This window comes from Syngnathus scovelli, chromosome 1 (genome assembly GCF_024217435.2).
Source record: "Syngnathus scovelli strain Florida chromosome 1, RoL_Ssco_1.2, whole genome shotgun sequence".
Lineage (NCBI taxonomy): Eukaryota > Metazoa > Chordata > Actinopteri > Syngnathiformes > Syngnathidae > Syngnathus > Syngnathus scovelli.
This window is the reverse complement of record NC_090847.1, coordinates 18,492,110-18,553,388: the sequence shown is the minus strand read 5'-3', so window position 1 is coordinate 18,553,388 and position 61,279 is coordinate 18,492,110. Positions and strand designations below refer to the sequence as shown.

Sequence of the window (61,279 nt, the reverse complement as noted above, 5' to 3'; positions counted from 1 at the left end):
CAACAAAAGTATGACTTCACCAAAAGATTAAGGTTTTGGAATGATCCAGCCAGCGTCCAGACCTGAACCTGATGAAAAATCTATTTCAGCATGACAATGACCCAAAGCATGCATCCAAATCAACAAAAGTATGACTTAACTAGAGGATTAAGGTTTTGGAATAATCCAGCCAGCGTCAATCTGATCAAACATCTGTACAGAGATCTGAGGAGGGTTGCGCATAAAACATGTCCTAGCAATCTATCTACACAACCCAAAAAGTCTGAATGCTCAAATGAAAGTCAGAGGGTCTGCAAAAACTTGTTTGAAGCAAACAATGTGCCCTGATTATAGAACGTTTTTTATTTTTCTCTTGAGGAGCTTTCATTTTGTTTATCAGTAATTATATCCATCCATCCATCCATCCATTGTGCCGCTTGTCCCCACGGAGGTGCTGGAGCCTATCCCAGCAGTCATCAGGCAGTAGGCGGGGGACACCTTGAACTGGTTGCCAGCCAAACACAGGGCACACGGAAACGAACAACCATCCGCACTCGCAGGCAATTTGGAGTGCTCAATCAGACTACCATGCATGTTTTTGGGATGTGGGAGGAAACCAGAGTCCCCGTAGAAAACCCATGCAGGCACGTGGAAAGCATGCAAACTCCACACAGGGAGGGCTGGAGGTGGAATCAAACCCACACCCTACAAACAGTGAGGTAGACGTGCAGTGCCCCACCGAGCCACCCATTCCTAACACTACTACTACTACTACTACTAATAATAATAATAATAATAACAATAATAATAATAACAAACTTGGCTGCGAACGACATCACAGTATTAGCCTTTGTCCATGCAGCTCCCTTCAGCACACATTCAATGTGTGTCTAAATAAACTACGTAGTTGACATTTGTAAGTCCCTCTGATCTCCCTGATTAAAGAAATGCCCCAGGCTTATAAAAGGCGCAGTGAGAGATTGCCAGACAAAGCCAGCAGGTAAGTTGTATTAGAAATCAGTTCATTCACCTTAGACCTCAAGCTCCCTGTTCTTTTCTACCCTTCCCTTTTCTGGCACTACAAAGCTACAGAGAAATAATGAATTATAAATCCCCCTGGATACATTATCTTGACTCACTTCACATGCCATTACTCCAGTTACACCAATAGACGATCTGTGCATTCATAAACTTTGCTTAATTATTGATGGGATATCATTACCAAAGCAAAATCTATCATCAAAGAGTTATTTGTGTCAAGCAGTTGCCTGATTTGTGCATTGTTTAAACCTGTAGAGCTGTATCTTTTCTGTTTAAAAAAAAAAAAAAAAAAAAACATTACTATACCATCTTTACACAATCACACAATGCTGATTAATCCTTGATCGTTTTCTTTCTATTTTTTGTTTTCATTTTCAACATCTTGCTGTTTCAATGTTCTACTTTTTAAATTTCATTTTAACCATCCACAGTACATTCTGACGCTGGCCCACTGGATGTCAAACTGAAAAAGACATGGCAAATGATGAAATGTATTTAGCAATTGGCAGAGCATGGCTCCTTATCTCCCATTTGTTTCTGTAGCAGAAAATAATTGTAAAACATTGTAAACAATAATCAAAATGAAAGTAATAAATGACATTAACAAACTTAACTTCTTTCCGAGGCTTAAGATACCAAACAAGGTGCCTTACATAAACTAAAGACAAACAGATATAATAGGAAATATAACTCATTCTGCCTGTAGTTTTATATGATTAATTTCCAACCGAATATGAAAATTCGGATTTTGCATTTGTCACAGGATTGGATGGAGCAGGGCGACCAAATACAGCTTGGACCAGGGTTTATTCAGCAAAGCAAACAAAAAGACTCAGCAAACAAGTCAAGTTTATTTGTATAGCCCTAAATCACAAACAGTCTCAAAGGGCTTCACATAGCCAAAAATTGACAATCATTCTCAAAGCATCCCCTGATCTTAAGCTCTCAAAAGGGCAAGGAAAAACTCAAAACCCCTGCCAGGGGAAAATGAGAAACCTTGAGAAGGGACCACAGATGGAAGGATCCCCCTTTCAGGATCACCAGGTTGTAATGGATGCAGAGAGGGCACAAGTAATACATATTATGAAAATCAATGAAAAAAATGGATGTCGGAGGTGCCCTCGATTGTCCTGGCAGTGTCTTCAAACTGACATGATTTAACAAAATAACTAGAGGACTAATCGACAGGTGTTATTTATGTAATAGATATTTGAATAACTCATACCGTATCCTTTAGCCTGTTGTTGCTGGTTCGTGTCTGTTCTTGGTGTTGAATTTTGACAAATAAATTTGCCCCAAAAGTGCGACTTATACTCAGGTGCGACTTATATATGGGTTTTTTTTTCACTTTATTGTGCATTTTATGGCTGATGCGATTTATACTCCGGAGCGATTTATAGTCCGAAAAATACGGTAATCTTTGAGACTTTGGATAGTTTTTGGCTCACATCCTTCACCTCTTTCCTTGGTTATTAAGTACTGCCCTAAATGTTCCTTCTTTTTTCACCTCTTTGTATTTCCCATGTGATTAGCATCCCTCCACCAATGCTTTTCGTGTTGCCACAGCAGCACTCTGGATTATGGCAATGCTCATCCCTACAGTAAACAACACACAGGCACACAGATGCTCCCACACAGAACCTATCTATCAGTGTGAGTAACGCTCTTTAGGCAAACAGCAGATTATGGTGATTCCTGTCATGTATGCGCATTTGCTAGGAACAAATCATTACTAACCTCATATGAGTGTGTGTCAATTTTTCTTCACACATGCTGTGAGGCCATTTTGTGGTGATTATGTAGTATAAGTTTATATTATTTTTTTTACAGACATACATATTTTTCACTTATACGCAGGATCTTTCATATTTTCCATCATCCGCTTAATTCTGTACTTCTTTCATACATTGTGTCAGCTAAATGTCCAAGATAAAAAAAGATGTGGTGGGATATCTGGAGCACAATGTCTCACTCATTGAAAAATAAAATAAAAATCTATATTTCATCAAATCCAACAGAACAACTAAAGTGCAAGTTGAAGAACAATAAACTACCAGAAAGCATTCAATATCCGTTTCTCTATAAAGAGGTATTATTTGTGGGCTTTTCTGAAATGCTCTATGCCCACGAGGGTAGCGGGCACACTGGAGCCTAGCCCAGCAGTATTTGGGCGGTAGGCAGGGTATATCCTGAACTGGTTGCCGGACAATCGCAAGGCGCACATAGACAACCATTCACACTCACAATTTACTTTGTTATTTAACTGTTAACCTTTGAAAGAAAGAAATGAAGCACAGAATGTCTACAATACCTGTTGTCTAAAATTGTAAATGTTATCTTATTTTAAGAGTTTGATCAATTTATTGTCAATAAATTATTTATGTACTGTAAAAGAAGATTCTAATTAACTGCAGAATAAACCTGCCGTTGTCAGTTTAAGTTCAATAAATACTGATGTTTCATTAAAAATTATTTATTGTAATGCAATTTTTTAGAGTAGTGAAAATAGTTATTTTACCTGGTACTATTTACTTTTATAATAAAGTAATTAAATTTTCAATCCAATTATTTATTTTAGTAAAACATGAATAACTATAACTGATTGTTTTCATAATAAGTAAATAACATTATGTTGAAAGCCAAAAATTGCATAAAGACCCATCAAAACATGTTTAATGTTCTTTATAAAGCCGAATGTAATTGAGAAATAGCAGTTTGCTGCATTGCAAATCTTAGAAATGGGCATGGTTTCATAAAATGATCATGAGACAGTATAATCTAGTATTGCCCCAAATGTAACGCAGCACCAATCCAATCATTATCTAAACTGCCTACCTCAGCTGACTTCAGGCAGTAGTGACTTCAACCCTGAACTGGTTTCCAGCCAATCACAGGGCACACACATAGACAAACAACCATTACACTAAAAGACAATTAAGAGTGTTCCTGCTATGCATGTTTTAGGGCACACACATAGACAAACAATCATTACACCTAAAGACAATTAAGAGTGTTCCTGTTATGGATGTTTTTAGAACATATGAGAAAATTGGAGTATACCCATACAGGCACACGGACAACACACAAACTCCACGCAAGAACGCCAGAGGTGGACATGCTAACTCGTCGACCACTGTGAAAAATAGATAGATAGATAGATAGATAGATAGATAGATAGATAGATAGATAGATAGATAGATAGATAGATAGATAGATAGATAGATAGATAGATAGATAGAGCGAGAGAGAGATAGATAGAGCGAGAGAGAGATAGAGCGAGAGAGAGATAGATAGAGCGAGAGAGAGATAGTTTATTGATCCCAGGGGGAAATTCAGGAGCCAGCAGTTAGATACAGAAACACACAGATAGATAAACAGATAGACAATATAGCTTAATATTAATAAATAACAAATAGATCAAATAGTAAATAAATACATCAAGTAAATGAATAAATAAATAGATTGATAATTAACGGATCCAATAAATAAACAATAAACAGTGTCACAACTGTGACCGCACCTACAAACCCTGCGACGAATTAAAAAGTCTCACAACATAGGGAAGGCATGAACCCCTCAGCCTCTCCTTGGAGCAAGACGGTGTCAGCAGCCTTTCACTCTTTGATGGACAGCAGCCTAGCCAACACCCGCTGATCTGCCACAGACACCAGATCAGGTAGCTCCGTGCCCACAACAGAAGCCGCCTTCCTCACTCGCTTGTCCAGGCGGGAGGCATCCCTCTTCTTGACAAGCATGCCACCGCAAAGAATAGTGCAATAATGGCAAAACATAGATTGGAACTATATAATTTGAATTCCTGCATTGTTGACAGTCCTTGACACACTTGTTTTCATATGCCACCAATGAGGAGCTACAGGACATACACAGAGGATACATCAGATGTTCCTCAATTGAAGCTTTCCCATGTAAGCTCCTCAACAACTTCCAGGTTGCGTTCAACCTGTTTGTGTGGATACAGAGTGATTACGCTCGTTAGATTACTGCATTACTGGGAAAAACTAAAATGAGTTCCCTAACGCCGTAAGTTTAAATAGCGTTATTATCAACACTGCTAATGACCGAGTTTCATGTCACACAAGGCAAAATCAGCCACTGCTGCTGCTGATGAATGTGGTGCAGCCCTGTGCAAAACAATGAGCTCTTTGTTTACATTTCAACACTAAAAGTTGTCGAGTTCTCGCCTGTGTTTCAGGTCAACATACCATCACTGTTGTGGAAAGCATATACTTATTTGCATCTCTGCTCTCGGTCTTAATCACACTCCATCACACTGTCCCTTATTCAGTTATTTTTATCCTCTCCTATGCTTCACACTGACCTTGCTGATTAACATTTTCGACACAAACGTGTGTTGTTCCAACACAGAGTGGTAAGTACTTGAGATGTAATTAGAATTAAGGATATTGATTACACATGACCGGGCGATATAAATAATAGCTTGCATGAATAAGGGAAAGCGATAGGTGACCTCCTGGTGATTTATGTACAGGCTTCGATGGTCTGCACTATAAATCAACCATGTTCTTATTGAGATGAATCCCCGTAATTGCAGCATTATAATAGCTAGCTCCATGAATCTCTACACTGTCCATATGTTAATCGTGATAAAAACTGGGCATCTTTAGTGCTTAAGTCAGGAATGGAGAACTGGTGGCCTATGGAAAAATCTGCAGGTAAGGAGTTTGAAGTTGTAATAACAATCTTCACCACCAGATGGTAACATAAACCACAACATAAAATCTAGAATCCTATATTCATAGGTGAAGTTTTCTTTTTTCTTTGTTTTGGTATTTTCGTAGAGGGTCACTGTGGAAAGGGCCGTCTTTGCAGTTAAGGAAGCGAACACATCCAGCTTGTTTCCCAACCAATTAAAGCGGCTGGCCTCCTTCCCATTATTTTAAGCGGAGGAGAGGCACACACGGTCTTTTAACATTGTGGAAGCAGAAATTGACTTACAGTAGTCCATGTCGAAGCAAAGTCAACTTAATGGAACTATATGTGCTTAATTGCCGTTTACACCAGATATAAACAGGATAAACCAGTACAGGAAGTAATACTTCACATGTCGGTTCAAAAGGATGTTCTGAGCTTGTTAGTTCCTTGTCCTTATTGTTGATAGGCATACTTTTAGAGTCCTTACACTCTTTCCTTGACACTATAAACCACAGCAACTCTGGCTGTACTCTTTAACAACAGGCAAGACAGCCTTTCACTGAGGCCCTTAAGTGCTGTCTGTATGTTGTGCTGACTGATCAGTATCAGCCCTCTGCTATGCTGTGACTTCCATCAGCAGGGAAACTACGTTGTGTTCCAACCTGATCACACGTGGAGAAGAACAAACACACTTGAGATATCACAGGGAAACATACAGAAATTGTGAGCTTTAGGGTTAGTGTTTGTGTGTGTGTATGCGTATCGTGCGTGTGCCGATCTCAATGTGAATGTGTTTGTATCTGATGTTGTGGGTCCCATGAACACTTGAGTACAACAAGCAGCGGCAAAGGCGAACTTACGTCAGCATAGCTCTCTTCCATATCCTGCGTTTGCTCATGCACGGACACTAAAAGATAAAAACAGCTTTTCTGAGATACATCTTTCTAGTGTGGTGAAGTTTAAGGCTTTGAAAAGCATAGCTGCCAAATTATGCAACATTCAATTCAACAAGTCAATGATGATGTTCAGTGACAACAGGCTGATCTAATAAAATACTAGCAAAAAAACCTTCCCACTTTTTACTTCCAAATTAATAGTGACTGACATTAACACTGCCACGCTTAATTAATGAAAACAAAACACAGTACATAACATCCATCTAATTCAAGAAAACAAAGAATGAGCCAGCTTGTGTCATGTGAAATTTGTTGCCTGTTGACAGTGAAGCGCTAAACACGGATGACTCGTGTTTGCGTATGCAAAGTGTGCATAAATTATTATTTTTTTTACAATGGAGATTCGTAAGTAGATGTGTAACACATGCTGACATTCAATTTATAGGCATTATTTTTAGCTAGGCTGTCATGTTTGCTGCGGTGACAGCTCTTAAAAGCTACCGCAGACAAAACCATCTCCTCTTCGCACTCTAATGTCAAGTCTTCACAAAGTGATGACTGTGCTATCATTTTGCAAGATGAAAGCTGATGCATTGCTTTTAATTCTACAAAGACACTTCATGGCAGAGTTTTTTGATGTTTGAATTGTCCTCCTATTCCTGTCCATTTTATGGCTACGGTCAATACTCTGATCATTATACAGCAACATCTGACTAGCGGATATCAAGAGACTGTTTTACACCATTAAAACCACACTTGGCAGTAAAAGGAAGCGGTCTGACTCGGAGGAGGAAGAAAGAGGTCAGAACATTTTAGAAAACCACGCACGGGAAACGGGACACTCTGAGGCACTTTGTCACATCAATTAGAAATTCTATACGGGTAAAGAGATTGTGACCTGCAGGGCAGTAGAAAGGACGGGCATGATTTATTGTTTGTGTGTGCGCATGTGTGTGTGTGTGTCTGTGTGTTATCTTTTCTTTTTTTTTTTTTTTTTTGCATGTTTGCACATATGTGACAGATACAGAGAGCCTGAAAGACATGCTTTGGAATTGTCGGCTTTTGCATCTCAGATCCTGGTGAAAGCCAATTTTAGCCTGCAGTACTTTAAATTGTTTTACATTGCTTATTTCCTTTTGACTGAAAGCGAGGGGACGCGGTTGGAGTCCTCTTTTTTATTGCTGTCTCTTGTTCTCACTATTCAGCCTCCAGTCAGTCAGTCAGTCAGGCACTCGGGCCTTGAGGCTGTCAGAGGGGGAACAAAGTGAGTGGGTGAAATGCTGCATGCCCGTTCTCTGATCACAGGGACTGATGGTGTGCCAAACATTACATACACTCAACAAGCCTCACAGCAAGATGGTTACAGCATGGGCCTTCATCATGCATACTGTTTGTGTGTTTGTTTGTTAGATAGAGTGCCACGAAAAAGTATTTGCCCTAATCTCAAATTCTTTTTTTTTTTTGTTTGCATGTTTTCCCCACTATAATGTTTTAGAATCATCAAACAAAGGTAAATATCAGACAAAGATAACCCAAGTAAACACCAAATGCTGGTTTTGAAAGGTAAATTTATTTATTAAGGGGCTGTGGGGGTCTATTTAATATTAGCCGGTCCTCTGGAAAAAAGTAATTTTCCACCTTGTTAAATCATGAATTAAGTGTGGCTAATCAATTTTTTGGGGAAAGCTGAGTTCATCATCACTGACCACACCAAAGCCTGATTACCTCCGGACTTAGAAATCAGCTAATAGGAAGCCACCCGACATCGTTGATTCGGCCATCAGATCTCAAAATGCTGCAAGTTGGTTTCCATGGGGTCTTTAAAAAATCTTAAAATTATTGAATTCATGAATTTGGAAACACCCTAAAAGTCGTATATATGGGTTTTAAATGTTATGGTGTATTTCTTTGGATTAAATAACATGGCCTAAAAGGGATGGAGGAACAAATCATTGAGAACTCAATGTAATTGTTCCATTAATTTTGTGGAAAATGTCACGTGTGCAGTTACTTGCACAAGAATGGTGAAAACCATTAATGACAAGGAAAAAAAGTAAACAAAACTAAAAAACACAGAAAAAAAACACAAGGGCTCAGTAAAGAAAACGGAAAAAAAATCTTAATGATTCTCAATATAATATAACATAATAAAAGATTGAAATTCTGAATATACTTCCTTGCCCTATGAAGGGCTCCATTTTCAGACCTCACAATTTTTAAATTTTGTCAATGAATAATGCATGAACTTCATGACAAATAACAAGCACGTGTAGAAAGTAGGTGTCAATGAAAGTGTACAATTTGGCGCTGATTTAAATTAGGATTGTTCAGCCTTGATGGAGGCCTGTGCTCTACTGAATGCCATTCCAGTCCGCCATCTGTCCCTTTCTCTATAAACAACCCGCTCTGGTTTCGTGCAGTGTTCGCTCGCAGAAAAGGTGGTGGGTTTCCTGCTGTGTGCAGTATTACTCCAAACCAATTTTCCATACCCCCTTTATGAGGAATCAGTCTTCGTAAAATGTGAATATGCAATGTAACTGTGCAGACAAGGAGCCATCTTCTGGAAACACTATTAAGGCAGGATGAGTCAGACACAAACACACAGTCTACCAGGTGTCTGCTGCTACACACTGATCTGACAGCACTCATCTATACTGAATCAAATCCTCCGAGATGTGTGTAGGAAACAACTTTATTTTTTGTTCTATGAATAAACTGACTCGCCCTTAGATTTGTTACTCTGAGCTGCAGTCGGCCCTGTGTAAATCAATGCCTCAGTGGACTAGCGAGGCAGCAGTTAGGCCTATATTTATTTGGTTTCCTAGCTAGCAGCAGTAGCTATATTGAGGGGTTAAAGGAATTCGATACACAGTGAAAGTAATGAGGGTGATACCTTACCTATCAAGCATGAGATTACAGTCAACACAATCGAGGTAAGTACAAATAAAATGAGCATGCACCACAGGATAAATACAAAACTACATTACACATTATTATAGGGATCTCGGGGAAATGCAAGTGAATCTCGTGAATCTAGTATTTTATTGATTCAAAAGATGCCGCATGGTCTGTTTCTGCTCATTTGCAGTCTGTGTCTGTAGCGCTGAATACCGGATTAAGTCTGATGGCGATGAATTATACATGCAGCCTGAAATGTAATGCTTTTCATTAGTTGTCACATCGCTTGTTTGAATTTTGCATACTGTGTTAATAAAACTGCCTTTATCGTTGAACAGCGCAGTTATGGATTTGAAGGGAAAAAAATCATGCCATCACTGCAATGTGCTGCTGCCAATTCATTAATTCAACAACAAAATTGAAGTTGAATCGAAAGAGATTTGTTGCTAGGGTTAACTCTGAACCAAAGAAAGATGCATTGTCGTCTCAACTGAGGAATTGAATGAAGCTTCTGTTCTTTATGCTCTTGTACGTGTCTTTCAGGAGACCTTGAGAAATGAAGGTTGGACCCAGTTAATAATAGTGGCCGAGAGGGTCTGTTAGCGTTGGCCACTACATCACTCCTTACCGGGGAGACATCTCTAGGGCTCCATGGAGCTGTGATGGAGTGCTGGATGGGGAGCAGACTGGTATAGTGATGGAGAGGGTATCAGAGGCTGGGGGACAGATGAGATTCAGCCACCAAGGGTACAAACCTAGGACACCAAGCATACATTTTATTTTCCATGATTTCATCACTTTTGGAAGAAAAAAAATAACAGCAGACCTAAATTAGCTCTTAGAGTTTGTTGGATAGAACAACTTAATTTGATTAAAAAAAAAAAAACTTTTAAAGGTTGGTCACTGACGCGATTGTTTGTTGCAGTGAAAAACAGGCAAGACAAGATTGGAGCTCAGGGGACTCTTTGAAAGAAGTTTATTTATTTATAAAAACAAAAACGTGGGGTTGATCACAGAAAGAATGGTAAATACATACTCAATCTAAACTGACCATCTGAAATAAAATACACAAACCTCTAAATTCTGCTATGAAGTAGTTGGTAATATGTTCACCCTGAGCTAAGTGCGTGTAGAACCACAAACACAAAACATATGTCATCAGTGGTGTCCGAATACGTCACTGGTCACAGTAGGCAACACAGAGAGTTATTTCCTTTGAGTTCTACTCTGCCAACAGAAAGATATTTTCTGTAAAAGCAGCGTAGGTCCCATCCACGTCACATTTGGAAGTTAAAATGACATGTAATTAGACCAGGCATCGACAGTTATTTGCTCAAGGGCTACATTACATTTTGAAAATGGACTGCTGGGGTCAGGTCATTTGTAGATGAGGTGAAAAAAAGTTGATGTGTATAAAAATAAGTTATTCTAATTAAAAAATAAAAGTTGAGTAATATTGATTTGTTTCATTTTCAATAAATTCGTTAACAAATTATTTATTTGAATAAATGATTAAAAATTAAATTACAAACTAAACATCTGAAATAGTTTATTCTCCTTCTCACACCATAAGATGCATTTAAAAGCCTTTAATTGTCAAAACAATTGACGGGTGCCTTATTGGTGCACCTTTGTGTGCACCTAGTTCAAAAATCTGTAAATGTTGTCGTGCAATTTTAGTAATTGCTTCATTCAGTTGACAGTGGGAGTTTTGCCAGTTAAAAACAACAGAATAAAAGACCTAAAAGGTACTAGACAAGCCAATAAGAGGAGCTAAGACATGAAAACAAAGAATAGATAAAAATAGGCCTGTTCTATTGCTGTGGACTATGGTAACTGAATGCAGCATCACCGTATGTTTTAGTTCTCACCCTTGGAATAATTAAAAGGCCAGAGGACCTTAAGATTCACAAGAGTTAATGATAATAGCAAGTCAGATAAATAATATGCTCCATGACTGTTAAGGCATTTTAAAGCACCTTAAAATGAACCCTAAAATACACAAGGAGCCAATCTAGTGATTTTAAAACCTGCACTCATTTGGCTGAGTTTTGAAGTTATTGTACTCTTTTTAGTAAGACCAGAAAGCAGAGCATTACAGTAATTGTAATTAAGGGAAATCAAACCATGCATCAGCAACTCTGTGTTGGACTGAGATAGAAATGGGCATACTCTGGCTATATTCTCCTGATAATTAAAAACATGATCTTAGTTATAGTTTTAATATGAGGAATTAGAAAACGAAGCTCAGAGTCACAAATGACGCCCACATTCTTGTAAAGATTTAAAATCATTTAGTTTTGGTAAAGGTTTCTCTCTGACACTCAGGGTTGTTAATTAAAAAGATGTAAGAAAATGCCCACTGACATAATTTGGTTTATTGTGTTGTATTTAGTGTTAACAATGATCTCATGTGCACAGCAGAGTTAACATTTTGAGTTCTGCAACAATTTGTTTTATTGTCTAAGGAATAAATAAGTCATAAAGTGTAAGTGTTTATTGATTGTATACAAAGCAACTGGTTTGAAATAGACATTTGTTATGAAAAGCATAACTGCAATCCTTTGACCAGTGGCTCTGGCCTGTTGTGGCACCCCTTCCTCTTGGCAAGACCACCACTTACAAGACTAGGCTAAAATAAACAACACACCCTATTATTGTGAGGCCTTGATGGAGTTCTGAGCGCTACCGAGTGAAAATCAAGTTGGTTATAGATTTTCTCTTAAATGACAAGCACATTGACACCATGTCTCATTGCTGAAACATGAATGATGAGGTCTATTGTTCTACCTTTATCCCGCCTCTCTCTTTATGGGGCTTCATTTGTTGGAAGCCTTGTTTTATCAGTGATCATAAAAATAGAGGATTAAACCCAGACCTAATACTGTCTGACCCGGCAACATAACAGAAAACAATATTTGTCTATGGACATTAGTAAACAGAGGGAATTGTGTGAGGGTTGGAAGATGTAGAAACTGCACTATGCTTCATTTCTAGATTGTAAGTCAAATCTATTCTTTGCTCCATCAATCTATACCTCTCCAAAACTGCTCTTAATATACCTCCCTATCTTCCACGCGCTAAAGGTCATGGATAATATGAGTCGATTGACCTGTGATCCCGTGCCAGGATATGTCAATTGATGTGAATCTGACCCACTCGCCCAAGTCTCAGAAACAAACTGCCAACCTACTTCACCTCGGTGCCCCTTTCAATATGTTCTCATTTTAGATAATGAAAGAAGTCTGGAGGGGGAAGCCACTGCAGAGATCACTGATCCACTCTAAGTGAAAACCTATACTCAAGTTAATGTGAATACCCTCAGGGGAGGAGGACAATTCATTAGCCACATTACCCAGATAAGAGTTGAACTCTACTGTATGAGTGCGGTTCAGCGTCGGCATCCACAAGGGTGCAGCAATATGTGATGAGCGTTTTTCTCCTCTACAGCAGCATCTGTTATAGACCGTTGCAGGTGTCAGGAGCCCTTATTTTACATACTCTGACCACTAGAGGCAATATTGAATCACATATTCATTTTGTGTCTGTCCGCTGTGACACAGGGATAAAGCATGGAAGAAAAAAAAGTATTGGAAGCATGCTCCAGCACAGAACATCACAGGGCACACTCAGTGAAAGTAAACACAGGTGCTGGCGCATGATCAAGCTGCATTGTTTCAAGCTGGAAGAATAAAACCTCCATTGAATAGAGCTGATGCTGAATGTGATCTCATTTTTATTGTACTTTTAGGCTGCTATTATAGAGTTGTTTGATCCTTTTCCTGTGAACATTATGCAGTCACAGCAATAGGGCATGTTTTTCTCCTTTAAACCACAAATGTTCTGTTTAATTTTTGTGAAAACCATACTGTTTGTCAAAGCCACTTTTCCTCCTTACAGGAACCTCACACAACTGTCCTCAAAGTTCTGAAACAAGGTACCATAATTCAAAATGCTGTTTGATCCTTCATAGAATAATGACCAAAATAAATCATGCAAATGGCATTTGGAAGAAGAGGACACAAAAGGAACTGGTGAGTTTGAGCTCCTTCACTTTTAACAACATCGGAAGTGCATGTATATTCATTAGGACCTGTGCACCCAAGCAATGCCCTTGGGGATGTAAGACGTATTTGGGGTGTCATCACAAATGAAATGCTAAAATTTAGGTTGGGGTTTTAAAAATTATTCACACAGGTATGTGTTTCAGAGAATTGAAAGTTCTTTGAAGATGAGGTATTTTAAATATGAAACACTCATGCTTCCCTTTACTTGAAATGTACCTTTAATAAGTTTGTAGTTTCAAAGCAAATTAAAGTTGTTGAAGTCATGGTTATTTCAGTTATTTTTAAATATAAATAACAAAAATGAAATCAACAATGACAATACTAATTAAAAAATAATAATAATAATGCAATTGGCTGCTAACTATGCCACAGTATTGGCCTTTGTCCCTCTGCACATGCTCAATGTGTGTCTAAATAAACTAGTTGACAAGTCCCTCTGATCTGAATTGTATTTTTAAGCACCTTTCAAGACCCTCAAGGACTCTGCGTATAGATCAAACAGATAAAATAGAACAGAAACAAAACACACACTCACACAGAAATTTGGGGCATAGAAGTTAAGGTGAGCTAAGGGTACTCACAATCCGTCTATCATTTTGAATACAGCTAATTTCTATGTAACGCATCAACAATTTGTGATTTCTTCCAGGCAGTTGTAGAAAAATGTACAATGAAGTACAATTTAAAGTCATAGTACCAAAATGAGGTTAACATTAACATATGTAATAATTCATTCATTTTCCGTACCGCTTATCCTCACAATGGTATATCACAGACATCTTAGGGAGCATTTTAGAAATGCACATTACTGATACTTTTTTTTTTTTGGGGGGGGGGGGGACGATGGGGGTAGAAAAAGAAAACTGAACACAATTCATTTTTCTAATCTTCAATTTGAAACTGATCCAATAATTCTAATTAGGATGAGGTTAAGCATAACACCTATATATATATTAATTTCCTGTCACCACAACAGTAGGTGTGATTATAAGATCTCAGGAATAGAATATGATTGATGATCTACACCGGGTCTTTTGTCTTAGACAGCATGAAACCTCGTTATGAGAATTGCGTGCTCTACAGGCAAACAACAAATGTTGCTGTTTAGCTCCGCCCACACCGCCACAGTAAAAACTGAGGCTACGCTTAGATGGTTATGATCTGAACAGAAGACTCAAAAGTGGCACCTCGTTTGCACTTTTTATTTTGCGTTTAGACGAGTGTTTCTCAGAAAATCAATTGTATGTATGCAGTGATGCAAAAGTGTGTGGAATTCTATTGCAAATGCATGGCAGAGGGTTCAATTGTGCTGTGATTTTTGAAGGGATGGTATGTGTTAGCATATACCGTATTTTTCAGACTATAAGTCACTTCGGAGTATAAGTCGCACCAGCCATAAAATGCACAATAACGTGAAAAGAAACATATATAAGTCGCACCGGAGTATAAGTCGCACTTTTGGGGCAAATTTATTTGTCAAAATCTAACACCAAGAACAGACATGAACCAGCAACAACAGGCTGAAGGATACGGTATGCTAACGTGACATATACACAAACGAGGAGCTGAGAACGGGCCTGACGTATCATTCAGAGTTATTCAAATAACTATTACATAAAAAGTCAAAGTCAGCTTTATTGTCAATTTCTCCACATGCCAAAGACACACAAAGAAACCGAAATTCCGTTCCCCCCTATCCCACGGTGACAAGACATGGCTCACAACAGACAAACAAGTAAACAAGTATAACAAAAGCGTGCTGAATAAATAATGAATAAATAACACAACAATAAATAAATAAATAAATAAATAGGAGGAGCAGAAAAAAAAAGGAGCAAGTGCGCGTACAGCAGACATTCCCGAAAATAGCGCAACAGTGCCGCACGCTATACTAAACGCTAAATAACACGTTTATCAAACCATCAGTGTCACTCCAATTCATGAAGCTAAGCAAAGTTACAAGCTACAACACAGCTATAAGCTACGCTACAAGCTATGCTGCAAGCTACTCTACAAGCTACGCCGAAAGCTGCAAGCTACAAGCCACAAAGCTACAGAACAGAAAACAACATTATGCCTGGAGATAGACACAAAGATCGATCTTGGAAATGAGGAACCTCCTCACGACCAGCATTGACAATTCTATCTGTGAACATCGAAGGGTTCTCCTCTGCAAAACGAACAATCTTAGCCGCCCTGCACAGCACCAGACTTAGCAGAGTTTATTGAGAAGGGACAGAAATGTGTTCAGCTGTGGCTGTACCACATCGAGCCAAGCCTTGTAGCTAACTGCCTTGTAGCCACGATAAGAAGAAGAACTCCAATTCATTAAATCCATCGATCATCCTTTATGTAAACAATAGCGCGTATGGCGCTGCATATGCGCCGCGCCGCTGACATCGGACTCGTAAGTTGCATTTCTAATTATTCCACAGACCCATATAACGATATATAAAGTATATTTCAAATAACTATCATATTACAACAATATTATCAAACCATCTGTGTCACTCCAAATCATTAAATCCATCGATCAAATTCATCTTCCTTTATGTCAACAACGCCGCGCGCGTGCCACAAAGATCTAGTATATAACTATATTGTAGCCAACAGCTACTGAACTGTAATGATAAAAACATATACAAGTTGCTATACGAAATAAAATATATCAAATAACTATAACATAAATACATTTTTCAAACCTTGTGTCACTCTCAATCATTAAATCCTTCAAACGTGGGGCCCTTCGTCATCTTCGTCATCCCGTGATTGAATCCTTTGTCCTTTATGTAAACAACCGCCGCGCTGCTGATGTCACTTTCAGTTCAAATGACAGTAATCCCTTGCTATATCGCGGTTCGTTTATCGCGGTTGCACTACATCGCGGATTTTTTAATTTTGAAAATTTGCGAAAAAATTCACATATAAGTCGCTCCTGAGTATAAGTCGCCCCCCCACCCAAACTATGAAAACAACCGCGACTTATAATCCGAAAAGTACGGTACATTTTTGGAATGAACTACATACTATATCAAACAGTGTATTATATAATCATTTTACACAGCAACATGAGCGCTGTAGATATTTCAAAGGTCTGAAGGCAACGTATTTTAACAACATTTTGCAAGAATATGGTCACCTAGGTCTGCCAAGTTTGAGTAAGCTCGGACTGCGTAGCAGTTGACATGATGTGGTCATATTGTCTGCCAGCAATGTTGTGACAATATCAAATGAACTGTGGTACATCAATTCCTTTGTTACATTTTAAACTTGTCCAAAGATCATACCTTGTTTGGTCTTGTAGATTGCTTGGAAACACATCAATCTCCTGTATGTGCCTTGCCTTCATGCCGGATGACCCCATTGCCCTTAGTCTTGTGTCTAGTTGGTTTCTCGAGTGTAGCTCCTGAACCTGCACCACCTTTTTTATTAAAGAGCACTGGGGATATCCAACCTCATCTTTCTTTCTCTTTGCCCTTAGTCATTTTATGTTTTTGCCATTTTTTGTTTCTCTTCCTGTCCTTTCCCTTACAATAGCCTTGGATGTGTATTTTGTTCTCCTGCACAACTGTCAATATGTAACCACAAAACTCATTTGTTACAAAGTTACTCATATCTAAGTTAACCCATAAGTCAAGTACCAATTAAGTGAGATTTGTACTTCTATTAATAGTGTTTTACATTTGCACTTGGTCCATCTACAAAAGTCAAATAGCAGGGCAGGGCAACCAAGTGCAGGACAAACCTTTATAGAGGGGAAAGGAGGAGATGGAACACTGGGCTCGTGACGTCATGCAGCCAGGAACACAGCGAACTCGGACGAGTCAAAGCGAAGCGAAGACTATGTCAGAGGGAAGCAGGTGTCGAGCAAACAGGCTTGAGTTTTCAACAGAACAGTGTAGGGTCCTGACTGTGTCCCTGTTTGAGCAAATGTTTTGTCAAATGGATCGACCTTTGACTTTACGATGATGTATTACATCTTTCTGATGAAGCAAAATGTTCTAATTTCGCTGCTCTTCATCTTTTACTCCTTCACTCAACTCTCAAGCTCACTTCTTCTCATCTACTCTTAATTGCTTGAAGGTCACTGACAATAATGTGACAACTTATTAGAAGCCCCATCTGATGCAACTGATTTTATACCTCACTTTGCCACACGCTTGGTTTCCAGGCAATTACTGTGCATGCTATTTATTAATTTCATGGTTCATAGACTATCGCATGCTATAAATAGTGAAGGATGATAACGCAGTCATTCACAGTGTTGTTGTTTTTTATTGATTTTGAGTGAGATGCTCATGTGGGATACAGCTTTCGTCTTATGGCCCTTGGACTAGAGAGTAAGAATATGCATACTGAGAAAGAGGTGCTAAATCTAGACTCCCGATCACCACATAGAAACATTTCAATTACTATTTGGCCACTTTATGCTTTACAAATGTCGAGACAGGAGGAAAAAGGGAACCTTTTTACTTTCCCAATATTTGTTTTCTTTCTGAAAACAGCTGATATCCCAACACAAGTGTTTCATACCAGCACAAGTGCCAGGACAAATTATCTGTTGTTCCTCCAAAGCAACATAGTCTACGGTTCGGCACGCTACTCTTCCAAAATACTCTTTGTCAAAATAATGTCTCTCTGTGTTGTGGGAGCTATTTAAAAGTTTGGTGAGTGTTTGGAGACAATCCAGTAAATTTGTCTGAGACTGGATATCAGCCCATGAGTTTGACAGGCATCTCTTTTTAGACAAGAAAAAAAAAAGCATGTATTCCAATGTCACATACCTTGAATATTCTTGCTTGTTATACAGAAATCAACACCGATTAAGAATAATAATTTTTATGTGAATAAGAATGATTTCACATTATATTGGGAAGGTGAGTGGGGGCAAAAAATAATGTGAAAAGAAAAAAACGCTATAACTCTGTGTCAGACACAGCGTGTCGCATAGAATGTGAAAGCCTGGCTTGGACGCATGTCAGCCGGTTACATCTTTCTTATTTAAATAAAATAGCTAAGGAGACAGATAGATAAATAACTAAATATCTGAGTTTAGATATTCATGGTGGAATTTTATATGGCTACTCATTGGCACAAACTTAGTATACGTCAATATATGTCAGCCCTCTGGTCATTGTCCAAAGATTTATGAGATGCTCATGGCTGAACTGAACTGAAAAAAATGAGTTAATGAGTTAAATCAGGTTCGTAGTTTTGCAAAATACTTTAAACTATACACATATTTTGAAATAACGTATTTATATTTGTATGTGGATGGATGATGACTAGTAAGAGATATTCATTGTAATTGTTGACAAAAGACACTTTGTTAAAATAAGCATTACAGTGACACCGTGTGTTTATTGACTTTTCATCGTTAATTTTTTAAAAATCTTAGGATCTATTTATTCCTTCATTCATGCATCGATTTCTGTTTTTTTTTTTGGGGGGGGTGCTGGTTGTTTAAGGTATTCAGTAAACATAGTGAAATTGGTCACTTGAAAATGTATATAAATAGACACTAGAAATTGGCACTAAATCGGGATTACGGTTTGTTTTATAGAATTGATTTTGAGTTTGCCGTCTGTTCACAGAAGAAGAGTAGACGCATCCTCCTTTAGCATTCCCTTTCCAAGTATTGCCACACATGACTGACTTACCCCCACTTTCATCTTATGTTTCTGCATGAAAGTATGAAAAGGTAAGGGAACATGTACTAGAGCTTGACCTTTCAATTCAACAGTATAAATGTTGACTCTTGGCTGTCACTGTGGTCTTGTTATCATTTCTGAAGCACAACACAGAAACACAAATGTCTCGCTTTTCACCCTGGTGTTTGGGTTTAACCAATGAGGGCTGGAAAGCTCTTAAATCTTAAAGGTAGGAAGGTTACTGGCAAAATATGAAATTCAGTTTTGCACACCCCCTTGGAGCAATATTAAGCTCCAATTTTAATATCCCAACATCACAGCTGTGTGACGCAAACCTTTGAACACTTTGAGTGTGTAGACAGCATATTGGGAAACACGAGCTTCAAAATCCAACTTAATAGCTTTTTTTATAAGGCGATATATCAGAATCTTGCTTGTGGACATGACTGAGAGTTTTTGTGTGTGCTTTCATCACGTTGCATCCGCTGCCCGAGGCTCGGTTGATTGAGAAGACGGCTGCTTTTACGGTCCGGAGCACTGTGAACTTTACGAGAGTGGTCCTTCCGTCCTGTAGCGCCCATCTGAAATAACGTGTTTGTTTATCTCTAGAGAGAATTTGTTCGGTGGATTGATTGGTTGGCACCTCTGCAATGGCTGAGGGAATTCGATTTTCCCTTTATTTATTCCCTTCATTTTTTCTCTCTTGTGTAAGAGGAGTCCCTCATGTGATACCACAGGAAAAAAAAAAAAAATCCTTTGTGTGGTGATTAGAGTGGAGGGAACATGAACGATCGAGTGTGAACATAATGAAGTTATTCACGTTAATCTTGCGCTTCCTGTGCTATTTGCTCTGAAAATTGACTTTTGGATTAAATAAGAATTCAACGTAGCAATCCATTGGCGTGTCAAAGTATTTGAACAGGCAAAACAGGTAAATGTGTTGTTGTTTGATTGCTATACTGTATGGGCTACGTAGTAATTCAAGATTGTTGATGTTTTGTCACAAATGTACAACCAACAAACATTTATTTTACTGATTATAATCCCTCAAGGATTAACTCAACTTCAACTTTCTGATGTGTATCAGTACCATTGTAACTCATTAGTGATGCTCAGGATTTGATATTAGTATGATGTTGATCAAAGTCATGTTAGTGCAAAAATAACACATCTGACAAACAGTATGTGATGTCTGCACATCTCATCGGGTGGATGTCATCTATGTTCACTGCCTCATGAGGAAAGATAGTGAGACTCACAGACCTGTGAAAAAAATGATAACATCAGTAAATGACTTGACCAGAGTAAAATTGTCCTGTAAAATTACCCAGATCTGTGATAGGACAAGTGCAATGCGCACTTGCAGGAAGAGAATGTGTCACAGCTTGCCATTCTCCTACTCATCCTGCATATTGTCTCACATCCAATGTACAGCTCGGCTGACATTTGACTGCCTGGCATCACATGTCACATGGTCAGCCCTGAAGCGACAGGAAGCAACCTCCCCTTTGAGCAGATAGGACCGCATCGAGTCAGCATGTTAGTCACAAGGTGTCTGTACGTCTCTTGCTGTGGGTCATCACCGCCAGGTGCTGCGAATGATAACACCAAGTGAAGGAGGATTGATGCATCATTCCGACACTGGATTGGAAATCACACACAGCATTTTTACAAAGTACTTGAGTTATACTTGTGTTCGGAGCAGAAGCAATTTTAGGGTTATACTCAACATCAAAAGCAGTTGACTGATCACCATATTTTATATGTGTCCTGATTAGGCTCGGAGAATGAAATGCAGCTTAATAGCTGCATTAATAGCTTAATATTTGGCCATGGGGCAGGGTACATATTGGGCTGAGGGTACATATTGGACTTTTTGCCAGTTGCAGGGCATATATGTACAAACAACCATTTATGCTCACATTCACACCGATGGCCATTTTAGGGTTTGCAGTTAACCTAACATGCATGCTTCGACTGTGGGAAGAAGATTGACTAGCATGAGAAAATCGAAGGACAGCAAGAAGTGCTGTCTCCTTGGCACTTTGTGGGCACGACTCTTATTATTGCAGACACCAAATCACCAATTTTGCAGGGTTCGTGTTCAAATTGATTGGCAGCCCTTGTGGATCCTGCCAAGGTTAAATGCAATTGCAAGAGTAGGGTTCTGTATATTAGGAAGTGAAGAGCAATTGTATCACACGCGATTTGTTTTTATCCCAATCATCTTCAATCCGTAAAACTACATGGAGCTCAAACAGTGTTCGCCACTCTTGTCTTGTGCATATGAATATGGACAAGAACATCAACAGCCTGTATCATGGAGGGTTACCCAGTGACATACTCAATACCTGAGCTCAGACTAGAGTAAAGACTGGAGTAAAACAATGTTAATAATGTTTACAATCGATGTCTTTGAATTTCTTACTTAACCCCAATAAAACTAAGATGTTGGTCATTAACCCCGCTTGTCATATTTAAGGACACCATTCTGAGTCTTAAGAAATGTACTTCTGTATCTAAAATGATTCTGTAAGAAATCTCAGTGTTATATATGACCCAACTCTCTCTTGTATAACACACATACATTAATTATATTAATTACAAGACGTCCATTTTTTACCTCCGTAATATCGAGAATGTCCCCCATTCTTTCTGATCGTGACATAGAAATCAGAATACATGCGTCCCGACTCCCATTTTGTCCTGCTTCTGTCCTGTACCGTTCTCAATTTGGAGGTCAGGTAAATTTGACAGGATCCTTGTGACCAGCAGCTGCGAAATTCACAAAAAAAATATCAGCCTCAACAGGTTCAGAACAGGACAAGTAAAAATAAATAAAGCTGTTCTATATAAAGAGTGGTGTGAAAACCTTGATCACAAATATGTAGACTATCTGGCAGCGTGCTGAAAGGTTGAGGAAGCAGGAAGTGCTGTCTCCTTGGCACTTTGTGGGCACGACTCTTATTATTGCAGGCACCAAATCACCAATTCTGCAGGGTTCGTGTTCAAGTTGATTGGCAGCCCTTGTGGATCCTGCCAAGGTTAAATGCAATTGCAAGAGTAGGGTTCTGTATATTAGGAAGTGAAGATTTGGCACATTTTACATGCAACACCCAACATGTTTTCACAGACCAAAAGTTCCTGTGACCCTCTTTGTCCCCTGTTTGCAAGTGCTTCAGTGGCATTAAACTCAAAACAATGTGAGCTGACTTGATGGAAGCAAACAATATTCTTAATAAAGCAGAATATCTGACAAAAAGCGAGTTCTTAAGAGGTTTTTTTTCATGATTATTAATCGCTCTTCAAAAGTGGCAATTTTTCACCCAGCTTCTGAGATCCAATTAATGTTGATGCCCTATCAGAGCAATTTGGTTTGGCTGTGACATTATGAATATTGTTGCTTTTATGGACTATATTATGCAAAGTCATGCAAATTAGATACACAACTATTAAAGAAAACAACCCTTGAGTTTGTCCTTTTGCTTTCCTTCTGTTTAGTGTGTAATGTGGTTATCTGTGCTTCCAGCAAATGAGGAGTCACTTTCATGGCAAATTATTTTCATACCTTGCTCATCAAGCATAGCATCTTTTTACCCTCACCTCATTTTGCCCAAACAAACTTTAAGCCTAAACTTTAGGGTGTTATGGACATTGTGGAAGAATTCTTAAAAACATACATATAATAACTGCAAAAAAATAATTATAAATCTACATCTTGATCATCTCTAGCTGTAAATACCGCATGTCATACAGTTGCTTGAATGAGTCTGCATGTCTCAGTTTATTCGAGAAAAACAAAATCACATTTTGTTAATCGAATGTCCTTGATATAATTCATAGTAGACTTACTGTGGTAAATGGTTTATAAAGCATCTGGCCGACAGTATAAAAGACAGACTCCTTTGCCATTGAATTTACAAGGCACGGGAAGGCATGAAAAACACAGGCACAAAAGATGAAGTCACTCATTTCCTTAGAAGACTGATAGTAATACAAGCTTGTACTTAATTATTTTTTATAACTATGTCCTTATCTTCCAAACAGATGCTGAAATTTTGAACCAAGATCACTCTTAAGCATTTAGAATATTAGCTCCACTGATGGAACAGTAAAGATACAATTATGAGTTTTTACATTGCTTTTTGGACCAAATAAAGACGTGGTATTTATTGAGTGTCCACTCTATTGATATTTTTTGCTCCCTCCCCCTTTATTGTAGTCACTCTGGCGACACTGATGTGGCATGAGAGCAATAGATGAAGAGGGTAAGGGATCCGGGTTAAAAACAGAAGACTAATTACCTCCTGAAATAATTTAATGTCAGGCCCAGTGTGGGCTCCCCTCAGCAGGACAGCTGAACAGAGCCGACCCTCTGCTGGGAGATTCATCTCTGTCAGCTTAGATAAACCTTCTGGCCATCACAGCGCTGGCACACATTTTCAGTCTGATGAAGCCACCCTGTTTTTCATTCATTGGGAAAGGCCTGGAATCTGAATAAACACAAGTCGCTCGTCACGATCAAACAATGTGAGTGAATCATCTCTCTCTCTCTCTCTTTCCCTCTCTCCCTGCCTTGGATTATTTGTGCTCAACTGTCTTCACACTACACTCGTTCAACATGATACAGTATGGCAATGTACCTTCATCAACAGGACTGCGATTCCCCTTTAAACACAGCTTGCTATTGTTATAAAAATATTTCAATTTTATTGGATTTTGTTTATCCATCTATCCATTTGCCACTTATCCATGTGAGAGTGAGGCAAGGAGTGAACCCTGAACTTCTCACCAGCCAATCTTAGGCCACGTGACAAGCAGACAAACACTCAATCACTCACATAATACAATTTGTTCTGATATCCTTGAACACATCTTCAGAACTTACAGTTTTGTCACTATACCCTTATTGTTTTCATAGAGCAAAAAACATCTATACAATAAATGCTGTAAATTACCACAATAAATTTATTGTATCATCATCATGGTGTCACAAAAAACACAGTTTGCTTCAGTGCTTGCTTGCTGTGTCCTTGTAGTCCAATCAAACTGCACTTTACATGTCAGTTACAGTCTTGTGAAAGATTGCTGCTTAAGAGCAGCCATCCTTTGAAAATGAATGCCCAAATATCTTTCAAATATTGGCACATGATTCAATGTGACATTGGTGTGCACTAAAGGCGCAAGGACACAAACAAGGACATCTGCTGCTTTATAATATTTGAATTTGACCATGGTGTTATTTTAAAGGTTTATCTAAAAAAAAAATCAATTTACTTTTATACTGAAATATTTATAAATAATAAATTAAAAAAAATTCTAAATAAAATTTAGTGCATCCAATTACTTTCAAAATTACCCAACTATTAAATAAGTCCACCTGTTTGTAATCTAACAACAGTTTTGTACAGCTGCTCAGCCTTCAGAGATTCGTTGGAAAACAGAGTACAGCACCATGACGACAAAGGCAGACAAGTAAGGGATGAAGTTGCAGAGTAGTTTTGAGCAGGATTGAGTCATGAAAAAATATCTCAAGTTTGTAACATCTCACAGAGAACTGTCAATCAATCATCAACAAATGAAAAAGGCATCCAGAGAAATGAGAGCATTAATCAGAGAACCATCCAAGAGGCCCATGGTAACCACAAATGCGCTTCAGAGATGCACATCTCAGAAGAATGACATGACAACTTCTTTCTGCACTCCACAAATAACCTGTGACAGGTAAGGTAGCTACCAGTGTCACTGGAATTGGCTCCTGGTAAAGTTGTTACTGTTACTGAGGCAGAGATTTTCCTCAGTTGCCACTTACAGGATAATACTGATAATGTGTCATGTCTGTAAATTGCATTTGTGTCATTATTTTGTGATACCCTTAAAAAGTTGTCTATGTTTCTCTCAGATTTTTCAGAACCAGAGTATTTGAACACTTGGTTATTGCATACAGAAACTGAAATATAATGAATTATATATATATATATATATATATATATATATATATATATATTCAGATTGTCACATCCGTGCCAGAGCACACTTGGCCGGCAACTTCCCTCAGCCGCACCCCTTCATTACCGTAATGTCTGTCACCTGCTCTCTCATGTATTTAAACCCTGCCCGTGTGTTTCTCCCTGTCGGTGTCTACTGTTGCTTTCTGTCAGTGTCCGCGCCTAGTGTTCCTGTCCTCCTCGTCCATTTCCCCTGGTCTTGTGTGGAGGCTCACGGTCAAATTCTGTTCCGTGTCCCAGTGGACTTCCGTTTGCCTGTCTGCTGGCCGTGAGTCTCTATCCCGCCTATGTCTGTGTTCGCCCACTTCCCTGCCCTTCAATAAACCCTGGTCCAAGCTGCATTTGGTCGCCTTACTCCATTCCTGATCGTGGCACAGATGACTGTTGGTACGTAAAAAACCTGTATATCCACTTTATCTTACCCATTTTGTCAAATGGTGTGCTGTGATTTTTTTTCTCATGTGAAGTATAGATTGAGAAACACTGATTGAATTCGTAGGTAATTATGTGAGATGAACATGAAGCTTGTCACTCTTAACACGGCATCAATGCAGCTCTTTATGCAAGATAAACATTCCATTGATTTTCTGCCAGGCTTTTGTCCTTGAACTGCAATAGATTTTTTTAAACACTGTTAATACATGAAATAGCTACAAGCTCTTATGTGTGAGAACGGCTTTCGCAATAATACGCAGAATCTAGTACAGGTTCAGTCATCTGCCTCTCACCTCATTCATTTATCACTTTCTTTTCTTTCCACATTTCATCTTTTTTAATTCTCTGCAAGACCCAGTTGTATTATCCAGCAAATTAATCTCTTCATGAAAAGCCCGTAGAGGGTAAAAGGGAAAGGAATTGAGAGGGTGAAAGATGATAGAATCCTAAAGCTTTAAGGCGAACAGTGCAACAGTGCCTATGTGTTGTAGAATGAGTGCCATTATTACTCTCTGGGCTCAAATTGAAAACATTACTGCTCCCATTCACATTTCTCAGACACAGAGGATGGACTTTATTTCCAATCGCTGTCTCCTTTCAGGTTGGGAGAGGTTGCCTTGGGTACAAGTCTCTGTGTGTGTGTGTGTGTGTGTGTGTGTGTGTGTGTGTGTGTGTGTGTGTGTGTGTGTGTGTGTGTGTGTGTGTGTGTGTGTGTGTGTGTGTGTGTGTGTGTGTGTGTGTGTGTGTGTGTGTGTGTGTGTGTGTGTGTGTGTGTGTGTGTGTGTGTGTGTGTGTGTGTGTGTGTGTGTGTGTGTGTGTGTGTGTGTGTGTGTGTGTGTGTGTGTGTGTGTGTGTGTGTGTGTGTGTGTGTGTGTGTGTGTGTGTGTGTGTGTGTGTGTGTGTGTGTGTGTGTGTGTGTGTGTGTGTGTGTGTGTGTGTGTGTGTGTGTGTGTGTGTGTGTGTGTGTGTGTGTGTGTGTGTGTGTGTGTGTGTGTGTGTGTGTGTGTGTGTGTGTGTGTGTGTGTGTGTGTGTGTGTGTGTGTGTGTGTGTGTGTGTGTGTGTGTGTGTGTGTGTGTGTGTGTGTGTGTGTGTACGTAGTGTGGGTGAATGAGTGAGAGTGGGACACAGAGAACAATAAAGAATATCTTGTGCACATTTCAATAAAGTCATCATCACTGATGCTTATATACAGTGGTGACCTCTTCGAGCATCATGTTCATTACACTCCAGCATGCACAGATCGAGACCTCAGCGTGTTTCAAAACTTTTATAAAAAGGCCTCAACATTAGCCACAGTCGCTTGTGCAGGGTTGTAAAAAGCTGAATTCAAAAGTAATGCACAAAATGAAAGGGGTTGGTCAGGAGATCACCTAAATATGAAGTTGAGATTTTTGTGATGCTCTCCCACCATTATTTACCACATCCAAATCAATACTCAAATGTTAGGAAACTGTATTTGTCCGTTATCTTCCGACATGCTAATTAGGGGACTGTGTGTATTCATGATGAGGATATGCCAATGTTCTGCCTGTTGACACTATTGCAAAGCTCTGAGAAATAGGAAAGTAGAAATTGTTGCAAAGGAATAATACTCGGGTGATACATGTCGACTGAAAGACTGAATTATCATCATTGGCTTCATAAAATATGTAATCCAAGAAGCTAAATTGTGCATTCAAAATCTGCTCGCGCGTAACAATATACTAAATGTAATGATTTATCTGCTTTGTATTTTATTTGGGTGGCACAGTGTAACATTGTTTAGTATGTCGCCTTACAGTTCAGAGGTGCAGAGTTCGGCTCTGACGGAGTGCGAATAGTTGTTTCTCTCTGTGTGCCCGGCGATTGGCTGGGTGTCCCCCAAACAACAAAAAAAGTGAACTTCCGCTTTTCTGATGGTGACGTGTCATCAATTATGCACAGCGCGTGGCTTGATTAAATGGTATTGTGTTGCATTGATATTCTGCCAGTTTATCCGGCCAACAACTGGTTTTGAAGCTGATGCATTTTAAAAGATGGGTTCACACCATCTTGCTATCATGATGACTATGACTACCCACTATCACTATTTAAAACCATAATAACAGTGAAAGCGTGTAATTTTGACAGCAAAAAAAAGTAGCATTTTGTGATGACGTGACATATGGTTATCAGCGTTGTATCATTACAGTTATGTGCATGTGCGCACACGTGTGTGGGTTGGTTTGAAGAGGCCCTTAATTATATAATATATCATGAGCCACAGCACATTTAGTAAAAACGGGTGTCAAACAAATTTTTGTCATGGGCCACATCGTAGATATAATTTACTTCAGAGGGCCATTACTGTGCACCCAAAGGTTGTTGGCAACAGTTCTATTTTTTGTGTGAAAACAATTTGGAATTTTAGTATTGTCCCTAGATACATGAAGTTGATACACAATTCGCTGTTGTGGGCCACATAAAATGATGCTGGGGGCTGTATCTTTCTCCTGGGCCTTGAGCTGGCCAACTGTGCCAAGAGCGTGTTCTTTCCATCCATCCATCCATCCATTTTCTGAACCGCTTAGTCCCCACGGGGGTCGCGGGCGTGCTGGAGCCTATCCCAGCCGTCATCGGGCAGTAGGCGGGGGACACCCTGAACCGGTTGCCAGCCAATCGCAGGGCACACAGAGACAAACAACCATTCGCACTCGCACTCACACCTAGGGACAATTTGGAGTGATCAATCGGCCTACCAAGCATGTTTTTGGGATGTGGGAGGAAACCGGAGTGCCCGGAGAAAACCCACGCGGGCTCGGGGAGAACATGCAAACTCCGCACAGGGAGGGCCGGAGGTGGAATGTCTGTTACAATAAATCATCAGGTATGGTAACAAAGGGGCTTTAATTTTACATGTTCTAAATTTTGAATATTAGTTTTTTCCAAAATTTACATTTGTATACTTCTCTAGGTCGGGTGCTTCAAATCACCGTCATCAATTTTGCTCAGGTCTAAATGAAATATGCATGATTTTATTCCTTCCTAAGTGATCATTCCTGGGACAAAACTAAAATCATCAGTCACCTATTACATTTCCAAGCTTGGAGAGGCAGTATAGCCAGAAGGGTGGAACTCTGACTTACACACCTTCACTTAGCCCCAGCTGTGGGCCCCCCCACCAACCCTGAGATAGAGTTACCACAGGGGGCGACTTGAAGGCTAAATGTCCTTCACAGACTATCTCCTTCAGGCTCTATTGTACATTCGTTCCTCAGTGTGAAGCCTTGCTATAGCAATCCCCTACCAATTACCTTCCCAGAAGACTCATTTGTGTGAATGCTAAGTGAGCGTTGTGTGGATGCATATCAAAATTCACAATTGAAAGATTAGCGTAATAACATTTTTGTCAGCTATGAAGTTTTGACTACACTTTGGCGATGTTAGTCAAAATGCAAGGCCTTTTTTTTTTCCATATTTTTTTGTCATTACACATGAATTGCATGTTGACATGTGGTAAACATTTGCAAAATAGTAGTGCCTTCAAAAAGCAGCTTTGTGAAGGAATTTATCATCAAATGCGAGCTTTTTCAGTTAGAACCTGTCTAGCCCTGCAAGTTCTCTTCCCTGTTGAGCTCCTTAAAAAGACAAATCTTGTGAGTTTTGCCACAGATAGGGTTTGGAAGCAGGAATCTATCAGTTCTATTACCTGATCCTACTGCGATGGCTCTCACCGCTTATGCGTCCTATAACATCCATAAGTGTGTGCGTGCGACCCCAGTCTTACATCGCTGCTTTTTAAACATGGTGTGTGTTCTCACTTCATCAAGACATAAGTGGATGGGATGAGAGGCAGCATCTCCAAATCTGAGACCATGGTACTCAGCCTGTAAAGGGTCGAGTGCCCTTTCAGATCCGGGACGAGATCTTGCCCCAAGTGGAGGAGTTTAAGTGTCTTGGGCATCATGCCCCAAGGACTACCCAGGACCTGCCAGACAGACCCTGTCGTCTGGTTGGCTTGAGGACAACCTGAGAAGAGCTGAAAGAGGTGACTGGGGAGCGTAAAGGCTGGGCTGTGGTGAGCCAACCCTCTAATGAACTTGTGTCCTGGCCTGACCCCTCCCTTTTCTTGCCCAGTGTGGATGTTTGGTTCCTTGCCTCCCACATTGTCTGTAGGTATCCACAGGTGCCATTGTGGGTCTGTAACTTTGCTTGGCGAAGGGCAATAAACTCGGTACTCTGTCAGATGAGGTGAACCAGTTTCTGAGAATCCAATGGTTTATCGCATGCAGTGGAGGAGGACCTCAATTGTGTTAAAGGCTTCTTTTAGGTCCTGGAGGATAATTAGAGATGGTGAGCCTGTCACAAAACGGATGGAGCAGGGCGACCAAGTGCAGCTTGGACCAGGGTTTATTGAAGGGAACAACTAACAGACTCGGCAGACTGACGTAACTTACTAACAAAACCACAAACAGAAACTGAACAGAGACGTGAGAAAAAAGACATCATGACATTAACAATGATCAGACAGGGAGTGACACGCAGACAGGACTTAAATACAAGACAGGTAACAAGAGGCAGGTGACTGAGATTACAATGATTGTGAGGTAACACAGGAGGTGAGGGGTGAGTACACAGACGCGGACGGAAACCATGACAACCTACATATAAAACAACCAGGGACGAGTCGTGACAGAGCCATTGTCTGCAGCTATCAGGAGGTCATTTGTGACCCTGACCAAGGATGCTTATTGCTAGGCCGGAAACCGAACAGAAACTGTTCAAATGACTGTTTTTGAGATGATCCTGGAGTTGTTGAAAAACGGTGCTCTCCATGCACACTTGCACTAGAAATAATATGAAAACATTTATACATGAAAAAAATAAGTGACAAACATATTTCACTCTTCACAGGTATAAATTATCAAGATTTTCGTAATGAAGAAGACTGAAATCAGATGAGCAAAATGTCACGTGCCTGCATCACCTGTCATCCAGTCATCCGGTTTTCCATGACATCAATCATTCACAGCCACGCCCCCCCAATCTAGTCAATCACCTGTCACTGCTCGTTATTCAGGCCCCACTTAAATCCCGTGATCCCAGCCATTCCCTGTCAGTTCGTTCTCGTATGACACCCGTTTGCTCCTCATGCTTTGTGTCTGTCATACTGTGTTTTGTCCAAGTTGCCGGCCACTTCCGTCAAACTGATCGACCATGTCCAAACGTCTTCTACCCCGACCGATTGCTCATCTACGACCACTATAGAACGCCACCAGCCCTAACCAATTGCCAGCCCCTAATACGCCCTCCGGCTCACTAGTCGGTCACATTTTGTGTCCGATTCCCACAAAGAGATCAATAACTACATATAACAATAAGTGTGTCGCACTTCGTCGTTCTGTCCGTTCTTGATGCAAAAAATACCGGCAAACATTCGTGTTGGATTTTCTTTACTCTTTAGTTCTCTTAAACTTTTTTTCAGTGCTTCACAAAAGGAGCAAGGCACAGGCAATCCCTTACAGTGGGACGAAACAAAACGGGTGACAAGACAATAGTTGGGTGACAAAATAACACAAACAAAAGCAAAGTTTCTACAGTCATTGCATTTGTTTCCTAGTAAGAATGTCTTCCTTGGGGAAAAACAAATATAGGTACCCTGTTCAATTCTTGACCTCATATAGATGTGTTTGAGTTTGATGTTGTAGCCTACTTGACCTGATTAGCCGAGATGAGACAAAAACTAAAAAAAAGAAAACATGAAAGCGTTACGTGACATGTTGATCTCGACGTAATCTCAATTAAGACTCATCTGGCAGGCTCTTGAACTCTTGAAGTTGAATGTCACTGAATTCAATGATTGAGATGGGCCCTGACTATTACCATGCGTAGATTTAGATTGTTCATTGCAGCAGTTGGAATCAATCGAGCAAATTGTACTTACAGTATATTGAATTAAAAATATATAGATTGGCACGAGCAATTGTGGGAAGAATTTTCAGGGATTAACATGAGATTATGTAAGAAGACATTTTACCGATCAATGGCTGATCAATGTCTGGCATGCAAAATTGTTGAAAGAAGATGAGAGTGTTGAAGATTTTCTGCATTTAAAAAATTAGAAACTCCGTCACATTTGTTAAAACTGACAGCATAACGTAACAGTAGTACATGAGTGACATGTGTGTGGCGGGGTGATGGGGGGCACGTTGTAGGGGAGAATGTGTACCGGATGAAAGACCAAAGTCTCAGGTATGTTTTTGTATTCATGTCATTTTCGTATTTATGTTGCCATCTGGAATGTCATCTCAACGTAGGGGGTAAAATGTCACACTGGATGTTGCAAGAAATAGAACAAGGGCAAAATTATTGCCCTTTTCCTTTTTTTTTCTGAAAGGGAACATTGAAGTCAGGCACATATAATATTTATCATTTATCTTAAAAAAATTATTGAGCATAGTTGCTGTTAAACATAGCTGTTGAAAGGTTTTGTACCAATACCACTTTTTGTCACACGATACAGACTTTTCTATTTCTATTTTATCTAATTCTAAAGAACTGCATACTCACTTGGAAGTATAATCATTGTTTTTTTTCTTCAAAGACTTCTTGTTGGATGTTGTGCTGAAAAGTCTCTCTACACTTGCAGCAGTAGTAGCCATAAAATGGAACCATTTTTTATTTTTTCCCGAGTTCTCGAATGGTCCCTCCATGTGGTGGATTGATTTCTCAGCCAGATGTCTCTCTGTGTACCTGTGTCTCTGTGCTGCTGGCTTCATCTTGTTCTGCATCATACGTATGCAGGGCTTCCTAATACAGCCCCTTTAAGCAGCTCTTGCTACTTGTGCTGGGCTTATATTTTGCACCTTTTCAAGCTTCCTTGCTTCAATTCCTTCTTTTTGATTGCAGGGATATATATTTGTGATATACTATGTGCGGCTTGGTATGTTGTATTTTGGTACTGCATGAGTCATATAAACCCGGTATCCCACGTCGTCAACAAATAATACAGGGCAGGTTACGGAGCAAAATCATATTAGCAATTTCCTCAGATATATTCCCGCTGCTCCACTCTTCTTGTCCTTTTTCTGAAGTGACTGAACTGACCAAGATTTTATGCTGTGTTTCGTCCCACTTTCTCTTGCTTGCAGCGTCACCACAAACTCTTAGTATTCATTCACATTTCATTGTTTTATCAGGTATCAGTTTTAGTTCCACCACTTTCTCACCACAAATCATGCATGTAACTTTTGTACTTGCTTTCGATGCTGAAATAATTCCAAATCACAAACATTTTCTCTCATGTGGCACACTGGTATGTCTTTCCTCAACATAAAATAGCTGCCCCACCATTGGTTAAGAGCATCTGCTCTGGACCATTAGCAATAACTTGGCTTAGCATGCACTGAAAACGTGATCACATATTTGTGAGTGTCATGCAAGAGCAAGACACAAGGCGCTATGTTCAAAGTTATATACTAGCATCAGTAAATGGCCTCTGGAGCCTATCCCAGCAGTCATTGGGCAGTAGGCGGGGGACACCCTGAACCGCTTGCCAGACAATCGCAGGGCACACAGAGATGAACAACCATCCGTACTCGCACTCGCACCAATTTGGAGTGCTCAATCGGCCTACCATGCATGTTTCTGGGACGTGGGAGGAAACTGTACTACCCAATAAAATCCCACACAGGCACGGGGAGGGGAGAGCCGGAGGTGGAATCGAACCCACACCTTCTGAACTGTGAGACGGATGTGCTAACCAAGTGCTACACTGTGCCACCAAAATTGTAACCAGTGTAGTCTTAAATTTACTGCATTCTCCGCACCTTAAGGTACACTTAAAAGGATTTAATATTTTCAAAAACCGAAGGTACGCCTTTTATTTGGACCAAGTTCCAACATCTGTGAATGCTGCTGTGAATGAACCTGCAAGAACCCTGAAAAAATGAAGGCCGGGGGAAACAAACACCAATGAACGAATGCATGGATGAAGCAATTCTGTTCTTGCAGAATTACCCACACTTTCCTTTTTGTCCACTTTTAGTTGGTAAAGATGCTGACTATGATATTAACGTTATACTTAATTTTAGAGTCATCACAGTGCCACATTTGCAAGCTGCAATGACTACAGGGTCCTCCAGCGGCAGTTACATGCAGACCAAGCTAGATATGACACCTCCTATCACACAAAAACATGACATGACGAATGCAAATGGATGGTTGAAGAGTTGGACGACTGAAAATCGACAAACATTTTAGCGCCCTAGTTTCTTGGAAACTGCTGTCACATTGCTGCTAGTTTTACCTTGAGGGTCATATTTTATTCAACTCCTCCCAGAGAATTTATCCAATCGTCCTCAAACTCCAGGTATTTTGTCAAGACTTTTAAGCTATTGCAAGCTTTTTATTTTGTCCCCCACTGTTTCCGTGGAGATGCACTTTTAGTAAGGAAAAATGATGCTGTTTTTGAGTGCCTAAACCTGTGGGAAAGACTTCTGCTAACTTGCACACACATCATGCCTGGCAAAAACATTTATAATGTTATAGAGAGTTAATGTCCTGTATGCGCTAACTCCAATGTGTCCAGGGTTGCGAAGGCCCTTTATAGCTGCTCGTAGCACTAGTAGTTGTCTTGTTCCAGTGTTTTTATTGTCCTAACTGTTTCTATTTCCTCTTATGAAATGTTTTTATAGTTTGGATTTTGATCTGTACTCGTTGTTTGTGATCTATGTAACACTGATTAAAAGTGCTGTATAAAAACAAACGTGCATAGTATTAGTTGTTAATCAATATGATTCCAAGCATGTATACCATGTGTGAGTTTAGAAAATGTGTTTTTTGTTGTTGTTAGTTTTTACAGTGCATTATTTTTTTTTTCACTATATTTTTTTCTTTTTATTAAAAAGAAAACAACAACCTTTGTGTCAACTTCAGTAAAAAAAAAAAAAGTACTATTGGAGAACTAAACCGTAGTTTTCGCTTCTGGTATAGATTTTCTTTTTAAATCACACACGCACGCGCACACACATATGCACACAGACACAAATATTTCACCTTTTTTCTAGTAAGTGATTGTTGCAATGTGATTCTCTCTTAACATAGTGTACAGATATCTCCTCAAATGGCAAAAGTGCTTACTGATGGATTTAGATAGGAATAAACATGATTGTGTCTGCAAACATTATAGATAGTTTTAAAACATTTAATTCAACCAGCATTTATTAATGAACCAGCTGGGGGAAAAATACAAGTAATGCAGTGCAACTCATGCTGTTTAAGGCTTCTATTAGCCCATGGCTCGTTTCATTGCTGTGTGTCCTATTCTCATATAGGACACACTTTCTCAGTAACAAGCTCACCTCTTGTTATCCTTCCATCGATGTTTTGAGCTATTTTTTTAAGTAAACACGAGGATCAGTCGTTAGCTCATTATTAGACAGTTTGACTTGTGGTTTAGACAATGTGGCAGTATTGTCTTACCACTGAATTCATGATCTTCATTTTAAGACATTTTGGCTGTTGAGAGTCACAGGCAGCTCACCTTGGACGAGAGCATATACTCTGGACTGATCGCGAGAGTGTACAGTTAACAAAAAGGGGGTGGGGGAATAATTGAAGATGCATTTTTCTTATTAAATTAGTCAATCTATCTATCTATTCCCTAAAAACATGCAAGTGCTCCGCTGTGGAGTGTCACATACAGAAACACTAGTAGAGAACCTCTGATGTACAGAATGCTTATGTACAGGAGTTGAGCTGGTATTTTTTTAGATGGATTTTCATTTGATGTCTAAACTTTAGATTGACGTCAAGTCTTCATTGTGCACTAAGAATGCAATGCCTTTTGTCTTTTTATTCAACACTTTATCCAACTTCCATTCTTTATCTATTTAGGGGAGCATTCATGTGTCACTTTATTTTATCCTCAGAGATGGGCGTGAAGACAATGAGTCCACTGCAGCATATCCCCTCATTCTGTCTCTGCTCGGCAAAACATGACTGAACAAATGAACCAATTAAGTGTGTTGGTGGCAGGGCTGTCCCAGGGGATGCTGGGGAGAGACAGCCTGATTAGCTCAAAGGTAGGCCTGACTGGAGACAGCCGGCTCAGAAGACTTGTGTCAGTAACACTCCCAGAAAGCTCAAGAGTGGAACACTTTGATCGGGGTAAATTGGTGTCAAAGTGGTTTAAATATTAGCATTTTTTTTTCAAAGCACACATACATGTACAGTGTGTTCTTTGTAGCATTAATATCAGAGCAAAGAACAATCATAAAGCAGAAATTATGTGTTTATTACAGATGCTATTGCCAGCCATCCCTGGACTAAATTGGGTAAAATGATAATTTTACTGCAGCATAATAGTGAATAGCATGTAGGCCTCACAGTTCAGGGTTTGAATCGCATCACCGGCATTCCTATATAAACTTTGCATGTTCCATCTATGCTTTAGTGCAGTGGTTGTTGATCTGGGTTCGATCGAACCCTAGCGGTTCGGTGAGCCGGTCTAAGGGGTTCGGCAGAGCCTCCACCGTGGAGGTCACCTATTTTATCGTGCAAATTTGTGATGACGCATATCCGAACCGGTCTCTAAAAGGCAACAGCACACTGATTTGCAGGTATGTAGTCATTCATGCATTGTGTTAGTTTTGTTGTTTAAACAAGGTGACGTTCATGCACGGCTCGTTTTGTGCACCAGTAAAAAACATCTATGGCTTGAATTTGAAAAAAAATCACAATTTATTTTTCACTTAAGAGGTATTCGGTGAATGCGCATATGAAACTGGTGGGGTTCGGTATATCCACCAAGGTTAAGAACCACTGCTTTAGTTGGTATTCTCTGGGTACTCCAACTTCCTTCCACATTCTGTATGAATGCGAGTCTGAATGATTATTTATGTGTGATGTGTCCCCTAGAATTGACTGGTGATCACCCATGGTATACCCTTTACCCAAAGTCAGCTCGAATTGGCTCCAGCTTTCAGGTACAATGTCCATAAATGGTTAAGCCACTCACACACGTTTTTATTGATCATGTGTGAAGCAAAACAACCTAAAACAACAAGAATGATATCTTAATACCCGCAGCACTGTGTCACGTGACCGCTGCGATCAGCACCTCGGACAGTTCGGTCTCTCTGCTCCTGCCCCTCCTGTCCTGTCATGCAGTGATCAGCGCTGATTGCCCACACCTACGGTTTCCAACTTGTTAACCCTCCTATAGAAACCCCGCATCCCCGTCACAATGTCAGATCATCGTCCCTCGTTCCTTGCTTGAATTAATATTTTGTTTGTGGAATACGAATTAAAGATGCCAAATCCACCTGTTTGCCACCATTTCAGAGGGCTGGGTTGACTTCCCCCTCGATAAAATTAAGCGCTGGAGGAAGACTTAGACTTAGACTTAGACTCAACTTTATTAATCCCTTGGGATTACTCCTTCAGGGAAATTCTGTGTCCAGTAGCAGTAAAATACAAAATATACAAAAAAAAATATAAGAGATAAAAATATACAGAAATATGCAGAAATATATACACTGCAAAAATTAGAAAATGAAATGTAAGAAGGCACAAAGATAAATTAGGTAAGAAAATTGAGGGAGGTAAAAACACTACACAGTAGTTGCCATGTATTATTGCCATGTATTATTATTGGACAGTGTGAAAAAAGTAATTGCACAAATGATGACAAATGTAGTAAATAGGATGGAATGGGAAATATTGCACATTGTATATTGATGTGAATGTGTACAGTTGTTACAAGTATCTCCATGTCCCTGTTCAAGACACCTTCTGAGAAGTGTCCCTTCGCCAAATCTGGCCTGGTTGTCAATGTGGGAAGCTCCACAGATGCTCCATGCTTCAAAAGAGGGCTCTTGTCACCTGATGTGTTCAGTTGAAAGATTTTACCAATTAATACTTGTCTCACATTTTTTTACTGACCCTGCATCTGTACTTTACCTATTATGCAACATTCTGACAGGATCTGCAATTTACATTCCTCTGGGGCAAGTGAAACATTATCATCTTCTCTGAGGCAATTTAATACACATGATACCTCATCTTCAGTTTGTCAATGTAGAATGCCAGGAGATGTCCTTGGGGTTGACCACTGGCCATTGCTCTCCTTGACACACAGCAAGTAAAAACGAAGGAAACGATGTCAAGCAGAGGGTGTAGGAGCCCAGAGTGGAGAGAAAATGAACCTGACAAAGGCCCTAAAACAGATCTCTCCTACTCAGCAGAGCCAGGGGATTGTGTGGCCTGGCTGTCAGCACCTCTCATTAGTCAAAGGCAGCCTTCCTGACAATGTGACACTGATTACTGAAAGCCCTGATTCAGACTATTTTTATTTATTTATTTTTTTTTTTTTTGCGTCTCTATGCTGCTTACAATAATGCCAGTTAAACCATACACAGATACAACCAATATATCGGTCCACTTGTCTCCCCACATCAATTTTATTTAATCAATCTTTATGAAGCACATACACACACACGCACACGCACACACACACACACACACACACGCACACGCACACGCGCACACGCACACGCACACGCACACGCACACGCACACACGCACACGCACACACACACAACGGTGGATAAAAATAAGCAACAACCTCTGGTTCTCCTTTCAGAACAATATTAAATTTGTTGTGTTCACCCCTCGACTGTGGCTGTTTACTGAAGATAGTGTTGTGTGAAACCATCTCGATGAGCCACCTTCACCAGGAGAATATCACAGACCACAGCCCCTTTCGGCGACTCAAGGCCTGCCTGAATCATACGTTTTGTTTCTTGTTTCTAAATGATTTTCAGGCCCCCCATACCATTTTAAAGTATTTTGGCCAATTTAGCACCTTATGTGTTGTTGGCGTTTGACGTAACAACTTGAGGCGAAAAGCCCTGCGATCAATACACACAATGGTTTGCTTATATATAATCACAAGCGAAGACTTGGAGGGTGCCATGAAAAGATTCATAGAAGATTCAAAATAACTGAAGAGTTGAAAAATGTTATCCAAACTTATGTCACTGGTGCTTGGAGGTGGGACAACACTGTGCATCTGGTCGCTCATATGATAGGCATTGTTAGCCCGTTAACTTTTTTTTTTTTAACCAACATTCATTATCAGATTTAGGCCCAGCACAGGTCAAGCCCATGGAACACCTATCTGCTGCATTATGCAATAACTATGGTTAATTTGCTTTGCATCAATTGCTTGGAAGGTCGAGCCAGGATAGCCATGATGCCACTCACTCAGTCCGCAGTCTAAGATTGGATTGAGGCGGACCTGAGCACAACTTGAGCTGCACTTATCAGCCAGCTGGCAGATAGGACTTGTCATAGTGCCTGTCAGATATGATGACGGGACCACAAGGCTCACAATAGAGCTAAATGCAATCTCCTCCTCTGCAGCTGCAATGCCTGCCTCAGGGACGGGCTTATTAGACTTTGTAAACAGCTAAATGTGAGAGCTAAACTGTAAGAGCTACTGTCAGGCAGGATGCCCCTGTCTGACAGAAAACCAATAATAAATAAAAGTAAATACACTGAAAACCTTTCTTGTAAGAAAGTCAGGCTCTTTTTTAGTCATATGTATATTTTTGAACCTATTTTGGAACATATATTTTTGACACATCAAGTTACTGACAACTACCTTCAAGTAAAGCTATTGAAATGTTTAACATGTAAAATGACGTTTGAAAAAAACAAGGAATTAAATGTTTTGTTACCAACAACTAACTACCTTTGAGTGGAGCTTATTGAAACATCTAACATTCAAAGTGACATTTGAAAAACTCAAGAAATTAAATGTTTTGTGTTTCCCTTTCCTCCAAAAGACAAAATTCTGGACATAGTGTGTGCAAGCCAGGTACTGAAGAGGAAGGCAATAGTCATGACATGAAATGACAATGAAATAATGACAGTAATGAAGTAAGAAATTGAGGTCTTAAAAATGCAGTGCTAAATTTCTTCCACCTATTAGGTACATCTCTTCTGAATCAGTCAAGTCTATCGTCCATTGTATGAAATTCACATACTTAATATACTTCAGTAAGTCGACTGGATTCTTCTCTCATTACAGCCTTTCACGAAGTGCCTGAAAGTCTCGGAAATAATGATATTTAGACAAGCAGATATGTACAGTGCATGACTTCCATTAAAAGGCGAGTGACTTTGATATAAATCTGAGTATGAAGGGTAAAGTCTAAAGAGATCTCTTGCTTGTGGGAGAGTCTTTCCTTTTTACATGGAGCACACACTCTTGTCTGCTCTCCTGATCATTCATTTCACCATGCAAAAGAGATCACCCATGGTGAGATTCATTCACATGCAGATGGATCCATTACTATTACTCTTTCTCCCTCTCATTCCATTTTTGCTGTTTCTCCCTCCTGTATTAAGCCAACGGTGAGCTTGGAAGCCTGGGGTGACATGGCAATCATATTTCAGCATGGCGAACAGGAATAATGCAATGGGCTGCTGTGCAAAAATTACATGTAAATTTGTCCTTTTTCCCCCTATTATGAGTAGGCAAAGTCAGAGATGGTGTCAGTGAATCATACTAGATTCTATAAAAAATAATCTCTTCTCTGTTTGTTCTCATATCAAATAGAGTGGGAAACAATAAACCAGTACGATTGGATATCCATTCGGAAAAGAGAAGAATACGATACGATAGCAGACTCCTCAATCGATGCAAAATCCTCTTGGAACCCTTAAATTGAATGTAGAGGACCTACATCATGCCGGTCACGGTGTAGTTAAAAGACAAAACATCAGGTATGATCAATATTCACTATTGTCTAATATATCCAATGCCGGGTTAGGTTGGCTTGTTCAGCCCAAACGTTACACGTACTGTATCCTGTATTAAGTTCTGATTCAGTGATTCATATTTAGACCTTTAGCGAACCGCTCCGAGCCCAATTGAAAGCAGACCGAGACTACCACAAAAGGTGGTTCTCGATGTAGTTGTCTGAGCTGCACCATGCTTCGTTTTTGTGTATTCACACCTGCATAAAAGTTTGGAACAGCATGTGTCTGTTTAAAAAGGACCAAAGAGTGCAGGTGTGATTAAACCTTCTTTAAGAGTGTCCCTGCAAAGGCAAATGTTTCACTTCTCCATCATGGTGGCAGATTTAACATTTGAAAGCTAAACATAACTAATCTAAGAATATTGTGTGCGTGCACCATGTGTTGTGGGGGGACTCGAGTAATCGATAATCAATAGGATAATCAATTCCAAAAGGATTGGTTTGTCCTAAAATTGTAGATATCCGTATTGACAAGCCTCGTACATATGAATGTCAAAAGTGATGTCTTTTGCTCTACATCGTAAAATGATGTTGCAGATATTTGAAATGCCAATCCAGAATAGAAAGACTATAGTTAAAGATATTTGAAATGTTACTTTTAACAAGCCAAACTGAAATATAGATCATCACATTCAGTCTGTCGTAGGGGGACTCAAAGCTAGATGTCTGAGTATATGTCACTGGGTGTGTTTTAGACACACGCACACGCACACACACACACACACACACACACACACACACACGCACACGCACACGCACACGCACACGCACACGCACACGCACACGCACACACACACACAGAAACTATCGTCAAAAAAGTTTAACACTGTCTCCCCACAATTCTGTACTATATAGTTCTATTTTTTAACTTTTCAGCAATTATCTGAGAACGTTTATCTTGCATTTATAATCAAATCTATGAATTGAACTTTGTTATAAAAATTAACATAAGTAACATGACTTTCTAGTAAATAATGAAGTACCGTATTTGCCGGTGTATTGGTCGACCTTTTTCGATCCAAAATCGACCGAAAAAAATCGACCTCGACTTATACACCGAGTCATAAAATTTAACTTCGTATTCATCGCTTCAAATGTGATGGTAACCAAGGCCGTTTCTCATGCATCTCATTGTGCGTTGCACTTAGAAAATTTGAACCGGGCGGCGTGCGCGAGTGCGCGGCCCGCTGGAAGTCGAATGAGGCGCCGCGATCTCCTCCGCGGTGCTTATAAACAGCCGATCCGCTCGGCGGGGGCTATTTTCGGCCACTTGGCGCGTGCGCACGGCCTCCCGGATGTGCCGGGCGGGTGCGCGAGCTCGCCGGCCGCTGGAAGTCAAATGAGGCGCCGTGATCTCCTCCGCGGTGCTTATGAAGTGCCGATCCGCTCGGCTTGGAGCTATTTCCGGCCTCCCGTTGGTGCCGGGCGGCGTGCGCGAGCTCGCCGGCCGCTGGAAGTCGAATGAGGCTCGCAATCTCCTCCGCGGTGCTTATAAACAGCCGCATGCGCACGGCCTCCCGGAATTTGAACACATTTCGTCAATAAACTTCGCATATTGAATTTTGAAGATTAATATAATGCAACAATTGAGCTCGACTTATACAAAGGATATATCATAAAATCGTAAATTTCCGTCGAATTTTAGGGGTCGACTTATACACCGAGTCGACCTGTACACCGGCAAATACGGTAAGATGTTAAAGTTGTCTTCTTAAGAGTTCTTCCTCCTGATTGAATAAGAAAACAATCAAAATTGGGTTGCCCAGCTTGTGAAAAACTGCATGCACAGAAAATCAACTCTAAGAACAATGTCAAATAAGTATTAGTCAACCAAGTCTCAAGTGCTAATATTGGCAACTCAAATCATCTGAATGAAATTCCCCATCTATGCTTTCGAGGTAACCTATCCAAAAACTTCAGCTTCTGCATTGGTGCTGACCAGGGTCCTAATTACCGTAATTTCCGGACTATAAGTCGCGGTTTTTTTCATAGTTTGGGTGGGGGGGCGACTTATACTCAGGAGCGACTTATATATGTTTTTTTTTCACAAATTTTTACTTGATCATTAAGACATCACTTACAAGTATAGTTGACCACTTCCCATGTTATTTTTAGTATAGTTGATCACTTCACATGCTTTTATTTCTTTATCTTGAACATATTCAAAACATAAAAAATAGAGAAAACATCAAATAAAGCAATTAACACTTTAAAGCACCATATCCAAGTCCACTGTCTGCTGTATGTACACTTGCTCCATTTTTGCTCCTCTTATATTTATTATTATTATTTTTTATTATTTGTTTATTTATCATTTATTCAATACTCTTATTTATTCATTGTTAGTGCCTTCTTGGTTTTTTTTGTGTTGCTTGTATGCATATGTGTACTATCTCACCGAGGGATAGTGGAAATGTAATTTCAATCTCTTTGTGTGTCTTAGTATATAAAAAAATATATCGACGATAAAGCAGACTTTGACTTTGATAAAACAACCAAAAAAAATTATATTTTCAGACGAAACTGGATGAGGGCGCTCTAAATTTTACCGTTGGCCGTGACTCATCAACTGGGTGGGCTTAAGAAAAATGGCACCAAAAAGAAACTCATATTTTGCAGGTTACAAACTTCAAGTTGTAAAATATGCAGCTGAAAACAGTAATCGAGCAGCAGAAAGAAAGTTTGGAGAACCGTGATGTACCAATGGATTACTATTTCAAGTGACGTCAGTAGCGCGGCGCGCCGGTTGTTTACATACAAACGTGCCCACACAAGGACTACCATCATTAGCGGTGATCATTTCTAAGTGACACGGAGGACAAAGAGTTTGAAGGAATTAAGGATTTGGAGTGACATAGAAGGTTTGAAAAACTATTATGGCTTTTACGCACGCCCGGTCTCTACTGAGTCGGGGGCCGACGCTCGGCCGAGTGGCTGTCCGCGAACGGTGCGCGGGGCTCGGACATGGCCATTACGCACGCCCGGTCTGTCTGGAAGTCCACGCCGCCACACGCTTGGAAGTTTGTTTTGTTTAATAAAGAGCCGTTTACCAAACCTACGTCTATCCTTGTACTTTGTTAACGCTACAATATAGTTATATAGTAGATCTGTGGAATAAAGACGAGGCTGACGTCAGGGCGCACGCGCGGCGATGTTGACAAAGGACGAGGAATTTGATCGATGGATTTAATGGAATTAAAGTGCACGGATGGTTTGATAATATTATTGGCTTGTATTATAGTTATTTAAAATATAGTTTATCTATCGTTATATGAGCCTGTGGAATATTTTGAAGCGCAAGCGCCCTCAGCCGTGCGCACCCATTGTTGACAAAGAACGATCGATGGATTTAATGAATTGGAGTGACACCGATGGTTTTATAAACATGTTATTCATGTAATAGTTGTCCTTAATCACTCTATATGTTACGTCAGGCCCGTTCTCAGCTCTTTGTTTGTGTTTGTCACGTTAGCATACCTATCGTTTAGCCTGTTGTTGCTATTTAATGAATTGGAGTGACACCGATGGTTTTATAAACATGTTATTCATGTAATAGTTGTCCTTAATCACTCTATATGTTATGTCAGGCCCGTTCTCAGCTCTTTGAGTTTGTCACGTTAGCATACCTATCGTTTAGCCTGTTGTTGCTATTTAATGAATTGGAGTGACACTGATGGTTTTATAAACATGTTATTCATGTAATAGGTGTCCTTAATCACTCTATATGTTACGTCAGGCCCGTTCTCAGCTCTTTGTTTGTGTTTGTCACGTTAGCATACCTATCGTTTAGCCTGTTGTTGCTATCGTTTAGTCTGTTGTTGCTCGTTCATGACTGTTTTTGGTGTGGGATTTTGTCGAATAAATTGCCCCCAAAATGCGACTTATACTCCGGAGCGACTTATATATGTTTTTTTTCACTTTTTGGGGCATTTTATGGCTGGTGCGACTTATACTCCGGAGCGACTTATAGTCCGGAAAATACGGTAGTCATTAGTGAGCCATTACTGCTTGCCGTTGCGCTATATCCCAGAGGCGTTTGCATCAATCTTTCTCCCACTCACTCTGTTTTTCCAATTCATCTCTGACTTGATAGACTTTGATGACGTTCTCCTTTGAAGACACGATCAAAGATCTCAGATGAGAACCGTGTAAGATGTTGGTGAGAAAGAAATGGAATACTAATCTGTTTTTTTCTTCTAAGAATTGAATACTAATCTGCTTTTTTTTCTCTAAAAATGTTCACGAGATGGCGGCACGATGGCGCACTGGTTAGCATATACGCCTCACAGTTCAGAGTTCCAGTGTTTGATTCCGCCTCCGGGCTTCCTATATGGAGTTTGAATGGTCTTAATGTGCTTGTGTGGGTTTCCTCTGTGTACTCCCACATTCCAAAATCATGTACGATAGGCCGATTGAGCACTCCAAATTGTCCGTAGTTGTGAGTACGAATGGTTGTTTGTCTGTGTGTGGCCTGCGATTGGCTGGCAACCACTTCCCCTGTGTCCCCTGCCTCGTGCCCGAAGTCAGCTGGGATAGGCTCCAGCATTCCCTCGACTCTCATGAGGAAAAGCCTTTCAGATAATGGATGGATGGATGGATGGATGGATGGATGGATGGATGGATGGATGGATGGATGGATGGATGGATGGATGGATGGATGGATGGATGGATGGATGGATGGATGGATGGATGGATGGATGGATGTCAACAACCTATACAATGGAATTTGTGTTAAAGTGTGTTGAAGAAGACAATCTTTTAAAACAAGCTCATATAACTTTAAAAAATATTCACAATTATAAGTAATGTGATCATAAATTGTTCACTAATTGAATATAAAGCTTATTACACTCGTGCAATATTTCAATATGAAACCATAAAGAAAATAAAACAAAATTGCAGCTTGTATGATGATTTAGGTTTACCTCAAAATGGAATCTATTCATTATTCAAATCGCTTATTACGGGTGTGCCGGAGCCTATTCCAGCTGTCTTTGGGTTCTCATCAAAAATACTCCGACGCTGTGAGGCTAATCATCTTCTCCGCTCAAAATGTAACAAACAAACAACATGACCATCTCACAGGCTGTCTTGAGGCCTTCATATCTTGGTGTCGACTGTACCGATCTTTCCCTTGAAAACAATTATGCAGTATTTGTAGTTCCATGTAATGACTATGTATACAATGAATTGCCCATTCTCGAAAAATAAGTAGTATCACATTTGAGGTAGGTTAAACACCCATTTGATAATTTTAGCAGACCCTTACTTTTTCAATTTCATAACCCAGCTTGGACACTCTATTCTGTTGGGAAACAGTCAGTTTATAACATTGAATGTTAATTTTTCAGACACAACTTTGGCTGTACACATTTAAAAAAAATAATAATAGGGCCTGGAGACTCTGAGGCGGATTCTCCAATCTCTGGGGTCGAAGTCACTGAGGTAGTTAAAAAACTCCTCGGTGGCAAGGCCCCGGGGGTGGATGAGATCTGCCCAGAGTTCTTAAAGGCTCTGGATGTTGTGGGGCTGTCATGGCTGACGCGCCTCTACAGCATTGCGTGGACATCGGGGACAGTGCCTCTGGATTGGAAGACTGGGGTGGTGGTTCCCCTCTTTAAGAAGGGGGACCGGAGGGTGTGTTCCAATTACAGGGGAATCACACTCCTCAGCCTCCCCGGTAAGGTCTATTCAGGGGTGCTGGAGAGAAGGGTCCGTCGGGAGGTCGAACCTCGGATTCAGGAGGAGCAGTGTGGCTTTCGTCCTGGCCGTGGAACAGTGGACCAGCTCTACACCCTCGGCAGGATCCTCGAGGGTGCATGAGAGTTCGCCCAACCAGTCCACATGTGTTTTGTGGACTTGGAGAAGGCGTTCGACCGTGTCCCTCGGGAGGTTCTGTGGAGGGTGCTTCGGGAGTACGGCGTGCCGAGCCAACTGATAAGGGCGGTTCGGTCCCTATATCACCGATGCCAGAGTCTGGTCTGCAGTCTGATTCGTTCCCAGTGAGGGTTGGACTCCGCCAAGGCTGCCCTTTGTCACCGATTCTGTCATAATTTTTATGGACAGAATTTCTAGGCGCAGCCGAGGCGTTGAGGGAGTCCGGTTTGGGGACCTCAGCATCGCGTCTCTGCTTTTTGCAGATGATGTGGTGTTGTTGGCTTCTTCAGGCCGTGATCTCCAGCTCTCCCTGGAACGGTTCACAGCCGAGTGTGAAGCGGTCGGGATGAGGGTCAGCACCTCCAAATCCGAGTCCATGGTCCTCGATCGGAAAAGGGTGGAATGCCCTCTCCGGATCGGGGATGAGATCCTGACCCAAGTGGAGGAGTTCATGTATCTTGGAGTCTTGTTCACGAGTGAGGGGAGGATGGAGCGCGAGATCGACAGGCGGATCGGTGCAGCGTCGGCATTAATGCGGACCCTGTACGGAGCGCGAGATCGACAGGCGGATCGGTGCAGCGTCGGCTGTAATGCGGATCCTGTACCGGTCCGTTGTGGTGAAGAGAGAGCTGAGCCAAAAGGCAAAGCTCTCAATTTACCGGTCGATTTACGCTCCTACCCTCACCTATGGACAGGGTAAGAGAAGGGATCTCGTTCTTTCGGTCACGACCCATAGCTCGTGACCGAAAGAACGAGATCCCGGATACAAGCGGCCGAAATGAGTTTTGTCCGCAGGATGTCCGGGCTCTCCCTTAGAGTTAGGGTGAGAAGCTTGGTCATCCGGGAAAGACTTGGAGTAGAGTCGCTACTCCTCCATGTTGAGAGGAGCCAGATGAGGTGGCTCGGCCATCTTATCAGGATGCCTCCTGGATGCCTCCCTGGGGAGGTGTTCCTGGCATGTCCCACCGGTAGGAGACCCCGGGGACGACCCAGGACGCGCTGGAGAGACTATGTCTCTCAGCTGGCCTGGGAACGCCTTGGGATCCCCCGGGATGAGCTGGATGAAGTGGCTGGGGAGAGGGAAGTCTGGGAGTCCCTCCTAAAGCTGCTGCCCCCGCGACCCGACCCCGGATAAGCGGAAGAAGATGGATGGATGGATGGATGGATGGATGGATGGATGGATGGATGGATGGATGGATGGATGGATGGATGGATGGATGGATGGATGGATGGATGGATGGATGGATGGATGGATGGATGGATGGATGGATGGATGGGTGTAATAATACATGTCTGACATAACACATATCATGCTTATAAACCTTTTTATATTTTAATCATTCAGTTGTGGTCTACATAAAGTGGAACAGCATATGTTTTGTCTGAATTCCTTGTTTTTATCGAATTACAGGCCCCTCTTTTACCCCTGTTCTGAGTAGCTTCTGAGAACAAGTCGTTTTGATGCAGTCTCGTTAAATGAAAATGAGATACTTCACACCCTGCCCTCTCCAGGTCGCAACGTGTGGGCCTCCACTCCGGTTGGACATATTTGTAGTTTGTTAGCAGAGGTACGGTTATCTTGCGGCGCACAATCTTTTCTGATTGACTAAAAGACGTCAACAGCAGAAGACTTGTCCATCCAACCGTACATGTTCGAGCCAGAATCTGACCCAGAGCGAGAGGGCAGTGAAGATGACGAACCTGCAGAACCACGACTTCAGATTAACGTATCACAATGGTGTGTTATCACTGTTCACAGACTCATGCGAGAGAGAAAAAGATGGCGGATTTGTGAAACCGTTTGGCCACACCCAATGCCTTGTTTGGCAGTCCTGCTGTTAAGACTGTGACGTAATTGTATAATCGCAGCACCTGGAGGAATTCGATTAAACTTTTCTACCTTCTGAGATCATTCGTTGAGATTTACACAGTGACAACTTTGAACAGCCTTTGCAATCTCTCAGCACTTGCACACAGTGTCGTGCGGTGAGGTTCATGACTGGGGAGGCACTGAATGTGTGAAGGGACAACAAGATGAGAAGGAAATGATTTAGCAATAAAGAAAAGCGAGAGGGGGAAGTTGAATTTCCTCTTTTGGGTTTATCCGAGCTGGGAAGAAAATGAAATTCAAAGTCAATCGGGGAACAAAAACCTCAAGTGTACACTCAGCGCAGACGTAATGATGAATCGCACGGAGAGACTCATATTTACTCTGGTTCTTTTGAAATGCATGGTAGTTGACCTGCGTGAAGCTGGCCCACCACTCCACGCAAAATGTAAGGTTAAGAGTCTGTTTCGTTTGTGCTACGTTTGTGCTGGTTTGTGCCGTAATTATTTTTTTTGTTTGTGCCGCAACATTTTTTTAGTTATGAAAGATTATTTAATAAGTCATCCAGAGTTCACCCAGCCCCCCCCATCTGCTCCAAATGAACCCAAAATGGTACCGTTCGTTTGTGCTTCGTTTGTGCTGATTTGTGCTGCAAAAACTTTCGTTTGTGCTGCTACGGTTTCGTAGATATTACACATTTAATTTATAGCGATGACGTCACTCAGCCCACCATTTACTTCCAAATGGACCCAAAATGGTACCGTTCGTTTGTGCTTTGTTTGTGCTGGTTTGTGCTGCAAAAACTTTCGTTTGTGTTGCTACGGTTTCGAAGATATTACACATTTAATTTATAGCTATACGGAACCAAGAAAATGGTGCAATGCAAAGAAATTGTCCAGTACGTGGATCCTGTCTCTCTGCTCTGTTTGCAATGTCACAAGTGCTTCGCCCATGACTGACAGCAACTGGAAAAACCCAAAAGACACAACCAGTACCGCGACCGACTTGCTTCGCACTAGACCGGCTTGCTCAGCACACGATGTCGTCGTAGGTTTCGACTATACCGCCGTCAGCTTGAGGGCGGGGCCGGACTCGGGAAAAACGCAGGACCGGGGCTTATTGCCGTTCTCCCTCGCTGCTACGGGATGCCATAGCGAGTAGTGATGTGCATTCCGGTTCTTTTAAGTCAGGCGTGTCCTGATCAAGTGAAGGGGCCCGGAGGCCAATAGTTTTTTCAGACATCGTTTTCAAAAATTTCATGCAAATACACACTGTTATGAAACAAATTTCATTGTCCCAATTGTCTTTATTTTTTAAATGACAAAATAACCAAATATAAGCCACTCGGGCAGATGTGAACAACTGATAACATTGAACAGACTGTATGAAATACCTTAAATTTACATGAGTTTAAAATTATTATAGCCTCATTAATATTATAAATAGGAGTTATAAGTAATGCAAAGTTGTCTGTTATTAAAACTTAAAACAAGTGAGTTTTGCTCTTGTCAGTTACAATATCTTTCAGAAAGTAATAGTTTGTCACGTCTACAGGTTCATAACATCAACAGTATTAACATGTATTTTTCCTCTTTGATATGCATTTTATGGCTGGTGAGACTTGTACTCGGGAGCGACTTATAATGCGAAAAAATACGGAACTGAAAGTGCTCAGTTTTTGGTGTAACAGCGTTACTGCTGCTGCAGTTCCCCCCCACCCTTTAGCGCAGCAACGCCTATGTAACCAGGGCATCCTAAAGAATAAAAAGAGAGGAAGCAGAACAGTGGGCTTCAGAGCGGTTTAGAGATTGTAACTGAAGCACTCTGCCGTTCTCCTCGCGAGTGAAAATAATTACTGGTTGTCTTTTTTTCTCTGTTTCAGTGTTTAATAAATGTCTGATGATGCTTAGACCTGACAGAAATGATGTCAGGTCACACAAGAGACGACAGTGTGGCATTTGCTCCGACTTTATTGAAACGTGAGAAAGTGCGACATCACTTGGAGCGTTCGTGTGATGCCACATGGGTCAACGTGGCTTCCTTCTGCTGTGCGTTCCCGGGGGCAGACGCGCTACGGCCCCGTAGACCACGTCCTCCTTGGTCTCCACCGGCCTCAAACGACAACAATGCTTCAATAGCAACACTGTGTGTGTGTGTGTGTGTGTGTGTGTGTGTGTGTGTGTGTGTGTGTGTGTGCGCGTGCGCATGTGCGTGTGCGTGTGCGTGTGCGTGTGCGCGTGCGCGGCTGTGTGGCACCTGTTGACCGCCTTTGGTACAAGGTGGAAAGTTGTGCCCGAGGTGCATGATGGGATGCCGGCAAACTCACCTCACGCTCCTTGTTGACTCATTTGCCATCGTGAGGAGACGCCTGCCGACGCTTCCTGCTGGAATGTCAACACATGCTAACTGTGCAAAGACTAACCGCTAGTACGGGGACGCACCGTTTGTTGAGGAACAAGACGATGGCAACGGTGAGGATCAGCGCCATCAGTAGGCCCAAGGAGACGCTGAGCCTCAAAACAAAATGTCCATCTGGAAAGTCACCAAAAGCAAATGGACACGTCGGTGACTTTGCAAGTTTCTCATGTGTGAAAACATAACGAAGGCAAAACAGCCGTGTGTGTGTGAAACACATTTGCCTCAGGGGCCTGTGTGTAAGCGTGTGCATTCTTTCCACTGTAGTGTGCGCTTTTGTACTTTATTTATTTGCGTGTGAATTTGTGAGTCGGTGCGTGTTTGTGTGTGCATGATTGTTGCATGTGAGTGTAAAAACACTGAAGAAAAACAAGAACAGAAAAAGAGTTGAAGAATCCAAGAGTAATTAAAGTACTTGTGTGCAGTTTTGCCACGTTCAGCCTGAAGGGTGGCGACATGGTATTTGGGAGGGCCAGGCTGCAAGTGTAGTTGGCCGACCGTTCGGCCATCAGCCGGAGGGTGGGGCCGGACTCCGGCAAGCGGTGCCCGTCTTTATGCCAGTGCACGTCCAGATCGTGGAAGGAGCAACGGAACGTGCAGTTCAACGTCACGGCGGCGCCCACGCTCACGGGACCGGGGGCGGAGCTCTGCACCCTCATCGGCTCGGCATCTAGGAGAGAGACCGGATGCTACACTCGGCTTCACGTTTGGCCAGTGGCGCGTTTACAGGCTCCCCGAGACCCATACCCCATACGACAAAAAGTCAGAGCTTGAAACTGTTAGGCTGGGACACCCCCAAGTCATTCTTTACGATGTGTGCAGCAAAAACTCAAGCGACGTGTTGGTCCTACCAAGAACGCTGACGGCCACGCCCGTTGAGCCAGTGTAATGTCCGTCAACTATTTCAGCTTCCATCCGGAATCGGAAGGTGGTGTTGTCTTCGCTGAGGATTTCGCGGATCTTCAGCGTGCAGTTGCTGTTGTAGTCCCCCAAGTACACGAAGCGCTTGTTTTTGTTGGGTTTTTTGCTGTCGTACACGGACGGCACGGTTCCATGACAAATGGGGTGATTGACGCACCACACCACCCGAACCACTGGCATGATGGTGGTGAAGGAGCACGGCAACGTCACGGTGGAGCCGCGCACTGCGCACTCTACCGGGGAGTAGCGCACCCGCTCCACCGCAAGTGCCGAACCTGAGAATTAAAGCCACAAAACCTTTTCTATGTAGGATTTTATTTGTAGCCGTATCATGTCCAGGTAGCATGACATCACAGCACATTTGCACATTTGTACACACACACACACGCGCGCACATACGCACACGCACGCGCACACACACACACACACACACACACACACACACACACACACACACACACACACACACACACACACACACACACACACGCACACACACACACACACACACACACACACACTGACGTTAGTGTGCGATGGCGTTCACTCACCTGCCAGAAGCAGCAAGGCCGACACCTTAGCGTGTGCAAGAAGCATGGCGAGTGAGAAGGAAATGATTTAGCAATGAACAAAAGTGAGACGAAGAAGTTGAATTTCCTCTTTTCTTTTGGGTTGATCCGAGCAGGGAAGAAAATGAGATTCAAAGTCAATCGGGGAACCAAAACCTCAAGTGTATGCTCAGCGCAGACGTAATGACGAATCGCACGGAGAGACTCATATTTATTCTGGTTCTTTTGAAATGTATGGTAGTTGACCTGCGTGAAGCTGGCCCACCACTCCACGCAAAATGTAAGGTTAAGAGTCTGTTTCGTTTGTGCTACGTTTGTGCTGGTTTGTGCCGTAATTTTTTTTTGTTTGTGCCGCAACGTTTTTTTAGTTATGAAAGATTATTTAATAGGTCATCCAGAGTTCACCCAGCCCCCCATCTGCTCCAAATGAACCCAAAATGGTACCGTTCGTTTGTGCTTCGTTTGTGCTGATTTGTGCTGCAAAAACTTTTGTTTGTGCTGCTACGGTTTCGTGGATATTACACATTTAATTTATAGCGATGACGTCACTCAGCCCACCATTTACTTCCAAATGGACCCAAAATGGTACCGTTCGTTTGTGCTTTGTTTGTGCTGGTTTGTGCTGCAAAAACTTTCGTTTGTGTTGCTACGGTTTCGTAGATATACACATTTAATTTATAGCTATACGGAACCAAGAAAATGCTGCAATGCAAAGAAAGTTATCTGAATAACTCTTAAAATGTTACGTCAGGCACATTCAGTTGGTTGTTTATGTGTTATGTAACGTTGGCATATCGTATCAGCCTGTTGTTGCCTCTATTCTATTTTTATTTGAAATTGCCTTTCAAGATGACATGTCTGTTCTTGGTGTTGGGCTTTATCAAATAAATTTCCCCCCAAAATGCGACTTATACTCCAGTGCGACTTATATGTCTTTTGCCTTTCAAGATGACATGTCGGTTCTTGGTGTTGGATTTTATCAAATAAATTTCCCCCAAAAATGCAACTTGTACTCCAGTGCGACTTATATATGTATTTTTCCTCTTTGATATGCATTTTATGGCTGGTGAGACTTGTACTCGGGAGCGACTTATAATGCGAAAAAATACGGAACTGAAAGTTCTCAGGCACCTGTTTTTTTTTTTTTTTTAAACTTCTGCCAACTACAAGTGAAAATAGGTTGGAAATGTTTTGTGTCCTGTGATCCTTTTGTGCTCGGCAGGTCAGCGGAAGGATGTGCCATCCATTTTGACAATATTGGCCCAAGCTTGAGTTGGACTCGTTTTACTGGGCAGTTTGGGTCTTTTCTCTTAAGGTGAAAGTTGACAAATCACCTTTCCGAGAATCTAGCGGAAGGCTTCTTTGCAAGAAGTTGTCTTCCACTTCCTGTTTTGATTACGTTAACGGAAGCCAAGAAAAGTTTGTTGCGACACGCGGCAAGGAGCAGGGCAGCTGGACGCAATGGGAAATTGTTTAATTATAAATAAGTTATTCCATATTTACTCAATATTATTGTGTGTTGTACTAGATAGCTTGGCAAGAAAAAAAGCTAAACAAAAGAAAGTTGTAGTTGCATTGTTCCACAGGAAAATGGTGCTCGTTAGTTCGAGATGACTAATCAATCGCAGCCAAGGAGGTGTCAATGGGTCAAGATCTATTTTTGGTGTAACAGCGTTACTGCTGCTGCAGTTTTTGCCCCCACACCCTTTAGAGCAACAACGCCTATGTAACCAGGGCATCCTAAAGAATAAAAAGAGAGGAAGCAGAACAGTGGGCTTCAGAGCAGTTTAGAGATTGTAACTGAAGCACTCTGCCGTTCTCGTCGCGAGTAAAAATAATTACTGGTTGTCTTTTTTTCTCTGTTTCAGTGTTTAATAAATGCCTGATGATGCTTAGACCTGACAGAAATGATGTCAGGTCACACAAGAGACGACTTTGTGGCATTTGCTCCGACTTTATTGAAACGTGAGAAAGTGCGACATCACTTGGAGCGTTCGTGTGATGCCACATGGGTCAACGTGGCTTCCTTCTGCTGAGCGTTCACGGGGACAGACGCGCTACGGACCCGTAGACCACGTCCTCCTTGGTCTCCACCGGCCTCAAACGACAACAATGCTTCAATAGCAACACTGTGTGTGTGTGTGTGTGTCTGTGTGTGCGTGTGCGTGCGTGTGTGTGTGTGGCTGTGTGGCACCTGTTGACGGCCTTTGGTTTGAACTGTACAGTGGCATAACTGAGTTCGTCTGCACTCCGGCCCGCTTCCTCTGCATCTGGACCGCCTCGGTCACCAATTGGTTGCGTCTTACAGTACACATGTTCACACCTCTACACACACACGCGCGCACACATGCACGCACACACACACACACACACACACACACACACACACACACACACAAGGTGGAAAGTTGTGCCCGAGGTGCATGATGGGATGCCGGCAAACTCACTTCACGCTCCTTGTTGACTCGTTTGCCATCGTGAGGAGACGTCTGCCGACGCTTCCTGCTGGAATGTCAACACATGCTAACTGTGCAAAGACTAACCGCTAGTACGGGGACGCACCGTTTGTTGAGGAACAAGACGATGGCAACGATGAGGATCAGCGCCATCAGTAGGCCCAAGGAGACGCTGAGCGTCAAACCAAAATGTCCATCTGGAAAGTCACCAAAAGCAAATGGACACGTCGGTGACTTTGCAAGTTTCTTATGTGTGAAAACATAACGAAGGCAAAACAGCCGTGTGTGTGTGAAACACATTTGCCTCAGGGGCCGGTGTGTAAGCGTGTGCATTCTTTCCACTGTAGTGTGCGCTTTTGTACTTTATTTATTTGCGTGTGAATTTGTGAGTCGGTGCGTGTTTGTGTGTGCATGATTGTTGCATGTGAGTGTAAAAAAACTGAAGAAAAACAAGAACAGAAAAAGAGTTGAAGAATCCAAGAGTAATTAAAGTACTTGTGTGCAGTTTTGCCACGTTCAGCCTGAAGGGTGGCGACATGGTATTTGGAAGGAGGGCCAGGCTGCAAGTGTAGTTGGCCGACCGTTCGGCCGTCAGCCGGAGGGTGGGGCCGGACTCCGGCAAGCGGTGCCCGTCTTTATGCCAGTGCACGTCCAGATCGTGGAAGGAGCAACGGAACGTGCAGTTCAACGTCACGGCGGCGCCCACGCTCACGGGACCGGGGGCGGAGCTCTGCACCCTCATCGGCTCGGCATCTAGGAGAGAGACCGGATGCTACACTCGGCTTCACGTTTGGCCAGTGGCGCGTTTACAGGCTCCCCGAGACCCATACCCCATACGACAAACAGTCAGAGCTTGAAACTGTTAGGCTGGGACACCCCCAAGTCATTCTTTATGATGTGTGCAGCAAAAACTCAAGCGACGTGTTGGTCCTACCAAGAACGCTGACGGCCACGCCCGTTTGGCCGGTGAAATGTCCGGCATCTTTTTCAGCTTCCATCCGGAATCGGAAGGTGGTGTTGTCTTCGCTGAGGATTTCGCGGATCTTCAGCGTGCAGTTGCTGTTGTAGTCCCCCAAGTACACGAAGCGCTTGTTTTTGTTGGGTTTTTTGCTGTCGTACACGGACGGCGTGGTTCTATGACAAATGGGGTGATTGACGCACCACACCACCCGAACCACTGGCATGATGGCGGTGAAGGAGCACCGCAACGTCACGGTGGAGCCGCGCACCGCGCACTTGACCGGCGAGTAGCGCACCCGCTCCTCCGCAAGTGCCGAACCTGACAATTAAAGCCACAAAACCTTTTCTATGTAGGATTTTATTTGTAGCCGTATCATGTCCAGGTAGCATGACATCACAGTATATTTGTAACCGACATGGTGACACGCACGCACGCACGCACACACACACACACACACACACACACTGACGTTAGTGTGCGATGGCGTTCACTCACCTGCCAGAAGCAGCAAGGCCGACACCTTTGCAAGTGCAAGAAGCATGGCGAGTGAGAAGGAAATGATTTAGCAATGAACAAAAGTGAGACGAAGAAGTTGAATTTCCTCTTTTCTTTTGGGTTGATCCGAGCAGGGAAGAAAATGAGATTCAAAGTCAATCGGGGAACCAAAACCTCAAGTGTATGCTCAGCGCAGACGTAATGACGAATTGCACGGAGAGACTCATGTTTACTCTGGTTATTTTGAATTGTACTTTTGTTGTTGTTATTGACACAATGATCAATGGTAACATTCGAGGGGTGGAGTTTCGTTGCCGGGGAGCTTTCACTTTGGCGCTGTTGTTTTCATCGACAACCATGACCTTCCCTTTTTCTGTGATGCCAATGACAAGTGGCAAACTAATGATGACCCTTTGATGACCAAGTCATGACCGGACAAAATGCAGTTTTGTTTTCAATAAAAAGACTAGACTAGTGGTAAATGTTCAAAAAGGGGACTGACACCAAGGAAAATATTAACCCCCTAACCTAACCTAACCTAACACAAATTCTGCCTTTCATTCATATCTGAAGAGTTCGATAACATTGAACAAACTGTTTGAAATACCTTAAATTTACATGACTTTAAGATTATTATAGCCTCATGAACATTTTAAACGAGAGTTATATAAGTAATGTAAAGTTGTCTGTTGTTATTATTAAAACTTAAAACAAGTGAATTTTGCTCTTGTGATTTATAAAATCTTTCAGAAAGTAATAGTTTGTGTCACGTCTACAGGTTCATAACATCAACAGTATTAACATGGCCACTTTGTCGCTTGCTATAGTAATATTTACTTTTGACTCACAGCCCCGCGTGAATAATCGCTACGGTGATGCCAGTTTAGCTTGGAGCTGCTTTAGTTTATCAGCGCGGTCACTCCCTGTTAGCTTGTCGTATGTGTTAGCGTGTTTAGTCTGATACTGTCTCTTTAGGTTGAAATCCTTAAACAAGGCAACCATCTATTTACAAATTAGACAAACACAATTGTCTTGATTTTCTATGAAGAAGTATTGTAATTCCCATTTCTCTTGAAGGCGACGGCCTTCAATGTCAAATTTCCTCATTTTCTTTGCAGTCGCCATAGCAGAAATGAGTGGAGGTGCAATTCATCTGTGTTTGCTGTGCAAATGTTTAACAAAACATACAATAAATATCTGACGCAGAGGGCCAAACTGGCGCGGAAGTGCATAGGTTTTGCGCTATCTTGCAAAAATATGTAAAAACTTTTTTTTCCGCACTTGTTTCCCCCTTAGGGGCTATGCAAGTACAAGTAGTATAGTTAGATCTTTGTTTGAATTTTAGTCTCAAATGGTGAAAATCACTACCTTAAAATTGACGCATAATGCACATAACAAGCATACACAATCATCGTCACACACACACAAACCTTTTTTTTAAGAAATGTGGGGCCTCTATGCTGCGTTACGTTTTTCCCCAATAAGGTGCTAGTGCCCCTGAAGGGAGAGAGACCAATTTGAATTATTTCTCTTGTCCTTGCTGACTTGTTTGTCCCAATAGTGTTGCCTCTTCCTTTCCTTCTGTTTAGCCCAGCATCCACCTTGACAGTGTAAGGCCATTATTTTTTCTCCCCACTTTCTCACTTGCGCCTTGCTCACAACCCTTTCCTTTAAATTCCTCTCTCTATCGCAGCTACCTCTTTCACTCTCTGCAACCTAATTGGTATGACACTTTTCCTTCTGTCATCCCCAATGTTACTTTGAAAGCTGCAGTCTGCCCAGAGGGGGACTGAAGAATGTGCAAGGGACCCCATGCACTGACACACATACACAACACAACACTTTTTAGTATCATCATTATTCCTGTGTTCATTTACTTGGAAATACTTTCCAATGTCCCCCAATTGCCCTTAAAAGCTGTCATTTAGAAGGTGGATAAACACAGAGATGCATTAAAGTGTGCATAAATGCATGCTCACATAGCATAAACAAGACACACGCATAGACAAACTGTGGCTACCACTGGCGGTCAAGGGCAAAGTACAGAATATTATTTTGGCATATTTGAGCACATGATGCTCGGCTGACTCTCTACATCATGGAGAGGTGTTTGCAGTTGGGCACATGTTGTTACACAGTTGCAGGAGCTCAGGGGCGGAATAATGCTTGTTGGTTTTCTGGGTGGGGAACCTCACCATACAGTATGTGGCATTAGACCAGTAGCTGAAGCTTGTTGTATACGTCTCTCACCAGACTGTACTCAACATACTTAATGCACCACTACTGACTTGGTAATTTTATTAGTTATAAACAATTTGCTATTCATTTATATTGAAGAAACCACTACGGCATTGTCATGCCCGTAAATTTAAAAAGAAACTAACAAATTCATTCAGTGTTGGCCAAAAATAGAAACAGCCTCATCTCCAGAAGAGATTCAGATTGGGAACGAAAAGCCTGTGTTGGTGCAAAAATGCCATCTTGGAATTAGTTATCTCATTAAAACGCTTAAGGCTGGAATGTCTCCGAAGGATTTAGCTAGAGTTATTAGTGGGAATTGAAAAGGTCAACATGGCAAACGTTGTTAATCCAGTAAACAAATGAGTCAAGTTCTCCCTAGAGTCAAGAGGTCAAGCACAAGAAAAATAAATCATTGATTATGTCTTTAATGGAGAATTTCAATATCTATCTATCTGTCTGTATGTCTGTCCAGCTGTCCGGCCGTCTATCTGTCCTTGTATCGGTCTATCTACTCTGGCACTACCCTGTGCTGTGCTTTTGACTTTCAACAAGTTTATAAATTGCACAGCCAGCTTAAATAACTTTTTACTCATTACAAAAGGTTTCTGCTCATATTCAAGAGATGAACAAAGTATCGTAATTTCTTTGATATTATGGAAACGTAACGTGTCTGACATTTGCTACTCTAGATAAGGGATTTTCAACGGGTGATCTTCGCTCATGTGGTGGTTTGTGGCGGTATTGCAGCTGGTCTGTGAAATTGGAGATGGAACATAATTGTAACATTTTTAAAACTAAAATGTATTCGTTCTTTAAACATAATTGATTTTCCAGCTAATTTTGTGAATTATTTACCTGTCCAAATTATGTCAAAACTAGCTGAGATTCCAAAAAATAGACATACAAATACAAATGAATAGCTTATTAGGTCTAACTTCCTTTGGTGCAAAATAAAATAAGATTCCGCCTAAGCAGTGGTCCCAGAGCATCCTCTTGGTTATAATGGCGGTCCCATGGACAAAACCAGTTGAAAAATAACGTGCCATTTTCATCGTGTGTTTTGTATTTACAGGGTATTACAGTTGCGTTGGCACATCACTCAGATCAGAATTGAAATCTGCAAAACAGTAAGTACTTTTCTGAAAACAGAAAACAAATAGCAAAACATCCTGCGTCCCCTGCAAAAGTCAATTGTTATTACATCTCTTAAAAGTAAATATTTGTGTCATATCGTCATGGCATCAGAACGACAAGTCTTTGTGTCACTGTGTATGGAAGCATAACAGAGTGGAATTTCTTAGTCAGGTTGTCGATATCACAGTTTACTCTGCAGGGAAGCTCTAATTTACACTGCTTTGAGTTTTGATGACAAATTTGTTATTCTAAATTGAAAGTTACACCTTTGTGGATGTGGAGGATTGATTTAAAAAGACTGGGCAAGATTCACATTTCACTTTTACTGTTGGCACTGTAATTTGTTCAGTAAACCTTCTCATTGTTATACGAATAGGAAAAGACAGCACTGCAGAGCACAAAGAAAATAACTAATCAAAAAGTAAAAATATCGGGCAATTTACTTGAGGACATTTGTACATGCAACACTGAAGGAATTACAGTGCAGTCTTCGTACTTTGGAAGTCGCTGACCAGGTGTATCCAAGCATTTTGAAATGTGGGCCACATGCACATACCGTAATTTTCGGACTATAAGTCGCTCCGGAGTATAACTCGCACCAGCCATATGGTGCTTTAAAATGTTAATTGCTTTATTTGATTTTTTGTTCAAGATAAAGATATAAAAGCATGTAAAGTAATCAACTATACTAAAAATAACATGTGAAGTGGTCAACTATACTTGTAAGTAAGTGATGTGTTAATGATCAAGTAAAAATGTGTGAAAAAAAACATGTATAAGTCGCTCCTGAGTATAAGTCGCCCCCCCACCCAAACTATAAAAAAAAAAAAAAAACGCGACTTATAGTCCGAAAATTACGGTACATATAGGAGGGGGTGGATCACATACTGGAAATGTAGGAAATGTAGCCTTAAATTCTGTGTGTTAAAGCTGGAAAAACAAATTAAAAGTGGTCAAATATATTGATTTTTTTAATATAATTAAAGACAACACTGCAATCACCACAGCGTTCCATATATTGATCTTTTTTATTTATTTATTTATTTATTTATTTATTTATTTATTTATTTATATAAAGCTGTGGTAGCTCATTCCCAGTTCAGGGTGGAGTCTGACTTTCGCCTGTCGGCTGGGATAGGCACCAGCCCCCCCTGCGACCCTGAGCAGGATAAGCGGTGTTGATATTTAACACTGACTTTTGTTGTTTGTTTTCCTTTTCTAATTATTGTGTACCATTCAATAACTGACATTTGCTTTATCGTCTCCAAATGGCAGAATGCACAAGCCCTTGTGGGGTTCCTCCTATTACTCCGGTTTCCGCTCACATTCCAAAACAATTGCATTGAGCAATTTAAATGCCCATAAGTGTGATTGTGAGTGTGAATGTGTTGTTTGTCTTTGTGTGCGATTGGCTGGCAACCAGATCAGGGTGTCCCCGCCTACTGCACGGAGACAACTGGGATAGGCTCCAACACGCCCATTACCCTTGTGAGAAGAAGTGATTCAGAAGATGGATGGATGGATGGATGGATGGATGGATGGATGGATGGATGGATGGATGGATGGATGGATGGATGGATGGATGGATGGATGGATGGATGTCCCCATCCCACTTGTTGCCTCTCATTGTACTGTATATCTGTATATGTGCTCACTGTGATAATTTAAATACACCTTTGCTGAAGACAACATAAAAAGAGATGAGAGATGACTACTAATAACAGCTGCAATACCACCATGGTTGCAAGCCTCAGGGCTTTTTTGTCTTTTCTTGCCCCCTTCTCGCTCTCCTACCCCATCCCCGCCGCTCATACACATTATTTTGCACCCTCGGGCATACCCAAGACGCCCCCCAGCTGTGAGGAAATGTCAGACGATTACCACCCACCACTATCCTCCCTCCAAATATACACACGCACACAAGGCATAGTAAATGCAGACAC

At 41.3% G+C, this 61,279-nt stretch overlaps 1 protein-coding gene and 2 long non-coding RNA genes across 7 annotated transcripts in view; 2 read left to right on the top strand and 1 right to left on the bottom strand.

The window, feature by feature from the left end:
* LOC125988475 (uncharacterized) overlaps positions 1-11,961 on the top strand; it is a 20,865-nt gene extending 8,904 nt beyond the window's left edge. Inside the window, exon 3 of the long non-coding RNA XR_007488383.2 lies at positions 10,032-11,961. This is a non-coding gene — a long non-coding RNA (uncharacterized lncRNA). The remainder of the gene's footprint in view (positions 1-10,031) is intronic.
* Positions 11,962-25,352: 13,391 nt separating this feature from the next.
* On the top strand, positions 25,353-36,879 carry LOC125982056 (uncharacterized). Its single transcript, XR_007486238.2, has 3 exons — positions 25,353-25,601; positions 36,529-36,596; positions 36,700-36,879. It is a non-coding gene; the product is annotated as an uncharacterized lncRNA (long non-coding RNA).
* Positions 36,880-50,096: 13,217 nt separating this feature from the next.
* LOC125982019 (uncharacterized) lies at positions 50,097-56,200 on the bottom strand. Of its 5 annotated transcripts, none has more exons than XM_049742192.2 (7): positions 55,962-56,200; positions 55,440-55,784; positions 55,001-55,258; positions 54,612-54,702; positions 54,497-54,554; positions 54,244-54,374; positions 50,097-50,256 (listed from the first exon to the last, which is right to left on the bottom strand). In XM_049742192.2, exons 1-7 carry the CDS (start codon positions 56,005-56,007, stop codon positions 50,172-50,174), a joined length of 1,014 nt encoding a protein of 337 aa, XP_049598149.1. In that variant the 5' UTR covers positions 56,008-56,200; the 3' UTR covers positions 50,097-50,171. The 5 variants fall into 5 exon arrangements, with proteins under 5 accessions (XP_049598149.1, XP_049598158.1, XP_068507814.1 ...); XM_049742201.2 differs by having other exon boundaries at positions 54,497-54,551; XM_049742210.2 differs by lacking the exon at positions 50,097-50,256 and adding an exon at positions 53,984-54,147 and having other exon boundaries at positions 55,962-56,197.
* Positions 56,201-61,279: the final 5,079 nt, after the last annotated feature.

What these genes read in the sequence shown, in the direction of transcription:
- LOC125982019 (XM_049742192.2), bottom strand. Translation starts at nt 56,007, where the DNA reads ATGCTTCTTGCACTTGCAAAGGTGTCGGCCTTGCTGCTTCTGGCAG. An exon ending in CGTGGCCGTCAGCGTTCTTG is followed by an intron (nt 55,259 to 55,439) that starts GTAGGACCAACA and finishes TCTCTCTCCTAG; the next exon opens with ATGCCGAGCCGATGAGGGTG. An exon ending in AAACCAAAGGCCGTCAACAG is followed by an intron (nt 50,257 to 54,243) that starts GTGCCACACAGC and finishes TTGTCGTTTGAG; the next exon opens with GCCGGTGGAGACCAAGGAGG.